The sequence below is a fragment of the Petaurus breviceps genome, unplaced genomic scaffold (assembly GCF_028583685.1).
Source record: "Petaurus breviceps papuanus isolate PSGF00001 unplaced genomic scaffold, PetGlider_PUasm1.0 551, whole genome shotgun sequence".
NCBI lineage: Eukaryota > Metazoa > Chordata > Mammalia > Diprotodontia > Petauridae > Petaurus > Petaurus breviceps.
In genome coordinates, this window is record NW_027186372.1 from 42,643,516 (window position 1) to 42,715,604 (window position 72,089).

The following is a 72,089-nucleotide window of genomic DNA, read 5'->3' on the forward strand; positions in this document are numbered from 1 at the left end:
CTGACTCCACACCTGGTGTTCTATCCATTGTGCCACCTAGCTGTCTCGTACAGCATCACACTGCCTCTTGATTTCAATGGTATGTTCTTAAAAACTACAAAACAGAATTTCTCTATGGTTACTATGTATTTGAGACTGTCCTGGCTTCCCCAACACCTTTCCCCAGTCCCAATTATTACAAAGTAATCAGGCATGATGTACTTCATTGGGTTCCAAATGTCAAGAGATGCCAGGGAAGACCTGCAGGCCCTCAGGTGGATTCCCATGTAGTATTTACAGGAGGACGTGACCAAGAATGGCGTGAAATGAGAAAGCATGCTCTGACTGTGATCTGCTTCGTTAGAAAGAGAAGTTACTCCAAGGGATCACAGATCCATCAAAGTATCAAAAAGAGGAATGAGTAAATACTCTTTGAGCTCCAAAAGGTTTGGTGTATCTAACGAGTCAAACAAGACAGGTTGCGTATACATTAATATTAATATAACATAACATAATATAAGCATTGCAAGGACTTGGGACTCAAGCCCCATCCTAGTCATTACATATGGGATATACCTAACTTTATAATGCCTAAAACATAACCACCTTCCCAAGCTTATTTTATCATCACTCCCTTCAAGCCTCTACATTATAGCCATGTTGGTCTATTTGCTGTCGGTAAAACTTGGCACTCCATCTCCCACCTCTGTGCTTTTGTTGAGGCTGCCTGCCATGCCTGGAATATTCTCCATCCTCACCTCACCTCCTCATTAACATCCTTCAAGACTCAGTTAATATTCTAACTCCTACTGACAACATTTTTCTATTCCCTTTAGGGAACATTTACGTACTTATGATCATATATGTATATATTTGTAACGATACATATGTTTATATGTAGACACACACGTGTGTGTATTTATCGGTTTATGCATCATATCCCCAATGGAATGTAAACATTATTAAGGAAGGGGCTGTTTCTTTGTCCTCTTTCTCTCCAACACTCCCCCCACCCTGCCCCAAGCGTATAACAATATAACTAGATTTTGATTAGTGTGAAAAATGAATCCATGGAGTGATCTCATGGATTTGAATTAACACATATAAAATATGATCACTTTGTCCCAGCCCAACGAAAGTATGCAGCTCAAATTCCAATAATGCGACTACTTCAAGGGATTTCTTATTCATTCTAATCAGGACCTAAACAGAAATGATTGTTTTGTTAGCTTGGTTTGGATTGGATCAATTATAGCAAAATATGCTTTTAAAATACTTATTGAATGTGAGGCAGAATGGCAAAGTAAATAGAGGGCTTGGAGTCAGGAGGACCTGGGTTCAAATCTTACATCAGATACTTAATAGCTAGGTGATATGAAGCAAGTCACAACCTTCCTGGGATAGTTTCTTCATCTGTAAAATGGAATGGGGAGTGTGGAAGGGTGTACTTGATGGTCTCCAAAGTCTCCCTAGCTCTAAAATCTATGATCCTATCTTCCTATGAATGGGGTTCCTGGGCACAAACTGTCACAGGTATGTCCTATAACATTTCGTGTGCCCATCCTCCTTTCTCTTAAGAGGCGGAGGACTACAGATGTGGAATATTGTATAAATTCTCAGATATAATCATTGAGATTGTTGGATTGCCAACCTGTTTTTTTCCCTCTTCTTTTAGTAGTTTCTTCAAATGTTGGTTTGCTGGGTAGGTAGTTCAGAAATGAATGGGATATAAAAAACAAAAAGTATCAGTAAATAAAGATTACAAAAATTGTTTAAAGTTAATTTGCCCCAGAAGCTGCTTACCTGACACGTAGGGAATAGCAAGACTGACTGACAGGTTCTGGCCAAATCTGGACTTCTCTTTCCCTATAATGAATTTCAGTCACTCCTTTCCTCTATGGGAAGTTATAAAGATTAATGGAAAAAATATGAAAATTTTTTTCAACTCCTTTGGCGCTATTAAATACAAAGGAAAATTAAGCCAAAACCCTTTATAACTTGTGACCCTCCCTCCCCAAATATAGCCTAAATCAAAGGCAGACACCACATTTTCAGTAAGATGCATGCTTTAATTAATAACAATTTCAGAAACATTGACCCCTGCTCAGTCCACGAAAAATAAAGTTGGTACGAACAGAGGAAACAATGGCGCGTAATCTCTGACAATGACTTCCCCTCTCAAGCTGTCATCTTTACTAGGTTTACTTCATCTTCTCTTCTGGTGGTTCAGACGCCATAACTTAAGAAACTTATTTTGTAAACCTGTATCAAAAGTCCCGTCTTGGACTCTTCCTAGAAGCCATGCCTTGTTCTTCTTCTCGGTCATACTCCCATCCTCATCCTGTTGGATTGTCTAGCCCAGATTCCTTTCCTTGCTAACACGCCATTCACTTAGGGGTCAGAGACACACTAATATATGCAGAGTATAGGATCATAGTTCCTAGGATCATAGACATGGTCATTTAGTCCAATTCCCTCATTTTTACAGAGGAGGAAACCAAGGCCCACAGAATTAAAATAACTTGTTCAAGCATCTATGAGATCATACTCTTTAACATTACGTCTTTTAAAATGCCACGAACATCCACCTAACCACAGCAGCAAGGACACTCCTTGAAAAGTCGTGGCAAAAAGCAACTATTGGGTTCCATTCCAGGGACACCAGCTTCCAACCTTTGAACTGTATCTACTCAGAAATAAGGCTCTCACAGCATGATGTACTCAGATTGCTTAATAATGATGGATAGCCACTAAAACACTTTGGACTTAAACACCAGGAGCACCTGGCGGTAGCCAGCCTTACAAAGGCCAAAAACTGTGCTCCATCTAATAAACACACTGAAAATTTGTGGGAAACCTTGGAGCTGAACCAACAGGCTCCAGGAGGGAAAAAAAAAGGTAAGAGAAAGATCCCAGTCATCTCAGGTTTCCTTGGTAATACATGCTGTGCTGGCAGCCCTGGCCCCTGGAAAGCCCCGAGATGTTATTTATGGCAGTTGCAAACCTGTAGATGTGAACTGGGACACACTTGGGTGAAACCAACAGGGAGTGACAGACCTGTTCTAGCTCACTATTACTTGTTTGCTATTCCTCCCTGGTCTGGAGTATCACTCAGCAAGAGGAAATATACATATATCTGTGTGTGTGAGAGTGTGAGTGTGTGTGTGTGTTTTATAAGCAAGTGACACATTCAAATTCCCAATTAAAAAGTTGGAAAGCACAACACTGGAGTTAGATTTGCTGTCTTCTAACACCTCATTAACCTCAGGGTTGGCCTTCTGCTCAGAGCACAAGACTTGGGAATTACCACCTCAGATGTATCCTTTATAACCCAGGAAGAGAAAAACAGTAACACTTTGCTTGAAAAACGACTCCTCAGTGAAACCACCGGACTTGTTCCAGATTATGAACAAGGTAGGGTAATGGGGCAAATGGACATGAAGGTTCTTTTAGGGTTGATTCCATGTAGGGGTCTTTATCCTTAGTAGGAAAATAGATATTTTCACTATAGAAGCAACAGGCAGCCCATGTTCTCTAAGCATATAATGGAAGAGAAGAAGGCTTCAGTTTTCTTCATAGAGAAGACAATTAGAACTTGGGTTTTACTTCTCGTCCACCAGATTGGCAAAGAAGACAGAAGACAAAAATGAAGCGGCTATGGAAGGGCAGTTTTATATATATAACTATATATATATATATAAAGTTATATATATATATAGTTATAGTTGTTATACCCTAATACACTATTGGTAGAGTTAAGACGTAGTTCAACCATTGTGAAAAATCATTTGGAACTATAATAGAAAAATAACTAAATCCTTTGACCTGGTGAAGTCACCACTAGGTATATACCTTAAAGAGGTAAAAAATGGATGAAAAATTCCCTTACGTACAAAAATATTTTTAGCACCATCTTGAGATAGTAAATAACTGAAAACAAAGTGGGAGCCTATAAATTGGGTGACTGCTTAGTAAATTGTGCTATGAGTATCATATAACATTATTGCCTCATGAGAGATGACAAATATAAAGAATAAAGGGAAATTTAGAAACACCCGCATGAACCTGCATGTAAATCAGAACCAGTGGAAAAATTTACATAATGACCACAATAATATAAAAGGAAACAGCATTGAAAAATAAGGGATCGGGGCGGCCAGGTAGCACAGCGAGTAAGAGCACCGGCTCCAGTGTTGAGAAGACCTGGAGATCGAATCCCGGGCTCAGACACTTAGCACCCACCCAGAAACACCTGGCCGTGTAACTTTGAGCAAGTTACTTAACCCCGATTGCTAAAAAAAAAAAAGAAAAAAAGAAAAAAAGAAAAATAAGGGATCGGGGCGGGGATCAGATCAATGCAGTCATGAATACTGACTTTAGAGAACTGACAGTAAAGTATGTTTCCTTCTTCTTGGCAGAGGTCATGGATTACAGGTGTGGAATGAGGCACATATCTTCAGAAATGGACAATATGTTCTTTAAAAAAATATACTTCTTTTCACAAGGGTGCTATGAGGAGACAGATTATTGGAAAGTAACAATAATATTAAAAAGTATCAATAAAATGTATTTTAAATATAGAGATAGAACACAGAAGGAGGAGGAAATGGTGAAAATGATGACGATGATAGTTGTGTTATGAACCAAACAGTGAACCAAAAGTTGAACTGAGTTTTCTGAACACTAAACTAAACTTAAATTAAAAAAAAAAAGAAAAAGAAAACTGATTAGGTAAGGGAAAGATGAGTTCTATTAAATAATTCAAAATGAAACCAAGTCAATATTCTCTTGAATAAATTAATTAGAAATCAAAATATTCATTTGCTTATTTATTCAACATTTATTAAATATATATGATTTTAGGCATTATCTCTCACCTCAAGGTACTTATAGTCCAATAGGGAAGATAAGAAATATTCAAATAGCTATAATATAAAGTAGAAAAGAAGAACATGAGAGATAAAAAAAACCACACACAACATAATAAGAGTGCAGCTTTTATAGAATCTTAAATCAAGGGCTATATACAATGGCCCTTAAAGATCATCTGTTCCCTGTTGGACGCAGAAGGAAATTGAGACATGGAGAGGTAAGACAACATGCCTAAGTTCACACCACTAGGAAATAATAGAGCTGATTTTCCTACCTAACTCCTCTGACTCCAAATCTAGTGTTCATTTCATCATATTACACCACATCTTTGAAATGAGAGTATTTTGAATTGTCTAGTTTAGACAAATGATTATACAAAGGTAAATACACTATACAAATGAAGAAGGAGAATTTTTTTTTAGATGACTCCAGGATTTGACCCTTGTTAACTGGTACCAATGATAAAAATAGGAAACCTGAGAGGAGGAACCAGTTTTGGGGGAGAGGATGAGTTTGTTCTAACTACAATCCCTATGAGTTGAGGTGTCCTGTTGTATGAACAAGACTGGGGAGTTCAAGGGAGAGGACAAGTAAATAGTAACAAGAATTCCTTTACTGAAAGTTTTTCTTGGGAAGCTCTGAGTTTAAGCTTACAGCACTGTGCCTGGATCTCTGAGATTTCATTTCACATACTCTCTGCTAACACAGAGAGAAAGTATATAGCAGTAGGGAAATGATCCTGAATACTCAGTTAAAAACAGAAATCAGAAAGGAGAATTACGCTGTTCAGTTGGAGATTTGGAAGGGGGAAAAGGAGAAGAATTAATTTTACTGCATGTTAGAAGTTCTCCTCTTATTTGGACAGGAACTTGAAGTGCCTTCACGAAGGAGGAGGAGGAGGAGGAGAAAGGTTTTATTAATATTTTTTCTAGGTACATCCCCATACATCTCAAGTAAACCTTACCTTGTATAAAAATCCAAACAAACAAACAGCGAGAACGGACAATGTTTACATCTGACAATATATGTGAAATTCCACAAAGGTAGCCTTCCACTTCTCTACTGGAGTGGGGAGCTGCTTCCTCTTTTTTGCTCTGGGACCAAGATGGTCATTATAATTACTCAACCCTTTGCTTCATCTTAGGGCTCTTTTTGTTTATGCTATTCAGTTCTATTCAACAAGCATTTATTAATACCATGTGCCAGTCACTTTGCTAGGTGCTACAGAAGCAATGACAAAAATGAGACCAGTCCCTGAAACTCACCAGACCTCTAACAGAGGTTAGATTGTCAAATATGCTGCAAAAGTGATGCTCAGGCAGGAAAGTGATGGATGAGATGGCTGGTGAGGTCTCTTCTAATAGCCCATATTTACATAGCACTTTAACCTTTACAAAGTACTTTCCTCTCTTCTGAAGGGCTAAAGGCAATGGGCACTTGAGTTTCAACACTGTTCTTTCTTTACAACCTAGACAACAATGCTCATGTAGTTGAACTCTACAACTCTGTAAACATATTGTGAATAAATTTGTCCTGTTTTAACTGAGTATTTCATGTGCAAAAATGGCTATTTTCCAGAAACAGTTGAGTTTCCGAAATCATTGGTAAAAGATCCCCTCCTGACTCTTCACCAGCAGTTTAATAAGCTGGATTTTTTTTTCATTCTTTAGGGAAAATTGTAAAATGATGCTGTTTTGCTAATGTTATTTAATTAATTAACTTAGTCATTCATGGTTCCTTTCAACTTAATGTGAACTAACATATCAAAACTCTAGCCTTCCCTACCTCTGTTTTAAATGGAGTTTTGAGAAATGGAAACAGAATGAAATCTTTTGCTAAGATACTTTGCTCTCTGAGAAAAAGGGGAAATAGTAGCACTACAGAATACTCCTATGGAGACTAATAAAGTTTCTATATGTTTGAAAATCTACCTATAAACATATTTAGGTATCATGCTAAGATGAAGTGATTTCTACAGATACTCAGTTTGAGGGTAATCTTTGCAATCAATTCTGAAAAATCATGAATGAGATCAATTGTACTTGGTTTATGGTTAGTTTTACTGAAGTTTTCTGCTTCCTTTTTATTCTGTTATAAGGGATGATTATCTGGGAGGAAGAGGAGGTAGAATATACTGGAAAATGTTGTTGTTCAGCTTTAATTTTCGCAGAGGACCAGTGACATCACAGGATGATATCTTGACTTGCATGTGAATTGGATTTAAGTAAGGCAGTTGCACAAAGTCATCACCCTATTCTCTCTTCCAGAATCATTGAAGTCTAGTAGTAACATAAAAGTCAAGATGCCTGGTGGTGACCAAGATGCAGTAGATGACCATGGTACCTTTGATGTCTGATCAAGCTCTAAGCCCTTCATGGCAATTACTTCAGCCTCCATTATGGCCATTGAAACAAATTGTTCTCATCTATCCATTCTGCCCAGGAGAAGTTTTCACATGCTTGAGATAGACACCCCCCTAATTCACTGATGAGTTGGAGGCCTGCTGGTTACCCTTAACCTGGTTTAGCCCATCTGATGAGATGGTTTTACCAGAGTGTGACCACTGTGCATGCTACAGCTTCTTGGGGCCACAGGTGAGAGCTGAGTGTCAGTTAGACACCAAAGGTAGATAAGCACCTCTGAAAAGGGCCTGACAAGCTCTCACATCAGAGGTGTTAGGCTGAACAAACCATATATTTCCCATGCACTGGAAAATACAGAAGATATTTTTAAAAACCCTATCAATAAGATTTAAACTAAAAAGAGAAAAATGATGGGTAAGGACTCTAAAACAAATAGTGATTGATGTTAGCTATTTTCCATGAAGAGAATTCTATTTTCAGTTAGATCCAAGAAAACTGGGTACTAATGCCAACACTTGACACTTATGAGTAGCATGACTGTGGGCAAGTTAGTTCATCTTTCTGAATTTTAGGTCCCTCATTTGCAAAATGTGTATATTAATATTTGTATGGTCTATCTCAGTTATTTTAGAGGGTATCTTGAAAACCTTAAAGCATTTGTTTGTGTATTTGAACATATGTGCTTGTCATTAAATTTTGTGTATAGTTTAAAATGTAACACCAGGAAGCAATCCCAGAATAGCTACCTTAGGTTCAAGGTACTTTGTAGATCCACATATACTCAAAATGGGAGTTCACAAAATCTCACCAACATGTTACATTTTCTCTTGTCAGTCAGAGGACACAATTAGTTTTTTTTTTTTAAGCAATTGGGGTTAAGTAACTTGCTCAAGGTTACACGGCCAGTTATTTCTGGGTGTGGTGCTAAGTATCTGAGCCCGGATTTGATCCCCAGGTCATCCCGACACTGGGGCAGGTGCTCTTACTCGATGAGCCACCTGGCCGCCCCAGGACACAATTAGTTTAAAGCAAAGGCATATAATGAAATAATCTAATAAGAAAATTTGTAATAGATTATCCTTCCTATAAACCTAGGATAGACTTTCCTACAATTACATATACCATAAGAAGGAAGAATGAACATGCAGAGTGTTCATTCATGAGTAACTCATGCATGTGGAAGTGCAAATTACATCCCTAGTAATACAAATCCATAGAGGTTTCCTGGTGATGTCATTGTACTGCTCTCACTTGACCTCTTCCCTGTAGGATGGCAGAAGTAGGTAAAACTTCTGTGTTCTCTTTAGGACCACCTAAGCCACTTCAGTTCTAGTCTGCTAGGGTAGAGTGGCTAGACCTTATCAATAGTTATTTGATCAAAATCACCAAATCCACCTAACTATAACCTGATGGAATGTCCCCAGACTAAAATTAAATCTTTTCTTTTGGGCCCCTCTGATTAGGCAGAGCTCAAAGCCCTCTGTGACAGATAATTATCTATTTAGGGTTCAATATTCCCAATATCCTTACTGGTTTAGCATTCAAATGAATTTGATCCAGAGTGAAGGGTAAGCTAAGAAAGCATGACATTATTCACTTCCTGACTTGCCACCAATGCCTGTCTTTATTATGCATCACTGTCAACAACAAAACCTCTTTGCTTTTGTGCTAAAAATAAATCCATCTCCTTACCAAAAAAACCAAACACTCTCAAAGCACTATAACCTTGAAGCAGTAAATAAGTTTTTGGCATTGTTGTTAATATAGGTCTATGAAAGAGTTCATGCAAGTAAGGCTAATTTTAATAATTCCCCTCCATTTTCCCATTTGAAATTTAAGAAGCAGGCAAAGTCTCTTCTGTTATTGTAAGTGATGTAGTGAGGCATGAAGGAAAGTCTACTGGCTTTGGAGTCAGAGAACCTGGCTTTAAGTCCTATTTCTTGACCACTTCCAGCTGAGTGACTTTTGGAAGGTCATCTTACCTCCCTGAGCTTTACTTACTTCATCTGTAAAATGAGAATGATAATATTTGCATGATCTCCTTCACAATGTGGGTGTGAGGAACATGCTTTCAAAGTCTTAAGACACTATAGAAATGTGAGTTATTATTCAAGGCAACGAATGTTTTGTCAGAGGTTGAGTATAAGGGAAGATGGGGGTCCCTATCTAATTCAAGATAGTATTTCTCATCCAACTGACTCAAAAACCTCAAGAACTTCAATGAATGCAGATCTCTCATTGACTACTTCTTTCCCCAACTTCTTGCCCATGTGAGTCAACTTTTTTTATTTCCTTAGGAATAAAAAAAAATATTAGGATTATCACCAATTCTTCATTATTCAAGGAATTGTTCAATTTGTGGATCATTTAAGTGCTTCACTTCTTCTTCCTGCTGCCTATCATAATGTGGAATTTATAGTTCTGTTCACCCTTATATTTAAAAGAGAAGTCCATTTACTCTTTGTGTGACCTTGGGCAAGGCAGTTTACCTTTCTAAACCTCAGTTTCCCCATCTATAAAGTGGGCAAGTAGAATAGGTGACTTTTAAGCTCCCTTACAGCTCCTATTATAAACAAGGATCAAGTCCTACTTACTTATGTCAATTTCAATCACAAATGCGACATGGAACCTTTGTTAGAAAACCTTTGTTTTAGTCTTATGTAACTACCACTAAATAGCTGGTGACTTTGAGAAAGTCAGTTTTCTTGCCTTAAAAAACAAAACAAAAAACAACAGCAACAATACCTAACAATGCTTGAATACCAGGTCAGATGTTTTCTATATGTGTGATTGAATATATTAGTTCATATCTCTGAGCTTTAGTTTCCTTATCTGTAAAGTAAAATGGCTAACACTAGAATTTCCAATCTCCGGGATTGTTATAATGAGAAACTGATGTCTAACTGAAGGAACAATTCCCAATTTGTGAAATTAGGACAAGAACCCAGGTCTTATACTGTAGTGACAAGTGATATTTGCACAACATTTTATGATTTCCTGATCTACTACTATTATTATTAACATAAGGCCGTTGGTGACATCCTTAATTCCTTATTCTAATCTCACATATCTATATCCAACAAGTTGCCAGCTCTCATTTCTGTCTCTGGCATCCTTCCCCTTTTCTTAGAAGCCACTAGGTGGCACTGTGGATAGAGTGCTGAGCCTGCAGTCATCATTATTATTAAGTTATTATTAAGAAAGGTAGAGTAGGAAAAGCATGGGATTTAGAGTAAGAAAACCTGGCTCTGAAGTCCATGCTCAACCACTTTTTAGAGATATGACTTTGGACAAGTTACTTGATTCAGTCAGTCATTCAATAAGCACTTATGTACCAAGACTCCTGACTAACTGCTAAGGATGAAAAAAAAAAAGTAAAATATTCCTTGCGATTAAGGAGTTCATATTCTAATGGAGCCTCAGTTTACTTTTCCCCCTCATCTGAGTAACAGGTGTATTCTGCTTATGATCAGAACATGAGCTGGACGCAAAAGTTGTGCTCTGCAAGCAGATTGCTGGTTATCCAGAATTCTGCCACCTCCCCTAGGCTTAACTAGCAAAGTTAGCCTTAGATACTTTCTGGCTGTGTGACCCTGAGAAAGTTGCTTAACCACTGTCTGGTTCAGTTTCTTCATCTGTAAAATGGAGTTTATAATAGCACCTACTCCCCAGATCTGCTGTGAGGATTAAATGGGATTGATGTTGTTCAGATGTTTTCTGTCATGTTTGACTCTTCATGCCCCATTTGGAGTTCTCTTGGCAAAGATACTGGACTGATTTGGCATTTCCTTCTTCAGCTCTTTTTACAGATGAGGAAACTGAGGCAACAGGGTTAAGTGACTTGTCCAGAGTCACATAGCTACTAAGTTTCTGAGGCCAGATTTGACAGAAAGAAGAGTCTTCTACTCCAGGCCTAGTGTCCTATCTACTGCATGTAATGGGAATGTAAATTTTAAAGATCTTCCCTGCCCCTAGGCTAAAGTGCACCTGGAGCCTGGGGAGGGAGGCTTGTTTTTCAGTAGATACTTCTTGATTGGCCAGTGAGTCAATAAGGTTGTTACATTCTCTGAGCCAGGAGAAGGCTATATGAGCCCTGATGTGTAGCTTTGTTTTGGGGGCTCACTTTGAGAAGTGTTCTGTGATTTGATCTGTATTCTGGGAAGCCGTTGTTGAGAGTCCCCCGGCTTTGAAAAAACCCAGATGTTGAAACCCAGATGTTGACTGGGTATGGATGTAATGGTTGGACAGTTTGAAATCTGTCTACTAGATCTGTTTCTGTCTTGATAATTCTGTCTGTGTACTTTGAAGTTCGGGGTGCCGACCTTTTCCCCTGAACAAGGTAAACGATATATGTCTGAATGATTAAAGTAAGCTTGTTAACCCATTTTGAGTTGCTTTCCTTTAACAAAGCAGATCCAAGAACCTGTATTGGCAGCAAACTCTGAGGACGCTTGGGGTGCTTGCTGCTACACTGCACCAGCTAGCTACCCCTTAAAAGGAGATAATATTTGCAAAATGCTTTGCAAACCTTGAAGCACTATATAAATGCCAGCTGGATTATTATTATAATCATTATTGTTATTGTAATTATTAAATCATCATCTTAACACTGACCACTCCTTCCAGTAGTTCCAGGCTATTAGAATCAACTCAGACCTCAAGTTAATAGTAAAACAGACAATTTAATTTGATTAGTAAAATCAAGGGCATAATTGGCCGTAGCGGACACAGTGGCAGAAACTGCAGCAAACCTCAACCCTCAGCACTCAATGTTTCTCCCCCACACCTCACTCTGTGCTCACTTCCTTGCAGTTCCTGCTTAATATCAACTTCCTGCCTCTTGATATCAAGAAGGAAGGATGAGTGGGGGAGGTGCTGACAGGCACTTAGGACACTTGCTTGGGAAGCAGGTGAGCAGCCACGCAGGAGATGATTACGGGCACTGAAGCAGGGGGGAAGTACCAGCTGGGCATGAGGCTTCTCCGACCAACTCAGACAGCTGCAGAACCGTCGGCTTCAGCACATGCTGCTTCCCCATGCTGGGCTGCCTCTGCTGGCTCTGATCTATGGGACAGGATTGATCACTCACACAGATGCTTTGATCACCTTCAGAGACAACGGGGATTCCTGTCTTCCCAGGCCCGGGGGCTGAGCAAGGGAGACACCTGGATGAGACTATGCTGGTCCCTTCCTTCCTATTGTCCTCACCTGCTATTTCTGGCCTTATTCCTTTTTCTCTTTTGACCTCATCATCACTCCTATATGTCATGTCAGATCCATAAGTCAATTCCATCCAGGTTGTGCTGGTACCAAGGTCAACAGGAATTAGTCCTGAGCTCCCACTCCGTGCCACAGTCCCTGATGTTCTGCATCTATATCCCAGCAGATATATTTCCTCTATCTGCAAAATGAGGATAGTAATTCTCCCACTAAATACCTCATAGAGTTGTATTACTTTACAAATGTAAGTTACTACTGCTACTACTACTACCACTACTGCTACTACTACTGCTACTACTACTACCACTACTGCTACTACTACTGCTACTACTATTAATTATAGGAGAGGTTATGCCTTTCTTTGTAAATAACCTGAGAAGTCTCTCCTTATTTGAAGCAACAAAAATACGATTCAAATAAATGCTCACAAAGAAAAAAAAAATGTGTACCATTGTTTCTTAACTTCAAATCTCCCATAAATCTTTTTCAATGTCAGTTTCATGAACTTGGGTAATAGAGCTGAAAAGGAACTAAAAGGTCAAGCAATTTGCCCCCCTCTTTTTACAAATGAGGAAACTGAGGACCGGGAAAATAAAATGACTTGCCCAGTGTCACACAGGTAACAGGTGGCAGGGTAGGAACTTGAACCCTGGTTTTCTGACTCTTAAACAAACCTACTTTCCATTGTACTATGCTGCCTCCTTTTTTGGATTTGCCTACAAAACACATGAATCCATCAGAAGTAGCCACAGTAGCAGAAAGTGCAGCAAAGACCCCTTCTGCTAATATGTCCCCTTGGGCTCTGACTCAGGAAATATAGCATTCTAACATAATGTTTTGTTCTAATAGAAAATGCTTCCATTTTCCTTGGCAAGACCAAACATGGTGTAATAATGATAGAGTACTGAACTGAATAAAGAAAACTTGGACTCTAGTACCAGCTAGGTGGTACAATGGACCAAGCACTGAGCCTGGAGTTGGGAAGACTCATCTTCCTGAGTTCAAGTCTGACCTCAGATACTTACTAACTGTAAGATCCTGGGCAAGTTATTTTACCCTGTTTGCCTCAGTTTCCTCATCTGTAAAATGAGCTGGAGAAGAAAATGGCAAACCACTGCAGTATCTTTGCCAAGAAAATCCCAGATGGGGCCCTGAAGAGTCAGACAAAACGACTGAACAACAAACAGCTTCACCACACGACCTTGGGCATATCACTTCTCTCTAGGCCTCAGTTTGCTGATCAGTGAGGAAGCAAACATTAGTGAGGTTTGACCATTCAGTCATTCGATAAGTATTTATTGACGACTTACTATATATATCATTTGCTGTACTAGGGATGCAGAGACAAAGATACTCACAGGGTTTACATTATACCAGAGGAGACAACATAAGCACAAGTAATTAGACAAGATTTATATATAGTTAGTGTAAGGGGCCAGGGGTTGATTAGGGAAGTCCCTGACCAATTTGATGGGTTTTCCAAACAATCTGATGAGATTTCAGGGCATGGGTCTTTGTTTGGAGACATCTGAGGGGCACCCCTCAATGCACAGTTTTTCTCTACTTACGAAGCCATCACCTTCATTTAGGCTCATGCAACCTCTCACCTAGACTGTTGCAACAGCCTCCTGATTGGTTTAGGCCTCCAATCTCTTCCTACTACTTCCCTGCTGCTTTCAAACATACCTATATTTTTCCATCTTCAAAAAATCCTTATGTGATCTCTCCATCCCTCTTAGTTGTCATCCCATATCTATCCTCCTTTTGAGAAGACTGTCTACAATCAATGCCTCTACTTCCTTTCCTCTCACTTCTTTAACTCTGACTTCTGACAATTGAAACTGCTCTCTCCAAAGTCACCAGGGATCTTGTAATTAATTGCCAAATCTAATGACCTTTTCTCATACTTCTTTATCTCTCTGTAACCTTTGACACTATCAGTCATCCTTTCCCCCTTAATATACTCTCTTCTCTCTAGGTTTTCATAACCTGACCATTCTTTCTCTTTCTCCTTTTCTGGCGGATCTTTTTCCAGGTCATACCCACTATAGGAGGGCATTGTCTTAGGCTCTCTTCTCTTCTACCTGTATACTGTCTTACTTAGTGATCTCATCATCTCCCATGAATTCAGTATTATTTTTATGCTTATGATTCTTAGATCTCCTCATCCAGCCCTAACCTCTCTCCTAACCTCCAGATTTGCATATCCAGTTTCCTATTGGATGTCTCAAACTGTCCCACAGACATCTTAAACTCAACAGGTCCAAAACTGAACTCATTATCCCCCACCTCCCAACCTGTCTTTCTTCCTTACTTCCTTATTACTCTCAAGGGGACCACCATCCCCAGTCACCTAGACTCCCAGCTTAGGCATCATCACTGACTTTTGACTTTTTCGATTGATCCATATCTAGTCATTTGCCAAGTCCTGTTGATTTTACCTTCCTAACATTTCTTGTAATTTCCTCCTTATCTCCTCTGACATTGCCACCACCTTAATAAAAGGTCTCATTGCTTTATGCCTGGACTATTGCAATAGCCTGCTGCTTGGTCTCCCTGCCTCTAGTCTCTCCCCACTCCAGTCCATCCATCACCTAGTTATCTGATTGATCTTCCTAAAGTGCAATATCTGATCATACCACTGCCTTCCCTTCCCCCTCTTATTCATTCAACTCTGGTGTCACCCTATGACCTCCAAGATCAAATATAAAATCCTGTTTGGTATTCAAAGCCCTTCATAACCCACCCCCTCCCATCTCCCCAATCTTCCTATACCTTACTACGTATACTCCATGATACAGTGACTTTCTGTTCCTCACACATACACTCCATCTCCTGACTCTGAGCATTTTCCCCAGCTGTCTTCCATGCCTGGAATTCTCCCCCTCCTCATTTTGATCTCCTGGCTTCCCTAACTTCCTTCAAGTTTCCTAAAGTCCCACCATCTACAAAAAGCCTTTCCCAATCCCCCTTAATGCTAGTGCCTTCCTTTTGTTGATTGCCTCCAAATCATCCAGCATATATATTGAGTGTACATAGTTTATGCATGTCTCCTCCATTAGATTGTAAGCTCCTGGAGGGTAGGGACAATTTGTTAACTTTCTTTGTATTCACAGCATTTATCACAGTGCCTGGCACATAGTAGGTCTTTGTTGATTTTATGTTGCAACCTGGCCTCAACCTATCTTTCCAGCTTCCCCATTCCATTATCTAGCCAAATTTTGCTTTTTTTTCCTCTTCACACAAAACATTCGTATCTCCCATTTCCAAGCCATTGCACTGGCATGAAATTTTCATGCCTGGAATCTAATCCTTCCTCACTTTAATTCACTCTCTGCTCATTTAAAAGATAATTGGCTAGCTGACAATCTAGGAGACTGATTCTTTTAGGAGGAGCTACCCATCGCCACTGTCTATAAAAGGGAAGTTTGATTCTGTTTCTGTTTCCATCTCAGTCTCTGTCTCCTTTTCCCTGTATCTCTTCCTCTAAGTATCTTTCTCCCTCTCCCTTTTCCTCCTTCCTTCTCTCCCATCCCTTACCCCTTCCTCATTCCACCCCTCCTTCCCTCTTCCCTCACCCCTTTCTCTCTTTCCTTCTCTCTTCCTTCACTCTTTCCTCATCCCTTCCCTCTTTCCCCTCACTCCTTCCTCATTCCTTCTTTCCTTTCCTCTGAGGAGGTGGTGCTTGATCTCAGTCTTAAAAGAAACTAGGGATTTTGAACGCTGGAGGTGAAAAGAGAAAACATATCAGGTAGAGGCAAAAACCTGGGTAAAGGCTCAGAGGAGGGAAAAGGAATATTATATCCAAGGAACGGCAAGTAGGCCAGTCTGTCTGATCTGAAGGTGAATGAAGGAAGCGATTGTGCAACAAGCCTGGAGGACTTCTAAGGCTCCTTCCAGTTCTAACGTTCTACACTTCTAGGAACCCTTTGCTGAGAGACCTAGAGAGGGACCTCTCAATGGTTTTACCTGGTCTCTTTTCAACTGGCCTCTCACTCTATAAGGTGTTATTTTATGATTATAGGACACTTCACTGGTCCCTTAAAGTCATGATTTCACTTGGGCAAATCTTTATTGAATATTTGTTATGGGTATAACACATAGTAAAACATGCTTCTTTCTGGAAGGGGAATTAAATAAGACACAATATTTTCCTACATGAAGCACATAATCTAGTTGGTCCATGGGATGCATGCTCAAATAACAAGAATACAAAGTGACATATGTTAAATGTGTATATATGAGTTCAGATATGAGAAGAGTTATTTCTGAATGGGCAGATGCAGAGAAGGGGAATAATAATTAATGAAAATATACGTCACTGCTATAGTCATTGTAATGGGCTAGAAATAAAAAAGACAAAAATGAAAGAACTCCTGCCCAGTTATACATATTTACATATATATATATATATACATATATATATATATATATATGTATGTATAGTCATTTGGCAAGGGAAAGAACAGTAATAGCTAGGGAGATCAGGTAAAACTTCAAAGAAGAAAAAACTCTTTAGTGGAGCCTTGAAGTTGTTGATGGTCTTTCATTTTCAAAGAAGACCAGACAGCTAAGGGTTCTGAAAAGAGGAGATGAAGAGGGCGTTCACTCAAGGCAGGAGAAAGACTTCTACAAATTCTTGAAGGCAGAAAATGACTTGACCAGTTCAGGGAATATCCAGTGATCTAATTTATCTGAGCAATAAGTGCCAAATTCAGGTTTGTTCTTCAATAGTTCTCCAATTGGTTAGAGTCAGAAAAAATAATAGCAGCACCTTATGTTTCTATAATGTTTTAATGTTTACAAGGTCCTCTCCTCCCAACAATCCTGTAAGATAGGCAATATAGATATTATTAACCCCACCTGGCATGTGAGGAACCAGAAGCCCAGGGAGGCTGAAGGACTTTCCCATGGTTACACAATGTTACAATAGGGTTTCGAATCCAAGATACCCCTAAGTGTAAGTTTAATGCTCCCTCTACTACATCAGATAATTACATGGAAAGTGAACTCCCACAGATTTCTTACCAACTAGAAATTCTCTTGGATTAATCTGCTTCTCTTTTAAAATGTAAATATACCCTAGAGGGTTGGGCTTGTTGATCATTCATACTTGACAGTGACTTTCTTTATTCAAATAATCCAATATCCTTTCGAGAATGGAAGTTTTGTGAGAGGAGAGAAAGAAAATAAAATTTTGGAGTTTGTAGCACTTTGCAGGGCAGAGGGAGGGGGGGGAGGGCAATCATAATGAAAAGTTAGGAACTTTGTCCAAGAGATGGAGATACATATACTTCAATGACATAGGAACTTACCTGATTTAAACCTCACTGAAAACCTATGAACTATAATCAAGGTTAGATTTGGAAAAAATGAAATCTCCATCAACTGATGAACTCTGAAACTGCTGGTTTTCCCAGCAGTTTCTGGGCAAGTCACTGATAGAGACCATGTCCAAAGAGGAGGAGGGGAGAATAAATTCTCTTTCCCACTCTCCTAGGGGATTTCCTCCCAATAATATTCTCTCTCTCTCTCTCTCTCTCTCTCTCTCTCTCTCTCTCTCTCTCTCTTTCTTTCTTATTCTAATTCTCTCTCTCTCTTTCTTATTCTAATTCTCTCTCTCTCTCTCACACACACACACACACACACACACACACACACACTCTTGGGTTTTTCTATGCAAAGCCTCCAGGAATTAGGCCAAATCAGTTAAGTTTTTCCTTCTAATTTAATCAGAGAATGTTCATACTTTGCAAAAGGTTGTAGGAAAACTCTTTAACTTGCTGTGGGGTTGTAGAAAAATTTCCTAACACCCCCTTTACAAAAGGATATAAAAATATACAAAGTAAATATATGGGAACTTTTTGAGGAAAATCACTAGCAGTCAATCAATCAACAATCATTAATTGCCCACTATGTGCTAGGCCACGGAATCAAGCACTGGAGATATAACAGAAAGACAAAAAGCAGCCCTTGCTCTCCCAGTCTAGTGGGGAGACCACATGAAAACGATTATGTATAAACAAGATGATAAATTGGAAATAATCAGCCGAGAAAAGGCCCCAGTGTGAAGGGGAACTGGACAAAGTTGGGACTTAAGCGGGGTGAAGGAGGACAGGAGATGGAGATGAGAGGGGAGAGAATTCCAGGCGTGAGGGACAGCATGGGGAAACACCCCAGAACTGGGACAGGGCATGTTCTAGGATGAGGAAGGGCAAGGATGGATTCAAGAGAAGCTGGAAGGAAATACAAAAGTCCTCATGTAAAAGCTTAGCTTTGAAGGAAATGAGGAATTCTATGAGGTAGAAGGGAGGCTGGCATGCATTCCAGTGTCCAAGAGTCCAGTATCCATTCTACACAAAGGGAGAGAGTTGGAATGTCCTATGTAAGGAAAAGCAAAGCCATTTAAATGGCAAAAGGGAGTTTATACTTTGTCCAAGAGGCAATAGGAAATTACTAAAGCTTCTTTAATGGATGGAAGAATTGTATGGTACTCTGGGCTGGGCCTGAAATCAGATCAGTCTCCTGGTAGTTAGGTTTGATAATGGAACAAAATGAGACTGTCATTCATTCAACAGTTAACAAAAAGTTACTTAACTATAGCTGCTAGGTGGTGCAGTGAATTGAATGCCAAACCTGAAGTCAGGAAGACTCATCTTCCTGACTTCAAATCTGGTTTCAGATGCTTACTAGTTGCCAACTGAATGAGTCACTTAATCCTGTTTACCTCAGTTCCTCATCTGTACAATAAGTTAGATAAAGAAATGGTAAAACATTCCAGTATCTTTGCCAATAAACCCCAAATGGGGTCATGAAGATTTGACATAATTGGAACAACTGAACAGCAACACAACAAAGTGAAGTGTTCAATTCAATAAAATTCAATAAACATTTATTAGGCACCTACTATACTTCAGGTGATATGTTAAGTACTGAGGATAGAAAAAAAGGGGGGGGGGCAAAAGACAGCCCCTGCCCTCAAGGAATTTACAATCTAATGGGGTGAGGCAACATGCAAATATATGCAAAACTAGCTCTATACAGCATAAACAGGAGATAATTAACAGAGACACTGTTAAATAACCCACACTGGAGTGGGTGGGGTGGGAAGGCTTCCGATAGGAGGTAGGATTTTAGTTGGAACTTAAAGGAAGCCAGGGAGGTAAGTGTATGAGTTGAGAAGAGAGAGCACTCCAGGCTTGGGGAACAGCCAGAGAGAACACTCAGCCAAGAGACCCAGTGTCTTGTTTATGTAACAGCCAGGAGGCCACGGTCACTAGACCGAGAAGTACATGTTGGGAATAAAGTGTAAGAAGACTGGAAAGGTAGAAGGGGGCCAGGTTATGAAGGACTTCAAATACCAAACAAAGCATTTTCTATTTGCACCTGGAGGCAATAGGAAGCCACTGGAGTTTATTGAGCAGCAGGATGACATGATCAGACTTGCATTTTAGGAAAATCACTTTGGTGGCTGAATGATTGAATGAAGAATGGATTGGAGTGGAGAGAGACAAGGCAAGTAGACCCACCAGCTGGTTATTGCAACAATTCAGGTGTGAGGTGATGAGGGTTTGCCCTAGAGCAGCGGGAGCATTAGAAAAGGGAATGTATTCAGAAGATGTTGCAAAGGTAAAATCAATAAAGGGTGAAAGATATAGAAGGATCTAGAATGACTCCTTGGTTGCAAGCCTGATGGAGTGGGAGGATGGTGTTTAATAGGAAAAATAGGAGGGGCAGTGGCTATAGGGGAAAAGAGAATGAATTCTGTTTGGGGCATATTGAGTAGAAGATATTTACTGAATATCTAGTTCAAGATGTCTGAAAGGCAGTTGAAGATGCAAGATTGGAGCTCACTACAGGGAAAGGGGCAGGAAAGGTAGACTTAAGAATTATTGGCATAAAGATGATACTTAAATCCATGGGAGCTGATGAGATCACCAAATGAAGCAGGGTACAGGGACAAGAGAAGAGGATGCCTGTTGTTACAGGGTGTGATCTGGAGGAGGATCCAGCAAAGGAGACAAAGAAGGAGCAGTCAGGCAGGAGGAAAACCAGGAGAGAAAAAAAAACTTAGAGAGAAGGAAGTATCTGGGAGGTAAGAGTGATTAACAGTGTCAGAGGCACTGAGAAGTACACGTAGAAGACAAGAAGAATGAGAATTGACAAGTGTCCATTGGATTTGGCCATGAACAACAGATCATTAGTAATTTTGGAGAAAGCAGTTTCAGTGGAATGTAAGGTGAGAATCCAGATTATAAGGGGTTAAAAGGAGAGTGAGGGAAAAGTGGAAATACTGTTGTAGATGGCCTTTTTGGGGACTTTAGCTACAAAGGGCTGAAGAGAAATAGGATGATAGCAGGGATGGAAGGATCAAGTGAAAGTCTTTTCGGGATAGGGGAGAGATGGTCGTGTTTGTAGGCAGTAGGAAATGAACCAGTAGACAGGAGAGACTGAAAATAAGTACAGGGACAATGGGTTGGAAGAGACGGGATGGAATGTTATCACTTAAATAAGTAGAGGGGTTAGCCTTGGTAGGGAGTAAGGTCATATCATCAGGTGAAAAAGGGGTTAAGGGGGAGAGAGTGGCAGAAAGCACCTGACTGAAGGGTAGCTTGATGACTCAGTGAATAGAGCACTGGCCCTGGAGTCAGGAGGACTTGAGTTCAAATCTGACCTCAGACACTTAACACTTACTAGCTGTGTGACCTTGGGCAAGTCACTTAACCCCAATTTCCCTGCCTTCCCTCATCCAAAAAAAAAAGCACCTGAGTGGTAGATGAGGAAGAGGGGAGAATAGGGAGTTTACAGCAAATGGCCTCAATTTTTTTATACCTTGAGTTATTTTAGCTGAAGAAAGCTCCCTTGCCTGAGTTTCCCATCATGATCTACCAGCCCAAGTGATATTCTTTTTTTTTTTAAGCAATTGGGGTTAAGTAACTTGTTCAAGGTTACATGGCCAGTTATTTCCGGGTGTGGTGCTAAGTATCTGAGCCCAGATTCGATCCCAGTTCATCCTGACTCTGGGGCCGGTGCTCTTACTCACTGTGCTACCTGGCTGCCCCCCAAGTGATATTCTTAAACTGTGTATTTAGGTGATGAGGAAATAATGTCAATTGTCTGAGCCTTTGGCTCCTGAGTCAATCAAGTCTCAAAGAATATTTCAATATGTTTTCAGGAAAAGCTAACCTAAATTGCAAGGAGAGAAGGGTCAGGGTATTGCTCCTCCACACATTGCAAGGGCCCTTCTTTAGGAATATCACTCTGGCAGCTATTTAGAGGAGCAGTGAAGGGGAATGACTTGGGACAGGGAGACCAATTAGGAGTCTGCTTCAATAGTCCAGGTCAGAGGTGATGAGGCCACTGTAGAGTGGTCACTACATGAGTGAAGATAAGGGGAAAGACTCAATACATTCTGTTAAAATAGACTCAACAAGCACTGATCCCTTCAATGACTCACCAAGCTGATCCACTAAGTTAAAAGTGAGTGGTTGATCATGACTGTGGTATTGAAAGCCTGGGTAAATGGAAATATGGTGGCGTCCTCAACAGAACTAAAGAAGATCAGAGGAGGGGTCAGTTTGGGGGGAATGATAGAGTTTTATTTTGGACAAATTGAGTTGAGATGCCTGTAGAGTATTCTGTTCAAAATACCTAATAAGTTACTGGTGAATTTAGACAGCTGGGTGGCTCAGTGGATAAGAACACTGGGCCTGGAGTCAGAAAGATCTGAGTTCAAATCTAGCCTCAGACACTGGCTGTGTGACCTTGGGCAAGTCACTTAACTTCTGTTTGTCTTTATCCACTGGAGAAGGAAATGGCAAACCACTCCAGTGTCTTTGCCAAGAAAACCTCACAAAGAGGATTGATCTGCTTATGGTTCATGGGGTCACAAAGAATCGAACATGACTGAAGAACAATAAGCTGATAAACTATAGCAATGGGGGGGTGTTTAGTGTGGGAACTAGGGTTTGTTCGTTTTTTTTTTCCCTAAAAGGCAAAGAAACTATCATTAGAATTTGATTGGCTTGGGAGTTGAAGTCACCACCCATTGACAGGAGGTAATAGAAAAAGCATTTCTAAAGCACCTACTATGTGCAGCTGCTGTGCTACAGAACATTGTCTCATTGAATCCTCACAACAATCCTGCAAGGTAGGTGCTATTATTAGTTCCATTTTACAGTTGAGGAAACTGAGGCAGACAGTGGCTAAGTGGCTTGCCCAGGACCACATTGTGTTTCCCTGATAATAAGACCTATCCCGAAAATAAGCCCTCCCCTTACTGTGTAAGATTCCTCCAAAATAAACCCTCCCCCGAAAATAAGCCCTATTGAGATTGCTACTGTAGTGAAGGTGATCCCCTGCGCTCTGTATGCACCGTCCCCTCCCCACCCCTGTGAAATACACGCCGCGCTCCGAGCTGCATCCAATCAGAGCTGCAGCAGTGACCGCCATCCTGTTCTTCCCCAGTGATTTGCTTATTGAATAAAGGTACATTTTTTTGTTCACATTTACCTGTTTATTAAAATTGCTGTCAATGTTCATTAAAATAAGCCCTCCCCTGAAAATAAGCCCTCTGGTGTTTTTCTGTCCAAAAAAAAAAATAGTAAGACAGTGTCTTATTATCGGGGAAACACAGTAGCTATGAAGTGTTTGTGGTCAGATTTGAACTTAGATGTTCCTGACTCCAGGCATGTGCTCTATCCACTATACCACCTAAATAAGACAAATGAAAATAACTAATTAGTGTTACCAGACTGAGAGGCAGCATGGTGTAAGTGAAAGCTGGCTGACCAAACAACAACAAAGCATGGAAGTGTTGGCCAGTGGACTGAGTGTTTGACACCTCTGCTCGGGACTCTCTAAGATTATAATTTATAGAAAAGTGTGCTGGCTTGAATTAGTAAAGGGAGTTTCTTATGCCAGTAAAATCATAGGTTGAATCTGTATTCCCATCCTTATCATTAGACTACAAGACAACCCCCTTTACTGACTGAATGAAATGAGTACTGGATTTGTAGTAAGGACAGCTGGGTTCAAATCCTGTTTCTGCCATTTACTTTGTGGTACAATAGCAAGGCCTGCCCCTCATGCAGATTGGGGGGGTATCATTGTGTGACTTGAAGGGTGGTAGAATAGATATCTCTAGCCTCTTCCCACCCACCCACCTTTTCCCAAGAAAGACTTTATTTCCTTCCAGTAGGGAAGCAGGAAGTTGGGGCCAACAGAAACCTGGCCACTCTGTTCTCCTGGGGTGGGGGGTGGGGTGTAACAGAGTAGAATTTCATCGATTTAATCCCTTAAATATTATTAGGGGATGTGACTTTTCAGATGTAAGCTAACTTCTGATTGCTGCTTCACTACTGGGAGGGGAAGCAGGACCCTCAGATTTATATCTAAGGCTTGATCCCTTTCCTACAAAATGTCAGTTGTATAATGAATCCGAATATGGCAATTAACCGAGAAATCCATTTATCTGAATCAGTAGCAAAAACAGAAATCAGAGAAAGTAAAATATCAGGCAATACAGAGTGAAGGGGCTCTCCCATTGGGAATGAGGTAACTGAGCTCAACCAAGAAAGAGAGTTAGATCTCATCAAAGGAGAAGTTCTTCCCGCCCCCCCCCCCATTCTCTGGTATAGCAGACTGGGATGGCAACATGATAGAGATTGCCATCTCCTTTCATCTTGCTTTTTTCCCAGAGTCCTTTCCTTTGGCAACCTGAAGTAGGGTTGGCGTCCCCCATCCTATCTCTCAAAGCTGGAAGCCAGAAGTGCCCACAGTGACTGCAGAGCTGGAAGAGACTCTCAAACTCAAAAAGGGACTAAAGAAAAAAGAATTGCTCTCTATTCCCCTGCTTTTGCCAACTCCACCTACCCCTCACTCAGTCTTGGGACACTGATCTCCACCAATAAAGAGAGAGTCTTATGCCAATGGGCTTTGGGATTTTAGTTACAACTACATGTGTGGCCTTCAGCAAACCATCCGACTTCCCTCGGTTTCAATTTTCTCATCTATAATATTCAACTGTGACTAGATGATCTTAAATTAAGCACCACAGAAAAGAGAATGAGTTAATTAATTTTATTGGACTTCTCCTCCTCCCCCGCCCCTTCTTTCTTAATTTTTATTACAGGGAATGACTCTGGCATAAGGGAGAGAAGAGGGAAATGGAGATGAGAGGAAAACAAAGATATCAATAAAAACCTTTTTAAATGTTGGTTGGATATTTACCACTGAAACTGTTTGTCTCTAAGCACTAATTCATAGATTTTATAGAAAGTTTAGAAGGATTAGTTCTGGTCTTGTTACTAATTTGCTGTATGGTTTCAAGCAAGTCACTTAATCTCTCTTTGATTCTCTAAAATGTGGATTAACTGATTCATTATTATTTTGAAAAATAACTAAAACGACAGTAGCAAACCAGCTCACAAACATAAGAGTTTTAACATGCACCAGTTGGCAGTGTCTTGGGTGTTGTACCATTTAAATCCTGTTACCAAAAAAAAAAAATGCCATTAGAGCAAAAACACTGAGGCTCCACCAGTGGCCATTTATTCCAGCAATATTTAATACCGCATAATTCTAGCACAATCAAATCAATTGGACAGTCCTGTGCAATTTGTTATGAGTGGTTTTGGCCTATATTGGAATATTCTCAGCCAAAGATCCTCTCTCTCTCTCTCTCTCTCTCTCTCTCTCTCTCTCTCTCTCTCTCTCTCTCTCTCTCTCTTCCTCCCCTTCCTTCCTCCCCCCTCCCCCCCCATAATCATGGGTTCCCTTCAACCACATGCATCCAAATTTTGCAGCTCCCTTTTCAGTTTTGACACCATTTGGCCCTCACTCATACATGGATTGTTATTTCTTTACCTCCACATTAACTCCAGGTCCCATTCTTCTACCCTTCTGGTAACTTGCTTTTGACAACCTCTCCTTAAAATTCCCTTCCAATCAGAAGTAAATACCTGAGAGAACTTGGACCTGTCAGCCAGTTGTTAAATTTTCAGTGTGAGCATTTACACCTCAAAAATTGGTAAATACTGCAAGTCAGGGCTTGATTTAATGTTTTGTCAATTGTCGAGACTTAAGAAAATGATGGAGAAAAATACAAATGATGCAAATTAAACTCAAAAATATGTCATGCATACTTTTTTTTTGAAAAGCAGCTGTTAAATATTTTCTAGCACTCTTCTGTTTCTTATCCATTCCAATAATCTTTATTTGGGTTCCCATCTTTTCGTAGACAGTACATTTTGATTCAGAGAATTTCCCAAAGAGCTCTGGAGTCCATTCTATATATTCTGGATCATTCTGGATCACTCAGGAGCACTAGCTCTGACATTCCAGAACCTGAGTTCAAACCCCAGCTTTGGTGCTTACTACTTGAATGACCTTAGGCAACCCACTCAGCCTCTCTTGGCCTTAGTTTCTTCATCTGTGAAATGAGTCACTTCACTTCTGTTTGCCTTAATCCATTGGAGAAAGAAATGGCAATCCGCTCCAGTATCTTTGCCAAGAAAACCCCAAATGGGGTCACAAAGAGTTGCAAGGGACTAAAAAAAGACTGAGCAACAAACAACAGATCAATACTTTAGGATCTCGTGGATGCATACTTGACTTGGTTTTAAAATGTACCATTATCTATGTTTTATTGTATTTTTATTTATTTTGCTAAATATTTCCCAATTACATTTTAACCTGGTTACTATCCCACTCAGGAGTGCAGCTTCATTATTGATGCCCCTGGATGAAGCGGCTTCTGAGTTCTCTTATATTTCTAAATCTAAGATTCCATGATCATAAAATGGTTTGGTATCATTTGTTATCATTCCAAGTAAGACTGAACCACTGGGAGGAAGCCTGCTAGGCAGCTGACATGATTGTCCTTGGTCAATGGAGGAGTTTTAGACCTCCCTCAATGTCATGAAATCTAAGTTCATTAAAAAAAAATAACTCACACTGAATCTTTCTTTCCTCCCTCCCTTTCTTCTCTCTCTCTCTCTCTCTCTCTCTCTCTCTCTCTCTCTCTCTCTCTCTCTCTCTCTCTCTCTCTCTCTCACACACACACACACACACACACACACATTGTTGGTCAGTAGTTTCAGTAGTATCTGACTCTTTCGACCACATTTGGGGTTTTCTTGTCAAAGATACTGGAGTGGGAGCAGCTAGGTGGCACAGTGAATGGAGCACTGGCCCTGGAGTCAGGAGGACCTGAGTTCAAATCCAGCCTCCAACACTTAACACTCACTAGCTGTGTGACCTTGGGCAAATCACTGTAGCAGCAAGCACCCCAAGCGTCCCCAGGGTTGCTGCCAGCACAGGTTCTTAGATCTGCTTTGTTAAAGGAAAGCAACTCAAAATGGGTTAACAAGCTTACTTTAATCAGTCAAATATGTATCGTTTACCTAGTTCAGGGGAAAAAGGTCAGCACCCCGAACTCCAGAATATACAGACAGAATTATCAAGACAGAGAAACAGATCAAGTAGACAGTTTTCCAAACTGTCCAACCATTACATCCATACCAAATCAACCTCTGGGTTTTTCAAAGGGGGGGGCCCTCTGGACAACAGCTTCCCAGAGTTTCTTCTGATCAAATCACGGAACACTTGTCAGTGAGCCCCAAAACAAAGCTACACATCAGGGCTTATATAGCCTTCTCCTGGCTCAGAGAATTAAACAACCTTATTGACTCACTGGCCAATCAAGAAGTATCTGCTGAAAAACAAGCCTCCCACCCCAGGCTCCAGGTGCACTTTAGACTAGGGGCAGGGAAGATCTTAAAAATTTACATTCCCATTACAGTCACTTAACCCCAATTGCCCCTCCAAAAAAGAAAAAAAGATACTGGAGTAGTTTGCCATTTCCTTCTCCATTTCCTTCTTCATTTTACAGATGAGGAAACTGAGGCAAACAGGGTTAAGTGGCTTGCCCAGGGTCACACAGGCCAAATTTGAACTCCAGGTCTGGCACTTTATCTGCTGTGTCACCTAGCTAATTACACACACACACACACACACACACACGTATTATTTATACATACATATACATATGTGTACATACACATATACATGTGTATGTGTATACTTAGTGAACATTAAAGTTCTATATAAATGTTAGTTATAAACTGACCTTGTCATTCCTCACAGATGACATTCCACCTTCCAGCTCTTTGCCTTGGCACAGGCCACCTTCCCCACCCTCCCATGCCTGGAATACACTCAGTCCTCTCTTCTCCCTCTTAGGGTCCTTAGCTTCCTTCAAACCTCAGCTCCAGCATCCCCTGCATGAGGGCTTTTCTGCTCCCTCCAGCTGCCAGGGACTCCCCACTCTAAAATGACCTTGTGCTTATTTTGTCTCTGTTGTTCCCCTCATATGCATCCACATTGTTGCCCCTGATCAAATGTAACCTCCTTGGCAGACATTTTAATTTGTGTCTTTGTAACCTCAGCAGCTCATACAACGCCTAGTATATAACAGGTCTGGTTGATGGTTATTTCTTTTTTATCAGTCACTTTGCATTTTACTTATTTTTTCTCCTTTAACTGGGAAGTGCTTTCTCTGTTTAAGCTCTCTCTCTCTCTCTCTCTCTCTCTCTCTCTCTCTCTCTCTCTCTCCTCTCTCTGTCTCTCTCTCTCTGTCTCAAGACAGACTGAGAGACAGAGACAGAGAGAGACACTTAACTAGAAACAAACTGACATGCCCATTTATATGCTCATAGCATCATAGCTCTAGAGCTAGAAGTGGCCTCAGAAATCATTCAACTCCTTCATTTTCCAGTTGAGGAAACTGAAACCTCATGGAGGTTAAGTGATAAACCCAAGGCCACATAGGTAGCATCTAAGAGGGTATTTAAAGCCTACCTAGTCCTATCTTATGACTCCAGAGCCTGCCCCTTTTGCACTGTACTCTACTACAATTTTCAGTGCTGTTATGATTCCCATTTTAGAGTTGAGTACATTGGAGCTCAGAGATGCTAACCTCCTCAGGGTCACACAGCTACAATATGTTGACATATTTATGTTTCCCCTCAAAATTGAATAAGGCATGGAAAGAGGCAGCACACTATACAGAAAGGCACACAAGTCTTGGAGTCAAAAGATTGGGTTTCACTGACCTCTCTCTCTCGGCCTCAGTTTCTCCATCTATAAAATGAAGGGGTTGGACTAGAAGGCCTTGAAGGTCTCTTCAAAGAGTGCTAGTTACAGATTCTGTTATTCTGTGACCTAGTCATATGAATGCCTGCATCTAAAAAGTAATACATTTTTTTTCTACACAGTGATTTTGCCCTTCAAAATCAGAAGCATCAAAGAACCAATTTTTGGGGTGAACCCCCTAAAACAAAACTATAACCCTTCCCCCACCCCCATTCCCTTTCCATTTATTTTGTTTCAGAAGGAGTGGTATGAAGTCTCCCAGAACCTCTGGACCTGTAGGGTCCTCCCCACTCTTCCCAATTTGTAAATTGCCCTTTATATTAAATAAACTTTCAGAAGTCCAACCATCTGTTAGAAAAGAATGTAAATCTGGAATTAATGGGCTCAGAGACAGTCTGAACATGCCCATGAATGGTAAAAATACCGGTCACCAGTGAGTACTACTGTACCAACAGTATGGATTTGTTTAATTGGAGTTTCTCTTTTCTCCTTCATTTGGAGACAAATCCTGTTTTCTGTCCAAAATTCTAAATGGAAGGCCTGCAAAGAGAAATTGTCTTCAGGGTGGGGGGAGGGAGACTATGAAGGGTCAGGGATGGTAGGAAAGAACTCTTTTACTAAATAGAAATAGAAGCAAGATGAAGAATTGAGACTCCTCCACAATTCCAAAAATAGATACCTAGATACCAGTGCCCAACAGTACTGTAGCTAGGAATTCTTTTCACCTGAGTAAAAATCCACTCAGGGAATGGTCAGTGTACAAGGTGATGGAGGAGAGGGTGCCAGCATAGAGGACAATCTAGTTGAAGGTGCAATCACACTAGGAAAAGGGATGATCTGCTTCCTAAAGCATCCATGCAGAGGTTGAGAGGGAAGGGATGATATAAGACAGGGGTACAACAGAGGAGGGTGGTCTGGGGGACAGCTGTACCATGTACTTTTGGAGGACCTTGAAGTGAGGTATGGGGACAGAAGTTGACAGAAGAAAGCAGACACTTCCCCAGGGAGGAAGTACACTCCTCCATCTGGACTTTGGAGCTCTGTGGCAAAGCCCCATCCACTCCATGCTAGGCACGTTTCTGGTCCCTAACACTGATTCCAGGTTCTCTGCATCTCCCCATTTCAGTCCCTACCAACACAAACTATGCATGTTTATAATTCTTCCCAAAACATATCCTGGGAAGGTAGGCATGTGTTCCAGAGAGGCAGAGAAGGATATGTGATATGATAAGGGCTCTCCAGAGTCAATATTTCTTCCTAAGGAAGGAACAAAGGCAGTGTCCATACTATATCTACTCACAAGTCTTAAGCACATGTGTAACCCATAGGCCCATGACAACATTTCTGAACAACTTCCTGCCCCAAATTTCAGTAGCTCAGCAGCTTATCCTTATAAACAACAACTATGAGAGGAATGTCTTTTCCTGTTCTTTTCACGCCCTAAGAGTTAGGAGGCTAATAAGTCTTAATAATAGACCCCCAAGAAATGCCCCAATATGAGCCTGGAGACTTGATCAAAGCACCTGCTTTATGGTTCACTTGGTGCATAGAGATTCTTCCCTTCCTAGAAATCCAACTGTACTTCCTTCTGGAGGAGGAATCTTAGCATCTTCTAAGACAATCAAGACTTGATATGTTCATCATTTTGCTTTGCTTTATACATTTGAAGATGTATAATTTCAATTGTTTGAAAACAATCATGACGAGAATAATTTGTTATTTTTGAAAAGAGTGCTCACACTTAATTGTTTCCTCAGATATTTCTGAGGTGGGAAGAGACAAATAAAAATGTTTGAAGTGATCCTCCCCTCCCCTTCTCTCTCCTCTCCCTCTCCCTCTCCTCTCCCCCTCCTTCTCCTTTCCCTCTCCCCTCCTCCTTCCCCCTACCACCACTGCCCGACGACTACCACCTGTGTTAGATTTCATCCTTCCCCCAGGGTTTTCCAGTATTCTTAGGGGCTGGAAGGTCTCTTGTCTCTGCCATTGGTTCAAACCTCCACCAACTGTGTTCTCCCAATTTTAGGGGTTCAAGCAATAGGTTCCACTTATTTATTTAACAGTAAGATTAGCTTTTACTAATAAAGGTAAAACAAAAGTAGGCATGCAAACATTCCCAGTCCCTTAATGCCTGGATACAACTTTACCCCCTAGGGAGAGGAGGCGGCTTAAATTCATGATTTAGCTCAGTTCTCAGTGTTAGTTCCACAAAGTTCCAAGTCCAAATCACCTGCCACTAAGTCACCTGGTCACTTGGACCCTAGCTTTTCAGGGCTTCCCTGCTAGTCTGGGTTGGCATTATCTGGCCTGGAATCTTGGACTCCAAGGTCCCTGTGAGTGAAGTTCCTGGTTCAGAAATCTACTCTCTGCACCAAGAACTTGAAAAGACAAAAAAAAAAAAAGGGACCAAAACTGCAAGCCTATTTCTCAGGGTTGCAGAGCCTAAATGGAAGGGGAAGGTAGCCTTTCACAGCCCAGCTTACTTCACAGTGTTCTTGCTGTGAGCAAATGAACACCATCAGAAAGAGGGAGGCAACTGCCTGTGAAAGAGAAAGGCTGTGCTTCTTCAGGTAGATTTAAAGAAATAGCCAATTCCCACTATGTAGCCAATGGAATGGGGCTGCCCCTACCCAGATGTTAGCAGGCTAATGCAGAATATCCTTGCATGTACCTATCCTCCAAAGTAAGTGCCTCCATTGCAGGTGATCTGGGCATGTGCCAAATCTTCATTACATTTTTGCTGGTTAATGCCTTTTGAATGCACACCTACTTCTGAGTCAGTACCTAATCAAAAGAGCTTATCTTCCCCACATGATTAAGAGAACAGAAATAGTCATAAAATCCCTGCCCATGTTCTCTCATCAGGCACTTCTAGGATCAAGCTTACTCAGGGCCTATGTTCTCAGGATTAAGTCCTCATTGAGCTAGTCCTCTGTTACACAAGTAATATGGTAAATTCTTTAGGGGAGCTAGGTATCACAGTAGATAGAGTACCGGGCTTAGGATCAGAAGACTCATCTTCATGAGTTCAAATCTGGCTTCAGACAGCTGTGTGACCCTGGGCAAGTCACTTGGCCCTCTTTGCTTCAGTTTCCTCATCTGTAAAAAGAGCTGGAGAAGGAAATAGCAAACTAGTGTCTTTGCCAAGAAAATCCCAAAATAGGGTCACAGAGAGTTGCACACAACTAAAATGACTGAACAAAAATTCTTGGGAGAGGTCCAAACTAACAATATGAAGATTCAAAGAGCGGCAGGTCACATATCGCTGGCAGGATCAAGGAAAACTTCATAGAGGAGATGTACCTGAGCTAGAAGGAAGGGAAGAATTTCAAAAAGTCAAGATGTAGGGGAAACTTCCAAGAATGGGATTTCAGGCATAAGGTACCTCATGAACAAAAACATGTAAGCAGGAAAACCAGAACAAGGTCAGGAAATAAGCAGTAGAGTGGTTTGACTGTGACATAGAATCTGAATCAATAACAAGACTGGACAGATAGGTGGAGGGTTCAATACCCGACTGGGAGTTTGTACTTTATTCTAGAAGCAATGGGAAGTCATTGGAGGGCTCTGAGTCACTTATCGCCCCACTATGAGTTGGTCCAGCCATTGTGGAAGAGAGTTTTGGAATTTTGCAAGAAAAGGTACCAAATTATTCCCAAGTGGGGCAGCTAGGTGGCACAGTGAATAAGACTGCTGGCCCCGAAGTCAGGAGGACCCAGATTGGTTCCGGCCTTAGATACTTAACACCCACACAAAATAAGTGGCCGTGTAACCTTGGACAAGTTACTTAATCCCAATTGCTTAAAAAAATTATTCCTAATGTTTTACCCAGCAATCAAGTTTGGATCTACAGGAGGTGAATGCCAAAAATAAAAGACCCATCTATTCATAGCAGCACATTTTACAGTAGTGAAAATTGGAAATAAATTGGGCATCTAATAAATGGGAAATGGTTGAATGAGTTATGCTATATTCAAGGAATGATAATTACAAAGAATTAAAAGAAATACCGGAAGAATTGTATGAAGTGATAAAGAGGGAAGAAAGCAGAATCAAAATAATAGTATAGACAGGTACTATGGCTTTATAAATGAAGGCAACTTTCAAAGGCAACAACATTCAAATAAAAAACATTGGATAACGGTAAGAACTTATTTTTCCCTAACGATAATGATATTTATTATTTTAATGCTTGCAACTTGATTTAATTTCGTTTAGATTTTTTTTTCTTTTTGGAGGGCAATTGGGGTTAAGTGACTTGCCCAAAGTCACATGGGTAGTAAGTGTGTCAAGTGTCTGAGGCCGATTTTGAACTCAGGTCCTCCTGACTCCAGGGCTGGTACTCTATTCACTGTGCCACCTAGCCTCCCCCGATTTAATTTAGTTTCAATGAACATATTTTGTCTTTGCATTACATTTATTTCTGAACAAATCCTTTCCCCTTCCCTTCCCTCTGAGCCTTCCCTTGTAATAAAGATCAAAATTAGAAGAAAAAAAATCCAGGAAAACCAAACAAAATTTTCACTGCTTCTGACATGATATATAATATTCCACATACATGGTTTCTCCCCCTTCCCCCACCTCTGCAATAATGGGAGGAAGATAATTAACTTAGAAAGTATTTGTAAGCTACCACAGGACAGAAATTAGAGTTTAAAAATTATCATCATCATCATCCTTGTTGTTGTTACCATTTTCTTTGTCCCCAGCACCTAGCATGATATTTGGCATATGGTAGGTATTTAATAAATGTTTGTTGAATTCAACTGTTGAATATATCCAGACTTTCTTTTAATAAATGGTTAAATACTAAAGTTGCATGGGCTATCAGTGGTAATCACTCATTTATATTGTTTTGTAGAACTGTTTTCCAGGATTTGATTGGGAGTACACTAGAGGTTTGTAGAATATGTTGAAAGAAAAAGCACCTATATGAATATATTTTTAAAAATATCTCTAAGGTCTACCCTATCTGCCTCTATCCCTTAAGATCTGCACCCACCACAAAACATAGGGAAGGAAGGTGATCTCTTGAGAAGTTGGTTTGTCCTCATCCCCTTCCTAATCTCACAGAAGAAATCAGGAGGGAAGAGGAAGAGGGGGTGGCCATGGTGAAGCCTCCTGGGAAAAGAGATCAAACATATTGGAAGCTTCCTTGACCTCGGGGGTCACAGGCCACTAAGACTAAATCAGTCAATTCAGTCCTAGGAGCCCACCCTCGGTGCTAGCACTTGAAACCAATTCTGGAGTGACTTAGAAAGTCTCCTGTGCCTGCGGGTGTGGGGCGAGGGCAGGAAGGGAGTGATTAACTGCAGAGGGAAGGAGAGATGACTTCCTCAGGAATGGTCCCATATGGAAAGAAGGCAGGATGCTGCCCTCATAAAGCAATCTGACAAGAGTGTGTCAGTCTGTGAAAAGGACCCTAGAAACTGCGGACCTCCTGCTTACATTCCTCTGTCCCTCCCCCTTCAGTTTGCTTAGAGTCGTAGTGAACCAACCACAAGAAACATCATTTAACATGGGATGCATTTCTACAGTTCCCTGACTCTCCACCCCCAGATTTTTGTTTAATTTGAGGCTGAGAGCTTTATGCTTCCATACAGGAAAAAGCCAGAAAACCTTGGTAAGCCTTTCTAAGCTTTCCTGATTGCAGAAATCCCAGAAGAAGTCAAACACACACCCTGTTTTTCACTGAAGGCAAACAAGACACACATCCTATACATGTCAGTTGACTTTTTTTAAAAACAAAAATAAGGATTAGCAACCAAGTGAATAAGCATTTATTAATCACTTAGCATGAGCATTTCATGAAGGCCTGGGATTACAAAGATAAAAACGATAGATTCTGTACCGAAAGAGCTTAAATCTATAGATTTGGAGTTGAAAGGGATGGTAGTGAGTGGTTCAGACTCCTCATTTTATAAATCAAGATATGGAAGCAAAGAAGGGTTAACAACCTTTGCCCCACAATAAAAATGAAAGCTCTCTGAGGGCAGAACTGCTTTTTGCTTTGGTCATCAATGCCCCATAGTCCCCTACAGTGCTATGTATATTGTAGGAGGGAAGTTTATTGAGCTGAATTCCCTAAAGTCACGCAGGTAGCAAGTGTAAAAACAAGCATTTGAACACAGTTCTTCTGGCTCCAAATTCAGTGGTCTTTCCACTTGACCACACTGCAGTCCTCACATGAAGCTTTTGCAAATGCTCCTTATGCTTTCTTTCTTGAAATCAGGTCATCTTGGTCTAGAACTCAGGAATGCCTCCAAGTTTAATACTTCAATAAATAAGTGGTCTCCCAGGAGCTAGCCTCCCTTGTACTGACAGCCCAGTTCCACTGTGTTTTAGGGAATAATCTTGAACTCCAGACACTAAGAAACATCTACTACCTTAAGTCAACCTAGCAATCCCTGGGCTCAAAGTCTACTCCACCATGGATGCTGAGATGCAGGGACACTGTCCTCCTGTGTGGCAGGACACTCCAGCTCCCCAAGCTGTGCATTTTCATGGGCTGTCCCTCATGCTTGGAACACTCTCCATCCTTGTTTCTATCTGCCGGCTTCCTTCAAGCTCCAGTTAAAATCTCACCTTCTGCAAGGAAGCCTCCCCTGATCCCCTTTCATGCTAGTGCCTTCCCTTTTTTGATGATTTCTCATTTATCCCGTACGTACCTTGTTTGTACACAGTTGTTTTGGGGTTGTCTCCCCCATTCAACTGTGAGTTCCTCGAGAGCAGTGACTGTTTTGTTTTTGTTTTTACTTTCTTTATATTTCCAGCATGTAACATAGTGCCTGGCACATAGTAGGTGCTTAATAAATACTATTTGACTGACTGACTTTGGGTAGAACCTACTGGAATGTGCAACATGCTGTTGTGATCTTCTAGAACCAAGAGTCACTTCCATGGCTCAATGAGGAAGGCTTCTGAAAAGCCTAGAACACAGAGAATATGCAATAAATGTTTGCCGAATTGGGATATTTATTGAAATTTGGGAACTATGGTCACCATATCTATACATACAATCTGGGAGTTATACACACATAAACTTCTATTTATTTGTAAACAATAATATTGTTATATATAAAAACCAAGTACAGTATGTTTGTTGTTATTCAGTTGTGTCAGTTCTGTCCTATTCTTTGTGACCCCATTTGAGGTTTTCCTGGCAAAGATATTGGAGTGGTTTGTCGTTTTCTTTTCCAGCTCATTTTATAGATGAGGAACTGAGGCAAGCAGGGTGAAGTGACTTGCCCAGGGTCACAGAGCTAGGAAGTGTCAAAGGCTAGATTGGAACTTAGGTTCCTAACTCCAGACCCAACACTTTATCCACTGTGCCACCTAGCTGCTATATAGTAAAAAAAACCAAAGCACCATATGTACATTACCTCATCTGATCTTCACAATAACCTTTGGAGGTAAGAGTTACAGGTATTATTAAGGTTACTTTATAGATAACAGAGAGGCAGCATGACTCTAGCACATAGAGATCTAGTCATAAGGCCAGGAAGCCATGGGTTCAAGTCCCATCTTTGACACATATTGGATGTGTCACCTTGGGCAAGACATTTAACCTCTCAATGCTCTAGGTAACTATAATGGTAATGGGAATTTGAAGATCTTCCCTGCTTTGAAGATATACCTTGCCCTCTAATAGGTTGAATGTAATAACATGGAGCCTGTGGTGGGAGGAGTTTGCTGAAGGGTGGAGCAGAGTCTACAGGAAGCTGGGAGTCAGAATAGAGACTGGTGGAAAGAGAGAATGCACTCAAAGGAGACAGTTAGGCTTATGAGTAAGTATTGGTTTGTGGGAAGGCTAAAGGATGCTGTGGCTCTCTGTGCTGTTATGGTTTATTAACTTCTATGTTGCTATGATAGATTTGGTTTCCTGGTATTGGGATTTGGTTTTCTGGTGTCTGAATAAATGTTTTGCTTCTGTCTTCTATATGGAGAGTCTGCTTTATTTTGTGATTGAGCACTAAGCCAACATTTTCAGAATGGCCATCAGTGCTGTGAGTATTGTGTTGGTGCTACATTTGGTGACAAGGATGGGATTGCGAAATATTGGACCTCTAGTTGGAGGCAGAAGGGTTTTAGAAGAAGAAATGGCTATCCCAGGATGGGAGGATTTACCTTATTCCTCCCTAGCAAGAGAGTGGGCTAAAAGTACAAGGCTTTGTGAAAACTGGGAACTGAGGTTACAGAAGAGAGAACCTAGAGATTTAGCAACATGTTTGCAAAGAATACCAATAAAACCAGGGAGAGATAGTGAATAGAGCACCAGCCCTGGAGTCAGGAGGACCTGGGTTTGGATCCGGCCTCAGACACTTAACACAAAAACTAGCTGTGTGACCTTGGGCAAGTCACTTAACCCCAATTGCCCTCCAAAAAAAAGAACCAGGGAGAGAACTAGAGGCAGTGTATAGAAGGGGCTGGGTTTTACTAATAGGTTACTGTGCTATATATAAGAGCAGAGACAAGCTGTTAAAAGAAAAAAAATTTATATGGAGAAAAAATTGGCTGTTTTGAATGAGAAGTTGGTTGTATGATGGTATTTTGGTTCTCCTTTAGAGCAAGCTGAAGGGTCTCAGGTGGTAGAAGAGAGGGCTGCTGTGAATTTGGCTCAGAAAAAGAAGAAAAAAACTAACAAGAGGAATGTGTATGCCTCCCTAATACAGACTGAGCCTAGTTGCCATGACCATGACTTCCAGGAGAGTTCATGGGTAGAAAGTGATACAATGTTACACGACCAGGCTTTTACAAGGGCAGAAGTTTGCCCAATACTGAGAAAAAGGCAGGAGAATCAGGGAGGCCCAAAAGAGTTCAGGGAGATAATTGAGTATTTCAGGAGATTATTGATATATTATATAATATAACATATATTATATAAGCAGGAGATTATTGATATATTAAGCAGATTCACCCAAAGGATGGTGTCTTGGATGGTGAGAATCAGTGATGAAGGGGGTGGAGAAGTATGGGTAAATAGTGTGAACTGCTTGAAATGTATAGGTATTTATCAGAATTCTTTGGTCCAGCGAACTTTTAGAGATTTTCATATTGCAGTAGTTAACAATACGACGGATCTGTTAGCTTTAGCTGCCAATGGATGCAATAGAATGTAACCTACTGATTCTATGTGACCTACTGGAGAGAGAACCTGGTATTCACTTAGAGACTGTATGATAAAGTTGAGAGAAGAAGTAATGAAAACTGCTCTCATGGTTGGAGATGCAGATGCATATCATTATATCATTATATTATATCAAACCCTTTAGCAGTTTGTCATAGAAATATCATAGTGAAGATGGCTTCTCCTGCTTATAAGCACCTACTTTTGACTCTACTAATTGGTAAAATAGGGCACTCTCTTTCAGAGGTGCTGGATAAGATTTCACAGCTAAGTGACTTGGGGAAATGGGGAAAAGATAAATTTCCTCAAGAGAGAAGAGTAAATGGCCAGCAGATTCAAAGTCAGAATAGATTGACAAGAAAAGAACTATTTACTGCTCTACCGAGAGCAGGAGTTGATTTTGGAAGAACTGATGGTATTCCAACTAATGAACTATATAAAAAGTGCCCAAAAAAGGGGCTTAATATTAGATGGAATAGGCCAGTGAGAACTGCCCCTACAGATCCTCCTGAAACATTGTATCCAAGTTTGTGACACCTTCAGGGAGAATAGGAAATTGGCCAAGCCCCAGCTCAGATTAAAGAAATACACAGGTGAGCTTACAGACCCCATGTCAATCTGACTATATATTGAGAAAATGGATCAAATACTGAAACCAGGGAATTGATAGATACTGGGGTGGAGACCTCCCTTATTTGTGGGAACCCTGATACGTTCAAACATGTAATTCCTATTATCATTACAGGACTGGCGGGGGGGGGGGGGGGGGGGGGGGGGGGGGGAGGCCGCCGAAATATCAGCCAGACAAGTCAAACTAATGATGAAAATTAAACCATTACCTAAGAAAGAATACACTGTGGTTATTGCACCAATTGCTGAATACATCATTGGAATGAATATATTGAGAGATATGACCCTGTATTTTCTTGAAGGAAGATTGCAGGAAGGAAGATAGAAATTAATACAGTTTTAGTGGGAAAAATAAAAATGGACCTAATCATTTTACCTGAACCTTCTGGAGTAATTACTTTAAAGCAATATTGTGTGCCAAGTGGGCAAGATGAAATTACCAATACTATAAAGGCATATGTTGAAGCAGGAGTGTTAGTCCCTACAACCACACAATGCAATAATCCTGTCTGGCCAATATGAAAATCAGATGGGACATGGAGAATGACTGGATTATAGATAATTGCATAAGGTGACTCCTCCATTGTATATCACTGTTCCAGATACTGTAACCTTAACAGAAAGGATCCAGAAATATGATGGGACTTGGTACACAGTTATTGATTAAGCCAATGCTTTCTTTACCATTCCAATAGACTCTAAACAATGGGATCAGTTTGCTTTCATTTGGCAGGGCAGACAATCTATTTTCACCTGCTTGCCACAAGGATATCTGCATAACCTCACTATTTGTCATAGGATTGTAGCTGAATATTAGGATGAATTAAGGCTACCTGATGTACAGCTTACCCATTACATTGATGATATAATGACACAGTGGAAAAAAATAAAAGAAAAGGAGAAGAATTTGACACTTTTAATTGAGCATATGAAAAGTAAAGGGTGGGAAATTAATGCTGCAAAGATTCAAACACCAGCTTAAAATTGTAAAATTTGGGGGTATACAATGGAATAAAGGGCTGCAAGAGATTCTTTCACAAACCCAACAAAAGATTCAGGATTTTCCTATCTCTATTAATAAGAAAGAAACCCAAAAGTTTATAGGGTTATTTGGATACGGCCACAACACATACTGCATCTGGGACAGATTTTGAAACCCTTATATAAAGTTACTTGGAAGAAATATGAATTTGACTGAGGACTTGAGCAGAGTAAAGCTTTTGAAGAAGCCAAGGCTGCTATACAATTGACCCTAGATTTATGGCCTATGCAAAATGGCCCTGTGGAATTACAAGTGACTGTACAGGATGATTATGCAAACTGGAGTTTATGGCAGAAACAACAAGGTCAAAATGGACCTTTAGGATTTTGGTCTAGGAAACTTCCTTCATCTGAACTTCAGCATACATCTTTTGAAAAACAGTTGTTAGCTGCATTAGGCTTTGGTAGAGACTGAACAACTGACTCTTGGCCATGAAGTGATATTAAGGCCTGGAATACTGATTATGACCTAGGTAATGAGTACCCTAGCTTCTCACAGAATTGGACATGCACGAGAGGTCAGCATAATTAAATGGAAATGGTATATTCAAAATAGACATAAAACAGGCAAAAGTGGAGTTTCCATTTTACATGAATCTACAGCAAACATTGATACTGAGGGAAATGATACATCCCCTAAACCAAAGCAATAGTTGGTACAATCCTTGGTAAAATGGAATGACAGATATGATGCATTAACTGAAGAAGAGAAGAAACATGCATGGTTTACTGATGGGGCAGCAAAATATTTGGGTCATAAAAGACATTGAAAAGCAGTAGCCTATAACCCATGTACTGGGCAGATTTTGGAAAGTTCTGGAATAGGTGGAAGTAGTCAATATTTATGGCAATACAAAATTTATGGCAACACATCAAGCCATCAAAACAAAATAAGGAGAACAGTGTCATGTATTTGCTGATTCATGGGCAGTAGCTAATGGGTTAACTACATGGATGTCCATGTGGAAAAATCAAAATTTAGAAATTCATGGTAAACAAGTCTGGGGCAAAGAATTATGGGAACATATATGAAGCATGTCTTTGGTTACTAATTTGTCAGTTTTCCATGTAGATGCTCACGTGGCCCTCACCATGCCAGAACATGAGTAGAATACACATTATTGATCAACTAGCAAAGATTGCTACTCAACATATTGTCCCTACTCTGACACCAACTGATAATCTAGTATTAGCAAAATGGGTCCACCAAATGGCCACCCATTTAGGAGTCCAGGTCACACACCAGTGGGCACAAGATTGAGGTATTAGTATCTTTCATTTATTGTTAAAACAGGTAGCAGAGGAATGTCAATTGGAAAAGGAACAAACTATTCCTTGGGTAGTAATTGGGGAGATAGTAAGGGGGAAAGTCCCAACCCAAATTTGGCAAATAGATTATATTGGTCCCCTACTCCAAGATAAAGGATGCAAATTTATATGTACTTCTGTTGACACCTATTCAGATGTACTAGTGGCTTGTCCTTATAAGAATGCGGCCCAGAAAAACACCTGTAAAACTCTAGATGTCATAAGTCTATATCATGGAACCCCAACGCAGATTCAAAGTGACAATGGGTCACATTTCAAAGGTAATGAAATGAAGAGATATCGTATATCAAACTATATAGAATGGATATATTCCATATTACCCACAATCATCTGGGTTAATAGAAAGAATGAATGGATTATTGAAAGAACAGTTAAGGAAGTTAAGTTCTAATAATTTGTATCAATATTGGAAAGACAATTTGTTCACTACTTTAGGTAATTTGAATAATAGACCATTGTGAGAAGACATACCTCTAGCCACAATGATGACTCCAAATCTGCAAATTAGGAAACATCAGACATACAAGATCCCAAGAATTGAGTATTGGACTGTGAGACAAGGTGTCCCAGCACCATATCCAGGAACACCTGGTTCAGCAGGATGTCATTTACGTTGTTTAGAGGATTTTTGGTTGGATAGAAAAGAAATAAGAAACATCTTTACTGGAATATGTATGAGAATCCCTAAAAATCATTTTGGGTGGATATTACTTAAATCAGGTTTAGCAGCTTAAGGAATACATGTATTGGCTGGAGTAATAGATTCTAACTATTAAGGAGAAATTATTGTGACATTCCAAAATTTGGGTGAAGAATCTATACAATTTTGTAAAAATGATAGAATTGTTTAAGTGATCATTATTCTTTGTAAAAAAATACCCCTTGTGAAAACTGACCTTCCTTCTGAAATAATTATCAGAGGAATTGAAGTGTTTAGTTCTACTAATATAATAAAATTGGGAGCTAAAGTATGGGTAAAGAGGAAGCCAGACAATGTTCCAAAGGCTGTGGAGATTACAGCACATGGGAAAGACAATATTGTGACTGTTGTTTATTCAGGAGAAGATGATTACCAAATTGCACTGTTAACTCATATTCTACTATGAATGAGGCTATGATAGTGAATTCATGGACTCCAGAAGCACGGCTGACCCTATATTTGTTTCTTTTTGGATTTTTGTCAGTTAACCTTGTTTGCAAGATTTGTTTCCTGCAGGCTTTGTACCCTTCACCTGCAGATGCCTGATCACGTAAGCTAGATGCCACCCTCTGTCCATGACTGTGATGTGCCACCTGTTGACCTGGAATGGACCAAGCTCCAGATGCTAGCTAAAGAACAATTTCAGCTGGAAGTCGCTGTGAAGAAGAGATCTTCGCCCCTTACCCCAAGATTTTGAGCCCCATTTATTTGAGGGGGAAAGATGGGGTGCTTATGCCCAAGCCCCTACCCTAAAATATTATTTTATGTGCTTATTTTCTATTATCTCTGTTATATTGTTGCAAAGTTCTATTGACACCAGTTACCCCTAAACTCTCATTAATCTATGTAATGAAATATATTGTTAATTTACTTTTGCTATATAAAGGACATGAAAGATCTTGGGGTCGAATGTAATGGCAATGTCAATTTGAAGATCTTCCCTGCCCCTTTAATAAGCCTAAGGGAATTTGAAGACCTTCCTTCCTTTGAAAATATACTCCGCCCCCTAATAGGTTGAATGTAATCACCTGGAGCCTGTGGTGGGAGGAGTTTGCTGAAGGGTGGAGCAGAGCCCACAGGAAGCTGGGAGTCAGAACAGATAAAGACTGGAGGGAGAAGAGAACAAACTCAAAGGAGACAGGCTTATGAGTAAATGTGGGTTTGTGGGAAGGCTAAAGGATGCTGTGGCTTTCTGCTCTGTTATGGCTTATTAACTTCTGTGTTGTTATGATGAATTTGGTTTCCTGGTGTAGGGATTTGGTTTTCTGGTATCTGAATAAATGGTTTGCTTCTGTCTTCTATATGAAGAATCTGTTATATTTTGTGATTGAGCATTATGCCAGCATATTTACAGTGGCTGTCTGAACTGTGAATATTGCATTAGTGCTATAGTAACTAAGACTAAAAATTGCAGAGAAGGTGATAACCCACATTGGTAGAGAGTTTCCTCATTGAGGAAATTGTGCAGTAATCTGTACCTTCTATGCATTTTAAGGTAGACTAAGGTAACTATAGTAGAATGCTACACTTAGGAAATGTTTAGTGTCATCCTGGAAATTTTCATGAGATATTTTGTTTATGTTGACTAATTTTGATCTCAAGCCCTATTCCAGCATTCTTGTTACCTTCAAGATGTCAAAAAGACTCCAATTTTTTTTTTTTAAAGCAATCGGGGTTAAGTAACTTGCTCAAGGTTACACGGCCAGTTATTTCTGGGTGTGGTGCTGAGTATCTGAGCCCGGATTTGATCCAGGTCATCCCGACACTGGAGCCGGTGCTCTTACTCGCTGAGCCACCTGGCTGCCCCTAGACTCCAATTTTCTTAACTTGATTGAATGAAGTAAGAATTCAATTAGTCCCTGTGAGTCTAATGCAGCAAGTAGTAACATCATCACTTTGAATAATTTGAGGCATGCTCAGATTACATGTGAAATGATAAATAAGAAAGTGCAGAATCACGGAATATCAGAACTGGAATGTACCTTAGGGAGTATCTCGTCCATCTCCTTCATTTTATAGATGATAAGACTCACCCAACATCACACAGTTCCTTAAAAGGACATGAGAAAAACTAAAAATAAATAAATTAATTAAAAAATTAAAATAAAAAAAGACATGAGGAACACTAATGCATTGTTGGTAGTTGTGAACTGATCCAACCATTCTGGAGAGCAATTTGGAACTATGCCCAAAGGGTTATAAAAATATGCATACCCTTTGACCCAGCAATACCACTGAATCCCAAAGAGATCATACAAGTGGAAGGCGTACCCACATGCACAAAAATATTATAGAAGCTCTTTTTGTGGTGGCAAAGAATTGGAAATCAAGGGGATGCCCATCAACTGGGGAATGGCCAAACAAGTTGTGGTATATGAATGTAATGGAATACTAGTGTTCTATAAGAAAGGAGGAGCAGACAGACTTCATAATAACCTGGAGAGACTTACATAAACTGATGCTGAGTGAGGGGAGCAGAACCAGAATGTTGTACACAATTACAGACACATTGCATCTGTGGTGATTAACTTTGATAGACTGGGTTCTTCTCAGCAATGCAAGGACAAAGACAACTCCAAAAGACTCATGATGGAAAAGGTTATCCACATCCAGAGAAAGAATTGCGGAGTCTGAATGCAGATTGAAGCAAACTACCTGCTCTCTCTCTCTCTCTCTCTCTCTCTCTCTCTCTCTCTCTCTCTCTCTCTCTTTTGTTTTGTTTTGTTTTGTTTCTTCTTTCTCATTGTTAATTCCATTGGTTATAATTCATTCTTCTTTACAACTCTACTAATGTTTAATGTGAAGGTATATGTAGAACCTATATCGGATTGCATGCCACCTTGGGGAGGGGAGGGGTAGGAGAGGGAGAGAAAGAAAATTTGGAACTCAAAAACTTGTGGAACTGAATGCTGTAAACTAAAAGGAAATAAATTTAAAAGGGAAAAAAAAGACATGAGGAACACTATATAGAAATACATGACTGCAGTAACCTACTGTTTGATAAACCCCAAAATTCCAACTATTAGGGCAAGGACTCACTATTTGATCAAAAGTACTGGGAAAATTGGAAAACAGACTGACAGAAACTGACAGGCATAGAACATCTTATACCACACACCAAGTTAAGCTCAAGATGGGTATGTGATTTAGACTTAAAGGACAATATTACAAGCAAATTGTGATTTCCATGAGAGCATAGAAAAAAATACCTGTCAGATCTATGGATAAGGGAAGAGTTCATACACAAACAAGAGATATAGGAGCTCACAGGAGGTAAAATGGCTAATTTTGATTACATTAAATTGAAAAGTTTTCATGTAAACAAAACCAATGTAGACAAAATGAGAAGGAAAGAATGAAATGGAGGGAAAATTTTACACCAAGTTTCTCTGACAAATGGCTCATTTTTCAAATGTTAGGGAACTGAGTCAAATTCATAAAAAAAAAGTCATTCCTCAGTTGATAAATGGTCAAAGGATATGAACAGGCAGTTTTCAGAAGAAGAAATCAAACTATTAGTAGTCATATAAAAATGAGTAAATCACTCATCTAAATCACTAATAATTAGAGAAATACAGATTAAAATAATGCTGAGATATCACCTCATACCCACCCTATTGGTTAATGTGACAGAAAAGGAAAATTACAAGGGCTGGAGGGGGTGTGGGAAAATAGGTACACTGTTGTGCCTATGTACTATCGCACAGCTGGTGGATTTGAGAACTGGGCTAACCATTTTTGGAGAACAATTTGGAAGTTCTATAAAACTGTATATGCTCTTTGATCCAGCAATACTTCTACTGGGTCTGTATTCCAAAGGATCAGATAAAAAGGAAAAAGACAAATATGTACAAAATTGTTCATAGCAGTTCTTTTTGTGGGGGCAAAGAATTGGAAACTGACAGGAGGCCCATCAATTAGAGAATAGCTGAACAAGTCATTACATATGATTATAATAGAATATTATTGTGCTGTAAGAGATGATAAAGGGGGTCATTTCAGAAAATCTCAGGAAGACTTATATGAGCTGATGCAGTGTGCAGAACTAAGAGAACAGTGTACACAGTCACAAAAATATTGTAATGATAATTAACTCTGAAAGACTTACATACTCTGTTCAATATAATGATCTACCTAAATTCTAAAAGATTCTTCTTCTTTTCTTCTTCTTCTTCTTCTTCTTCTTCTTCTTCTTCTTCTTCTTCTTCTTCTTCTTCTTCTTCACATGGCTAATGTGAAAATGTTTTATATAACTTTATATGTGTAATGGGTATCTTACCTCTTTCCTTCTCAATGGGTGGAGAAGGGTAAAACATAGGGAGAGAACTTGGAACTGAACATTAAAAATATGAAATGAAAAAAAGACATGAAGAATGCTGGCTTGATGGGTAGTGAGGCTGGCTAGGAGTAATTTGCTAATGTTGGAACAATGTTTGTGATCAAGGTTGTTCAACACCAAAAAAATATCTTGGAGATTCTTAAGCTATCACCAAGAATTTCCTGAGAAATAGAGAGTTTTGTTGACCAGGCCTGGCTCAGGCCAGGTCACAGGGTTCAGACTTGGGACTGGAATAAGATAAAATCCTTGTAGAACTGTAATAGCAAGGACCCTAGCACACCCAGGATGACCTGCTAGCACAGGCTCTTTGATCTGCTTTTAAAGGAAAGACTGCTCAAAAAGGGGTTAACAATACTACTTTTAATTACATTTACTAGTTCAGGGAAAAGGTCAACACCCTGAAAATTAGAGAAAATACAAGCAGAGAAATTAGCATAAAGACCAACAGGCAGGGCTCTGACTGCCTGAATCAAAGCAATATTGCTATATACTTTACATTCACCACTGGATTGAGAGAGCCTTTATATCCAAGCAGTCATGGGATCTGAACATACTCTCAACCAGGAAATCAAAAAATCCTTCTCATGAATGAACCCCCAAAGCAAAATGGCAATTCAGAGTATATATACACTTTTCAGAACCAGAAGGCATCACAACCCTTGTGACTCAGTAACTAATTAGATTAGTACCAAAAGATGTAAAAGCTTTCCTTCAAGCAAGCCTCCCCTAAGCAAGCTTCTCTTTAAGCAAGTTTCTCCCCCAGTGGGCTCTATGTGATTCAGGATGTATTTCAACTGAGCCCATAGACCTATTAATGGGCAGGAAAGATCTTATATCTCGTTAATATTACAGGAACATTTATCTTTTAAAAGTTTTCTAATCAAAAGCATAGAAAGGATATTTTGTACACATAGTTCATTTTGGTTGGATGGAGCTTCCTTCATTTGTGTATTTGCCATGGTATTACATCAGATCAGAAGAGTGTGTTGATTCTTACAACAGTGGGATGTCAGTCAAGCCTGAGGAAGCTTGACTCCTGCTGGATTGGGCTTTTTGTGCCTTAGGTGATTGAAGCCATGTCAATGGCTCTTGCCTTAGTCCCTTGGACCAGCTAAATCTTGAAGAAATTTTCATTGTCTTTTTAGGGGGGTAAAGAGTCTAACCTATATGGCATAGATGCTATTGCTGAAGGTGATAAAAGAACAAAAAAAACCCCAATATTTTTTTAAAAGATGATGCCTATCTTGTTATATTGAATGAATGACACACAGAATCAATGTCAGAGCCAATATAGGAATTTGAGTCCTTGGATTTGAATCTTAACTCCATTACTTTTGTGACCTTGAGATGATTTCTTAACCTCCTTGGGTAAACTCAGTTACCTCCTCAGTAAAATGAGTGAGGATCTCTGAGCCTCCATACAGTTCTGAAATCTATGCTTATATATGTGGCTCAATGTATACAAGATTATCCTGAGGGCTGGAATAATAAATTAAATGAAGTACTATTTGTTCTATAATCCAAGTATTAAAGTACATGGCTCAAAGAGTTTTTATATATTTGGAAGGAAGGAAGGAAAGAAGGAGGGAAGTTGCCATGAAAATCACAAATCTTCTTCTTGTCTCATATAACTTTTATTAAGAAGCAAAGTAATACGGGCAGCTAGGTGACTGGGCAGTTAGGTGACACAGTGGATAGAGTGCCAGGCCTGGGGTCAGAAAGGCTCATTTTTGTGAGTTAAAATCTGGCATCAGACACTTACTGTGTGACCCCAAGAAAGTCACTTAACCCTTTTGCCTCAGTTTCCTCATCTGTAAAATGAACTGCAGAAGGAAATGGCAAGCCACTCCAGTATATCTTCCAAGAAAACTCCAAATAGGGCACAGAGTCAGACACAACTGAAATGAATCAACAAAAGCAAAAGTAATTTAAAAAAATGAGCGCATGAAGGAGAAAGTATGTGCTTAAAATATCAAATATGTTTCAAGAGTTGCCTAGGCTAAACAGTATTTGGTGAGCTTTAGGCTAACCTGTAGAGAGAAATCCTATGAATTTCAGTTCCCTGGAATGCTTTTTCTCTTTACACAGAGTCCTTGATAGCAGTCATGCTGTTCCAGTGGAAGTTACACAGTATACACAAAAGAGCACTGGATTTGCACTCATCAGACCTGAATTCAAATTTTGACTTTGCTACTCATTACCTGTGTGACCTTGGACACATCATTTATCCTCCCTGGGCCTCAATTTCCTCATCTATAAACTAAGGAATTTTGACTGGATGACCCCTAAAGTCCCATCCAGTTTTAGAACTATAATCCTATGACCTGAAATTTGATCAATATTTAGTTCTCTCAGTGGAAAGCAGCAGGGTTCAGGGGAAAGTGTACAAGATTTGGAGTTGGGGGGAAATAATGCTTACAGTTGTTCAATCATGTCCATCTCTTTGTGACTCCATTTAGGGGTTTTTCTGGCAAAGATACTAGTGTGGTATTTCCTCATTTTACAGATGAGGAAACTGAGGCAAACAGGGTTAAGTGACTTGCCCAGGGTCACATAGCTAGTAAGTGTCTGAGGCCAGATTTGAACTCAGGGAGATGAATCTTCCTGAATCCAAGGCCAGTGTACTGTACCATCTAGCTGCTCCTGGAGTAGCTTTGAATCCTAGTCATCTGCCATCTGTGTGACCCTGGGCAAGTCACCTGGCCTCAGTTTCAAGATCTGCAAAATTAGGGGGTTGAATTAAATGACTTCATAAATCCCTTAAGATTCTAAATCTGTGCTCCTGTGAATAGCTAACACAAACTCCTCTCACTAGCATTGGCTTACACAGCAGCCCTCCAGACCTTCTATATCAACTTAACTTCTATTAAATACCCAGCACTCAGCACATGTCCTTTGTAGGTCTGCTCAGCAATTGTTTCCAGAGTATTCCTTAGCTTTTTGTGTTTCTACTAGCAACTAGAGAGCAACTGACTCAAGGGCAGAATCTTTTGCTTTTCTTAGTGTATCCCTAAGTGCCCAGAGTCCACATTTTTGCACCCATTGAGTACTCAAATAAATACTAAGCTTCCCGAGACTTGACTTCTATTTTACCCATCTGTGCCTGTGACAGCTCCAGCGTGGCATTCAAACAGTAAGCCAGGAGGGGGCAGTGATAGGGCAGAAGAGCTGAGAAAGATGCTTTTGCTGTTGGTATTGTCCCAGTTTACCTTCTGGCTAAGCAGAAGGCCTTTGGACTTAGCCCAGAAGAGGGTGCTACCTACTTCCAAGACAGCTGCAGTTCAGAGGAGATAGCAGCTTACACAGCTGTGCCTGTCACTTGGAATGAGACTGAGACTTAGGTACAAAACCCATTCGCCCTCCTTGTGCCTCTTCACCCACAACCCTGCGGTACAGAGTCGTCCTGCAGGTAAAGTCAAGCCGTCACAGAAGGATTCAGGCAACGTGGAAGTATAATTAGACTTCTCCAAGAGGAGATTTGTGTTGTCTGATTCCAAATACTCACCTAGAGTACTATGAAAGGATGTGTGAGAACAGAAACAGGGATTAGTTGAGGCAGCATGAAAATTGTCTTGAGTAGTCATTGGAAAAGGAAGGGTGGTAAATAAATGTAATGAAACATTATTGTAGTTTTAAAACATAGACAGACATGAAGAATTCAGAGAAACTTGGGAAGACTTATACGAACTAATGAAAAGTGAAGTAAACAGAATCAAAATAACAACTAACACAATGACCATAACAATGTGAAAGAAAACAACAATGAAAAAACATCAGAATCCTCATGGACACAGCAACCAGTTGTGACCTCTGAGGTCTGATGGTGAAGTCTCTACCTCCTACATCTCGACAGCGAAGTGGTAGACTATGGGTGTAGAATGAGGCATACATTGTCAGACATGGTCAGTGCGGTGATTTGTTTTGCTTGACTATAGTTTGTGACAAGGAAGGGTTTTATTTGTTGGAGGGAGTGAGGTAGGAGTCAATAGGAAATACTAGCAGGTTAAAAAAAAAGTAGAGATGAGAATCAATAAAACTTTTATTTTTGAAGAAGAAGAAAGGGAAGGATGAGAAGAGAAAAAGAGCTGGAGGAGGAACCATTTTCAACCCTTATATGAACTATATCCCAGTTTCTAAAGGGCGGCTAAGAGATGCAGTGGATAGAGTATAGGGCCTAAAGTCAGAAAGATCTGAGTTCAAATCTGACTTGAGACTCTTCCTAGCTGTGTGACCCTGGGCAAATCACTTAACCCTGTTTGCCTCAGTTTCCTCATCTGTAAAATGAGTTGGAGAAGGAAATGGTAATCTATTCTAGTGTCATTGCTAAGAAAACCCCAAACTGAGGTTATGAAGAATTGGGAACAATTGAAATGACTAAACAATAGCAGCCAGTTTCTAGCTCACCTCCAGCACTGTTCCAGCGGCAGCCAAAATTTCTCCTTTCTCCTTTTTAAAGCAAGTCTGTGAAAACTCTTAGGAAACTTCTCTTCTGAGCTTCAGCACTGACTCCCAGTGTGACCTTTAGCAAAGCACTTACTTCTGTGGATTTCTATTTTCCCCATCTTGGAAAAAGAGAAAAACTTCTGGTGTTTTCCCAGGGATATACTACAGTGCCTATCTTTCAAAGATGTACTATAAAGGATACAAAGTCTAATATTTTTATTGTAGCATAATGATATAGCCAAGTAGAGTCTTGTTTTATATATCTGCTTCCAATTTGTCATTTTAAAAAGCAGAGGCTATGCCATCTCTGGGCAGCAACTCCCAAATCAAAAGAACTAAGTGAATGAGAAATAAATCTGTTCTCCAATCCTGGCCCAGATGGAAACTTGAATTTATAAATCAGCCAGAGAGAGTGGCAAGTTCTTTCACTGGCATTGAGATGCTTTGCTGGACTAATTTGGTGGGGTTTTGCACTTGGGAGTTCTATAGAAACCTCCTGGCAAATCTTTTTTCAGGCAGTTGGACATGACTCCAATTCTAAAGTCCATATCTAGAATTCAAATTAGAGAGATGGAAAAATTGAAGGAAGTGCAAAATGCTGAGACCTGACCCCAGGGGCTGATGGGCCAGGTGGGCGCAAATTTCATTAGTCATCCAGTCCTTTAGTTTTCTGGTGTTCAGGTAGAAAGCAGAGTGCCTTATATCACCTAATACAGAGAATGGCGTCCCTAGTATTTTATACTTAATTGGCTTACAGGGAATAAAGGCTTCTATGAATCACAGTTGGCAGGAGAGACTGGGTCTGTGATTCTTAAGATCAGCCAAGAATGGCACCCTAAAGAATACTGCTGATTCACAATACATCAGAGTGGAAGTTAGCTTGGCCTAATCTGTTTTTTTTTAATGATATTCTTGTTCTGGAAAATCACAGGATCATGGACGTAAAGTTGAAAGGGACCTTAGAGGTCACAATTTTAAAGATAAAGAAACTGAGGCAGAAAGAAGGGAATGACCTTGTCCATAGTCACACAGGTAGTGACAGAAACTGGATTTGAACCCAGATCCTCTGACTCCTATTCAGATGCTCTTTCTGTTGTGCCATGCTACCTCTGGCACGGGCAAAGAAAACATGGAGAGTTTTGCCAAGCTTCTATGCCTAACAAAGTGCTTTGGGGAATACAAAGAATCACTAAGAAACCTATTCCTGCTAAATCATTTGCAGCTAAACGATAGCCAGATTTTTCATTATCTTGTGTCCTTCCAGTTTCTTCTGCCAGTTCCAATACCCCCAATATAATGGACAGCATCACTGGACCATAGATTTAGAGATAACCGTGACCCCAAGGGTATCTGTTTTGATCCCATCATTTTACAGAAGAGGAAACTGAGGCCCAGAGAGATCTGTCAGCTCCTAGAAAGACAGAAACTAACAATAGCATCTCCCTTATAGCCAGGGCCTTTGCCTCTTCGATGAATATCAATTAAATAGAGATGAAGCCACCTGTGAAATAAATCAGAGAGAATTTCCTGCAAGGAGATAATATTCTGTTAGTGTATATGAGTAGGATATTGTATTATAGAAAGGGCCTACAGGACTTTGGATCTAAAGGTTCAAGGAAAAGGGAATTCAGCAATGGATGTATGGAGAATTGAAGCTCACGGAATGGGGAAGCAAAGATGGTCAAAGAACTTTGGCCTTAGAAGTTCTGAGTCATAGGAAGGCCTAACCCCTATTTATGGGAAGATTGGCAGCATGAACTTCAGGCATTCATGCCTGCTGCCAATCTATATACAATTTATATAAGAGGTAAACAAAGTCTGGGGGTTCATCAAGCATCTCTGTCCAACCAGCTGTCTACCCCTGCTGCTCCTGTCTTTAATGGTCAAGTTCTCCCATTCTTGGGATAATAGGTTGGAGGATGTTAGAATGTATGTTTCTCATTATAGAGGTGTTTTGTATAACAAAGTAAAATAAATACATGTATAAACATACATACTTCAGTGCTTGAAGGATCTATGATTAAGCACCTACTCTGTGCCGGGGACAATCCTGGGTGCTAGGAATGCAAAGGCAAAAATGAAACAATCCTTACCCTCAAGGAATTTATAGTCTCCTGGGGCATGACAGAGAGATAAGAATAAGTAAATATGTAGAAAATACATACAAAGAAGTTTGGAGTGTATTAATAGTGGGGGAATATGGGAAAGTCTCTTATAGGTGAGCCTTGAAAGGAGCTAAGGATTTCCTTAGTGTGAGTATTCCCTCCATTTAATGCAGATTGCGACTCCCTTTAAGACTTGGCAGAAGACTGAGTTGCCATGACTGAAAAAAATCATGATCCATGGTCATCCTGATAATGAACATCTCCAGCCTTAGCTAGGATGGTCCTCTGACAGCAGATATACAGTCCTTTTCTGGGCCTGAACCGAGTTGGTACAATATGCATGAGCCTTCACTCTATTAAATAACTTTGACAACCCAGAATCTTCTCCATTAGATGAGGCTGTGTGGACTATTAGATAGAACACTGAACCTATAGTCAGAAAGATTTGGGTTCAGCTCCCATCTCTGACTTTTACTAGCTGAATTGTGACCTTAATTCATTTAATCTCCCTGAGCCTATTATCCCATCTATAAAATGGGTGGGGATGGCTTCAGTAGCACCTACCTCTCAGGGTTATGAGGATTCAATGAGAGAAGATGTTATGTAAGGTGCTTTGCAAACCTTAGCTGTTTAAATGTGAGCTAACATCATAATAGGTCTTTGTGGAGGCATATAGATCATGTGCGTATGCCTATAAAAAAAAGTCTTCTAACTGAAAGACCAAAGTGTTAACAGTAAAAAAAACTATTCAAACCTCAAAGTTAACCAGTATTTCTGGATCCCTGTTCTTGTTAAAAAACAAATAATGTTATAGCTTTATCCTCAATAAAACAGTATGGAAGCTTATAGATAAAAGGAGAAAAACAATTGACAAATGAGATAGACTAAATGACCAAATTACATATTGCCCAGAGGATTGGCATTTCAAAGACTGCTATAAAAGGAGATTTCTCTGTTAACTCTTTGAAACTTTTCTTGAGCACAAAATGCTGAAATTAGGGCACAACCATACTGGTTTACATCTGGGCAGAGATCACTGGGACTCCAGGCTTGACAGCAGAGTTCTCCAAGTGACCTCACCCTTGGCCTCCATCCTTGAGGGACTCCTTGAATGGGCTGTACCATATGTTTTCCTGGGCTGTGCTCTACACCACTCATGTTCAGAAGCAAACACCCACAAACTCAGGGGGGCATGTTCATGGGGAATTTCCTCTTTTGGACCATCTTTTATATGCAATTTGTGCACCAAGCAGGCCAGTAATCTAAGTGGTCACTTCTACCTTCCTTCTTCCCCCAAGGAAATAGTTGTCCAATGACCCCTCCTATAATTTGTCCCTCATACCTAAACCTAACAATCTTCATTTCTGCTTCATTTTCACCAAACTTTGTCTCTCCTCTTAAAGTCAAATCTCACCTACTCCATGAAACTTTTTAGACAAAATAGAAACTAGCCTCCAGAACTTTAACATAGACTTCAGACACTTGCTAGATATAATTCTGGGCAAATTACTTAACCTGGGGTGGGGAACCTACAGCCTCAAGGCCATATGTGGCATTCTAAGTCCTCAGGTGCGGCCTTTTGACTGAGTCCAAATTTTACAGAACAAATTCTTTTATTAAGGGGATTTCTTCTGAGAAGTTTGGATTCAATCAAAGGGCTGCACTTGAGGACCTAGAGGGCCACATGGGGCCTTGAGGCTATGGTTTCTGCTCCCTGATTAACCTCTCAGCCTCAGCTTCCTCATCTATAAAATGATAATAATAATTAGCATTCATATAGCACTTTCAGTTTTATAAAGCACTTTACATATGTTAACTCATAACTCACAGAGTTACTATGAGGATCAAATGAGATAATTTATGTAAAGCATATTTATATACACTTTATGTATGTATGTATGTATATATGTAATGGATAAAATAGATAAAAGCAAACTTTAAAGCACTATATAAATGCTAGCTATCATCATCATCATTACACTGGTACTTGTTCTTGTGGTATGATTTATGTATTTCCTAAAAACAAGATTTCATCTTTCAATAGGTGTTGGTAATAAGGGCTCACATTTTTACAATGCTAAGTAGCAATGTGGCAAAGTGGGTAGAGGGCTGGCCTCAAAATCAGAAAAATCTAGCTTTCAGTCCTGCCCCTGACACATTTCTCCTCTCTAAAATGGGGGTGGGGGTGGGGAAGGGGGAGGTACACCAGAAGGCCTCTGTTGTCCTTCTAGATCTAGGTCTATGATTCTATGAAAATTTGAAAATAAGAGTCCTACAGGCAAGACACTCTCCCAATACCCCCAGACAATTTTCTAAGACTAAATTGCCGACCAATTATTATCTGCATTGGTGGAAGGAATGTTCACACTGGGAGTTCTCTACATCGATGACATCCTAGGTCCAAACTAAAAAGTAAAATGAAATACAAAACTTTCAGGATAGACATTATGGGAGCTCTCATTTTACAGATGGGGAAACTGAGGCTTTAGAGAGGTAAAAATGAGCTACCTAAAAGGTACACAGAGAAGAGGCCCTGTAGCTGGGACTCAAACTTGACTGAAAGCCCAGATTGCTTTTCCTCTCCTCCTCACTACCTCCCTAGATCCTTAGGGCTGTGCTAAGAAGCCACATGCTCATTTTAGAACAGTTAGTGGAAATCCCACACTGAATTCTCTGCGCACAAAGCTGAATGAAAATCCAGTGCCCTGAAAATAAAAATAGCAAGGGCTGGAATTCACAAGGGGAATTTTTCTTATTCCCTAGGCATTTTGTCTCTAACATCCCTAGTGGTGGGAACCCACACTGTCATTTTAGCTTACTATTAACTTGGCAGGACTATATGTTCATTTGGTATTGCAATAGCCCAGGCAGGCTTCATTGTGGGAGGAAGGAAAGAGCAGCCTGTCACCAAGTCATTGCATTCCACTGAAGAATCTTATAGCGAAAAACCAGGAAGCCAAAGCTTAAATATCAGCGTAATCCCAAAGGAAAGAGATGACTCCTTGTAATGGCTTTACCTGGCTAATGCTGCATAACCAGTCCTGGCTCCCTGTGCCCCTACGCTTTCTCTGGTCATGTTTGTTGCAGGAAATTTCGGTTCCCACATTAGGCAGGTTGAGTGCAATGATATACAAATATATTTCTCACTGACTGCCCCAGGCATTACATGCTGGAAGTTCCAGGATATGAATCCTCTAACTGTTCACATCCTCCTCCTGAAGGTTTCCTGATTTAGGACTACAGGATTACGCCAAAAGAAAGCTATCTCCATTCTCCCCACCCACCCTCCAACTCCTAGCCTATAGCTCTAATCCCTCGTTGTCACAGGCAAACAATGCAGCTGAGCCTGTTACGTAGGAGGGACTGTCAGGAGGCTGCTGCTTAATGGGCTTTGATGTGCCACAGGTGAGAGGCTGGAGCTCTGGGAGTGCAAGGACCAGTTGCATTGGAACAATAAGGCAGCTAGCTGAGAGGAGAATAATAGAGAAACACAAGCTTCTGGGTCCTCCTTTCCTCTCCCCTATTTTTGATTCCAGATCAGTGATTTGCACGCAAACAACTACATTCCAGGAACAAGGCACTTCCTCTTCTAGGGGAATGGAGTGGGAGAAGCATTAGAGAAATACATCTCCCCACAGAGCCACACAGGGAAGCTGGTTCATAGGCCCTGGCCATTAGAAGGGTTACCAGTAGAAGCCTTCTGTCTAGAGCACCGTCTCTCTTTCAGGTTTTTCTTAGGTGGCAGTCCTCCCATCACCACCAAGTTTTATATTTCAGACTTAGTCTCAGATCCCTTGGGACTCTCAAGTATATCCTTCTCCTCTAGGCTGCCCTTCCTAAACCACTTGAATCTCATTTCTCCTGCAGCTGATTTTTTTTTTTTGAGATGCTAACAATTTCTGTGGATCCATCTGGATGTTATTAAAAAAAAAGTCTTGAGCCCTCAGAGGCTGTTGGCAGTCAATCTCTTCCTTGCTTCCTGTGTCCTGGATGTCTGAAGTTGACTTTCATAAGAAATTTGGAATATTAGCTTAAAAAAAGAAACAGTCAATATTTTTCAGGTGTTGAGGTCTTACAGCTCATTTCCCAATGTGGGACTTTGCATTTTGAACTCCCATCTTCTATCTGTGCTCTGAAAGTTGGGGCCAGGGCCAGGTTCCCCCTTGCTAATAAAAAAAGTCATTAGTGCTCAGGAGTGAACAAAATGAAGACTTTCCATGTTCCCACTTCCTCCTCACTCAGCCTTCCTCACAAGGATGCTGCTGTCTACCTCACTCTGCCGTTCTGTGCATCCTACAGCCATAGATTTAGAGCTGGATGGAACCTCAGAAGTAACATAACCTAGTCCAACCCTTTCTACACAGACGGAAATGGAAGGCCTGGGATTTGAATTTAGATCCTCTGACTCCAAACCAATACTCTTTATGTTATAATACTGCCTCTTCTCTATAGTGAGAACCATATGGCTCTCTATAAGTTCTACAAGGTTCTCCCTATTAGTCTTGAAAATAAAATGGTGCTTGGTGCAAAGATGCAAGGTCCATGTTGAAAAGGATGTGTGATATCTGAGTTTCGGCAGAAAGACTCAATAGTAGGGGGAGGAGATTATGTGGTTGGTCTTTAGTTCTCAAAGAAGACCATGACATCAGGAAGATGATGCCATGAATTGGATTAAAGTGAGAAAGGGTTGTGCAAAGTCACTAGCCTCATTTTCTCAGTTGGAGCCATCTGGGTAGTGGCCTGATATAGATCAAGACAACTGGAGATGGCCCAGTGGGGGAGGAGAAGGGAGAAAAGGAAAGGTGGGAAAATCAAGTGATACAAGTTAGCCTCCTTCCTGCCCACAAAGAATAGTGGACAGCAATTGGGGTTAAATACCAGATCACCCAGAGGGATCAATTTTACTATTCAGAGGCTGAAATCTCATTGGGTTGGGAGCAACTGGCTTATCTTTCTTCCTACTTATTAACCAAAATAAATGTCCAAGCCCCCTACCTGGATTTGAGGTTTCAGAACTTGACCATTTGGCTCCTTCACCAAAAGGCATTCTCACCCCCTTTTTCATTATTCCTATGGCACAACCCTCTCAAAGACTATTTCCCAGCACTAGGTCCCTCCAAATTACTCTTTCTTCTGTACTGATGTAGTTAACCCTTCATATTCTGACATCTTTCTAGACCAGAAGCCAGCTAGAACCTCTCTCTCTCATATATATACATATATATGTATGTATATATGTATACATATATACAAGAAAGGGGAGATATATAAATATATACATATATATACACACATATGAGAAATAGAGGGGAGGGGGCCTATGTACATATACATATGTAAGTACCTAAGACATATACCGCGTAAATGAAAAGTAATTTTGATAGCAATTGGGGAATCTGTGGAAAGTAGACTAGATTGGGAGCCCAAAAGTCTGGGGTTTAGTTCTGGTTCTTCTACTAACTGGCTATGTGACCTTGGGCAAGCCACTTCCCCTCTTTGGATTTCAGTTTCTATCTTGGTAAAATGAGGAAATCAGATTTGATGATCCTAAAGATCCCTTCCATTCCTGACACTCTATGGTTACACAAAGATATCAGAGCATAGGATTGAGTTGTATTTCTATGTTTAAATCTGATCTACAGAGTAGCCCCCCTTGAGACATTCAAACAACCAAAAACATCAGAAATACCACAGTGGGTTAGACCACTGATGTGTCCAGCCAACCAAGTGTTCTGTCTTTGGCAATAACGTCAAAGAAGGCATGAGGATTATTCTCCAGGACAATAATTTAATAGCATTAACATTCTTAATTCTCTTTTATTCCCCTAATTTCATGAGGGAATCAAACACAATCTATTTTATCTAGAACCTTCTTGATAACTGAAAGTAAAGGTACAGACCAAAAAGTTATATCTGTTTTCAGTCTGCACAGTGCCTTGGATGAATGGATTTCATAGGGGTCTCAGTCAACAAAACATATTGAATGTTCAGTGCATGTCCATTCACTATAGAACGATGTTCTTCACTATAGGAGTGGTATATGTATTCTTTCACACATACATGTATAGATACTCACGTATACACATAGAGATAGATGTACATATGGGTGTGCCTATGCATGTATATTATATGTTTATATGTATGCATATACATAGTCACATGTAGATACATAGAATTCATCTGTATATACATGTACATGTACACATATAAGTATATCTGCATACATATAATGTATAAATATTTTCTCTATTATATATCTTTACCTAGGAGATATTTTTGCTGCCTTCCGAGATCATCCATTCTTGTTAGAGTTCTAGAGGATCACGTGTGTAGTTCGGGAGATAATCTTAAGCATTTTCATTTCATTGTTGGTTGAGAGGGAGGAAAAAAAATAACTTAATCATGCTTGGAAAAGTCTCTGACATCTATAGATCAAAAAGTGCCAGGTACTTCACTTTCCTTCCAATGCAATCTCTCAGTTACTAAACAAAGATTAGGCAGAATTTTGAATTATTATCCTATTAAATAAATAATGACTAAAGCTCATCATTCATCCCTGAATGCTGGCATAAAGAAGTGAGTGCCCCAGTTCCTGAACTCATCTTTTCTCTACTGCATAGTCTTGGGGAAAGCCATTTCTGTCTGAGAGGAAATTACAGTTTTTATGATGATTTGGGGGAACTGATCCTCAGAGGTGGCAGAAACACATGAGGAAATTGCTGTCCTGGGCTACAGGCCTTCCTCCCACTCCCTTCCTCCTCCTGGCTGCAGTTGTTATTTCCTTTAGGATCAGACCTGCTCCTCCTTCCCTTGTCTTCTACCGGCTTTATCTTGACAGTGCCTCACAGGAGACTTGCTTGGCCTGAATGGCAGTGGGCTTTCCTGGGCTGTCATTAGTTGCCCGTGTTCATCAAGTCAGGCATGTTTTCCATGTTGCATTTTCTCCCCACCCCGAGCCAGGCCAGACAGCCTCTTCATTGGTCCCATTTTAGCCCGAGGGCCAAACAAGTCCAGAATTCCACAGGCCTCATCTATGTTCTTAGATTTAGGATCCGAGACAGGGAGTTGGGGCTTGTTTCTTTTGTCTGCTTTGTTTAAAATATTTGTTTCTCCATAGTGGTGGCTGACTCTGTCTGGAAAAATGGAAAGAATGAATGGAAATAATACTGAAGGGGCAAAAAAGAGAACTGATTTGTCCAAAGGCCATTTATGTCTCTTCATCTGAGACTCAGTGGCAGAGTTCTAAATAAGGAGGGACTCCTGGGAACTAAATTCAGATGTAATTTTTCCATTAAGATCTGATTCCCAGCATATATCAGAGTCTTAATGCAGCTCCTGGTGAAACACAGAAATACTAAGACCAAAATGAATGAAACCTGAAAAAAATCTCAGAAAAAAACAACAACAGAGAGGCAACAAATTGTTGATTTCCACACGTGGTCAACCTTATCTTATTAAGAAATTCCCTTGTCACCTGGGCTTTAGGCCTGTGGAAGAGCCACTGTTGGGAAGATGAAGAGGAAACCATAACTAAACCCCAAAGACCTAGTTCTGCCACTTTCTAGAAGGGTGACCTTCCTCAAGCCACTTAACCTCAATCTCCTCAGCTGTAAAATAATAAGGGTTAGATGATCTCTGAGGTCCCTCCCAGGCTCTAGTATTTAGTGGCTTGGCCCTCTTACAAAGGGCCAGCTCATGAATACTGGAAAACAGATATCAAAGTGTTCAAAGGAAGGTGAGGCAGGGTCCCTCAGACTAAAATTTCACAGTAAAAGTCAGCCCAGGAAGGATGGGAAATGCAAGGATAAAATCCAGAAGAGACCAAGTGACACAATTCTGGGGAGGAGGGAAAAGGGGAACGTTCTGAAGACACCACTGTGTGAGCAGAGGGAACTTAGCGGTCAGTTTAGACTTTGAAAGGTAGAAGAGCATGTATGTGTCTGAGAAGGACAACAGTGTGGCATTGTCCTAAAACAGTAAATCAATTTATCTATAGTCTAGCAAAGCTTTTGATAAAGTATCTCATATTATTCTTGTGGAAAATATGGAGAGATATGGCCTGGACTATAATAAACTTTGTAGTTGGAACAGAATGAAAATTAGTGTCAGGAGCGCTATGGCTGTGAATGAGTTAAGATTGGCAAGGAAAAGTTAAGGTCATCCAGAAAGGTTGTTTAAAGCTATATTGGGGAAAAAGATATTTAAAGAAAGGAGTGAATTGGATGTGGTAACTGACCAATCCAATAAACATTTATTAAGCACCTACTATGTGCCAGATATTGTAGTAAGTACTAGGGATTCAGTTCATAAAAAGAAAGACAGTTCCTGCCCTCAAGGAGCTTATAATCTAAGGAGGGAGGCAACACACTAAAGAAGGCAGAAAAGTAGGGATGGGGGCGGGAGGAGAGACAGGAGATACCAGTGCAGTTCTTGGGCACAGGGGTATCTTGTTCCATGCACTTAAAGCCAGGCAGGGTAGCAGATACACAGCTGAGTGAGCTGAGAGTCCAGTCTCTGCCCTTTATAAAGGGAGGTATTGGGAGGAACTTAGTACTCCATCCTCCAGCTCTCAGAGGGGAAAGGAGACTCAGGGAGGTGTTGTCAATCAAGGCTTGAATTAGCAGCACGGTGGTGAGTTTAGATTCTATGAGCTCATCCTGGGAGGGCTATTTTGTTTTGTGGAGTTAAAACCAGGCTGAGCAGCAGATGCAAAGTGAAGAGGACTGACAACAGAAAAAGGCAGAGCTGCTTATGTTCCCTTTGTTTTCTCTACAAGGAATGACCTTTGCAATGGAAATGGAAAAAAAAACAAAAATGGCCAGCAGAATTGAAACCCAAGATAAATCAGGAAGTACTAAGCAAGCATCTAACTGCCCTGGATGAATTCAAGTCACCTGGCCCCAGAGAACTACATCCCAGGATCCTGAAAGAACTAATGGATGTCATTGCTGAATCATTATCAGTGATCTTTGAAAGACCATGAGAGAGAAATCAAAGGGCTGTGGAATAGCAAATGTCCCAATTTTCTAAAAAAGGGAAAGAGAATGGAATCAACAAATTATAGGACACTGAGCTTGGCTTTAATTCCTGGTGTGTGTGTGTGTGTGTGTGTGTGTGTGTGTGTGTGTGTGTGTGTGTGTGTGTGTGTGTGTGTGTGTGTGTGTGTGTGTGTGTGTGTGTGTGTGTGTGTGTGTGTATCTAGCATAGTACTTTAAGGAGAGGGTTAGTAAATAACTAGAAAAGGAAATGGTGATTACAAACAGCCAGCATCACTTAATCAAAAATAGGTCATACCAGACAAATCTTCTTTCATATTTTTTTATTCTGAACTTTCTCCCTCCTTTATTTTCTTTTTTGAAAGGGTCCTAAAACAGTAGATCAATTTATCTATAGCAAAAGCAAAGCTTTTGATAAAATATCTTGTATTATTCTTGTGGGAAATATGGAGAAATATGACCTGGACTATGATAAAATTTGGATGAGAATGAAAAACTTTCAAAGTTTTCAAAAAGTAGTCATTAATGGTTCAATGTCAGCTTGGCAGGAGGTTTTAAATGTAGTGTCCCAGGAAACTGCAGACCTGTTCTATTTTTTTTTGTTTTCTTTTTTAAACAAAAAGTATTGCTATCTTTTATTTTTATAATACTTAAATTTCTCCCAGGATCCCTCTCCAACACTTCCCAGAGAACCATCCCATATAAGAAAGAATATTAGCACTTTGCTGTTTAACATCAGTTTAAATGACAAGTAAGATATATGTGGCAGGTTCATCACATCTGCAAATGACACAAAACTGAGAGCAAGAACTGCCATGTTAGATGACAGAGTATGTATTCAAACATATTCTGACAGGCTGGATCATTAAGTTGAATCTAAGAAGATGAAATTCAATAAGGAAAAATGGAAAGTCTTACATTTGGTTCACAGAATCAACTTCCTAAGTCCAATATGGAGGAACCATGAGTAGATAGCAATTTATCTAAAAACTCTTTGAGAATTTCAGTGTACTGCAAACTTAATAAGAATCAGAAATGTGATGTAGTATTAAAAAAAAAAGGAATATGGTTGGGAGCTGCATTTAGAAAAGCATAATTTCCTGGAATATGGAGGAAATAGCACCTCTACATTTTTCCCTGGTCAGATCACATCTAGAGAATTCTGTTCTGTTTTCAGAACCACCATTTAAATAGAGCACTGATAAACTGGACCGAATCCAGAAGAGGGGAACCAGGAAGGAGAAGAACCTTGAATCTACATCATGTGAGAAACAGTTGAAGGAATTGAGGATGTTTGGGTGGGAAAAGAGAATGGGAAAAGAGGAGGCCAAGGAATATCATATCTGTGTTTAAATATTTAAAGGTCTATCATACCAAAAAGGGATTCAACTGGCTCTGTTTGGTCTGAAAGGGCAGAACTTAGATCAATGGGTAAACATTTCTGAACGGCAAATTTAGGTTTGCTCTCCAGGAAGCCTTTCTAACAATTGGAGTTGTCTGAGAGTGGAAGGGGGTGGCTAGACAGTGAAGAGGATAGAGTGCCTGTCTGGAGTCAGGAAGACTCAGACACTTACTAGGAGTATGGCTGTGTGTGACTCTGGGCAAGTATAATGTTAATGGAATTTAAGATCTTCCTTGCCTATTAATAGGCCTCACATGGAGTTTATTATGGGAAGTTTCCTGAGTTTCCTACTTGCTTGTAGGAAGACTTTCCGAATCTTTTGCTAATTTCTAATTAGGCACTGAGTCATGAGATTTGTGATTCCTTCTGGCTCTAAGAAGTATCTATATACTCTGAGTTGGTATTTTGGTTTGGGGGCTCACTTATGAGAAGGATCTTGTGATTCCCTGGTTGAGATTCTGAGTAACAGTATGTTCAGAGCTCCCCCACTACTCAGATGTAAAGGCTCTCTCCATCCCAGGATGTGTGTAAAGTATATAGCAATATTGCTTTGATTGAGGCAATCAGAACTCTGTCTGTTGGTCTTTATTTCTTGGTTTGTATTTTCTCTGAAGTTCAGAGTGCTGACTTTTTTTCCCTTGAACTAGTGAATGTAGTTGAAAAAAGATTGTTGCCCCCTTAAACAGCTACCTTTCCTAGTAAAGCAGATTTAAGAACTTGTGCTAGCAGTCATCCTGGGTATGCCAGTGTGGGTGCCGCTACAGCAAGTCACTTAACCCTGTTTGCCTCAGTTTCCTCATCTGTAAAATGAGCTGGAGAAAGAAATGGAAAACCACTCCAGTATCTTTGCCAAGAGAACCCCAAATGGGGTCACAAAGAGTCTGACAGGACTTAAAATGATTTTTGTTCAAACGAAAGAGTGGTATGGGTTGCCTTAGGAGGCAATGGGTTCCCTCTCATTGCTGGTCTTCAGGCAGAAGCTGGACAAGTGTCAAGTATGTTGTAGTGATTCCTTTTCAGGCATGGATTAGACTATATAGTCCCTTCCACCTCTAAAATTCTATGATTTTGTGAATGGATTGAATTCTATCTGGGAAACTCTCCATCTAGGACAGGTTGAAAAGGGTTTGGTTTTGAACCCCACTCATTGATGCAATAATATCCCTCATTTCCTAGAACAAGTTCCTTTGTGGGGTGTCATGAATCTAGGTGACCTGCCAAATCTAATTTCCTCTACTTTCAGGAGATTCTCTAATTTATTTTGCTGTATTGAGTACTCTTTGAGAAGAATAGACCATTGTCTAGGTCTTAAGAATCTCTCTGTTAAATGGAGATTTTCATTGTTGTGGTGTTTCTTCTACCTCTATTTGGCCTGAATTACTAATACTGTGGAGCAGTGAATAGAGAGCTGGGTTTGAAGTCAGGAAGACTCATCTTCATGAGTTCAAATCTAGCTTCAGACACTTACTAGCTGTGTGTCCCTGGGCAAGTCACTTAACTCCATCTGTCTCAGTTTCCTCACCTGTAAAACGAGCTGGAGAAGGAATGGCAAACCACTACAGAATCTTTACCAAGGAAAACCCCACATGGGTTCACAAAAAGTCAAATATGACTGAAAAATGACGGAACAACACTAATACTTTGGCCTGAGGCAGCATCCTTAACTGGGTCGAACAGTTGATAAGAATGCTGGAGTTCGAACAGGCAGAACCTGAATTCTGATCCTACCTCAGATATTTGCTAATTGTGTGCCCCCAGGCAAGTCACTTAATTAAGTCTGTTTACTCATCTGTAAAATGGGATTGTTGTATCAAATGAGATAACATGTATAAAGAACTTTGCAAACCTGAAACTACCATATAAATGCTAGTTATTATTACACACATTAAAATATAGCAGGCTCGTTGGCCTCACCTTTATCCAGAGAGATAGAACTAGGTATTCTGAGAAAATATTGGTGAACGTAATAGCTGTGTCATTAGAGCCATTGTTACATATTGCCTTAGATTTTTAAAAAATGTAGTTTTTATGTTTCAGGGATATGGTTTAGCCCATGGTATACTGCAGAACACGTTTAGAGCAGGAAGGCCTTTAGAGGTCATTTTACCACCCTTTCACTAAATAATGAAACATAGAAATCTTAGATAAGATAGAAACCAAGATAAGAACTAAGAATCAGAGTTAGGATTTAAATATAGGCTCAATGAATTTAAATACAGAATTCTTTTCTAGGCTATGTTACCTCCATCCAAACTTGTTTAATAAGAAAGTATGAAAAATGGGGCTCTATTACGTTTCACAAGTGCTTGGTTCATTTATTGTGCATGACTCACCTGCATCCCCCACACCTCCTTCCTTTTCTGACTCCTCACCCCACCCACCCCCACCAGCTGCTGGGGCCTTCCTCCACCACCTCCCATCACCTAGGATTTAATTTGCATATCCATACCTGTGTGTATACTAATCTCCCTCAATAGAATATAAGCTTCTTGAGGGCAGGGGCAGTTTCAGTTTTGTGTCTGTTCCCCAGTGCCTGGCTCTTATTAGGTGCTTACTAAATGCTTGCTACTTGCATTAATGGATGATTGATCCACATTCACAAGCTTCATTGATGTGCTACATTCCCATCCTTGAACTGTGTCACTATTCCTTTATGTCACACACACATAGATGTTATAAGTACTGTGACCCTTTTACATCCACCATGAAGTCCAAAGGCCATGAGTAAATATGCCTTGAGCTTGCCACCAAGTATTTAAATGTGTGTGGGAAAAAAGAAGCCCACCAGAGGATTACCAGGCTGCACAAACAGGTGTCTAGGTAACGTACAAAGTCCAAGGGGGTGAGCCACACGCAGTTCTGTTTTATTCATGGCTGAAGATGTGTGCTCAACGCTGTCAATGCCATATCTCAGGAGAGGGTGAGTAAGCAAGTAAGCAAGGGAGTAAGACAGACAGACAGAGGCAGAGAGAGGCAGAGACAGAGAGAGACAGAAACAGAGATAGAGAGACAGAAACAGAGACAGGGAGACAGAAGAGAGACAGAGAGAGAGAGACAGAAACAGAGACAGAGAGAGAGTCAGAGAGAGACAGAAACAGAGATAGGGAGACAGAGACAGAGATAGAAACAGAGACAGAGAGTCAGAGAGAGACAGAAACAAAGACAGGGAGACAGAGAGACAGAAACAGAGACAGGGAGACAGAAGAGAGACACAGAGAGAGAGACAGAGAGACAGAGAGAGAGTCAGAAACAAAGACAGGGAGACAGAGAGACAGAGACAGTCAGAGAGAGGGGTGGGGGAGGGAGAGAAGAGAGAAATGCACCTGTTTAAAATTTTTTTCCCTTCTCCTGGGTTTTCCTACCAAGTGACTTCCCAAAAGAGACACTTACTTGTGCACACATGACTCACAGCGCACCCCCTGCCATAATTATCGAAGACTCAAAAAATAATACTCAGGACCAAGAAAGCAAGTGGAAGTTTTGGGGCTTTTTGTTTGTTTGGTTTGACCATGAAATCTATTAAAAGACAAGTGTCCTCCCCACCCTACCCCACCCCCCCAAAAAAATGGGGAGGGTGGAATTTTCCAAGCACCATCACAGGAAAAGAGCCGGAAGCGAAAACATTTGGTTGCTAGAAATGCTATTCAGGGGCACTTACTCCTGGTACAAATTCATCCGGCAAGATTCCCCTTTGTTTCCATTCTTGGACCTGACATGAGGCTGCAAATGCAAGAGGGTGAAGACGAGAAGGCTGCCAGTGGTTTGCCTAAGTCTGTAAAGCACACTAGCTGTTGAAAGCCGTCAAGCAAATTCAGCGGAGGTTGCTTCCAATAGGAAGGAACCACCCCTAATGAGAACCAGCATCTCTCTTACACAAGCCCCAAAGCAAATACTGTGGGGTGAGTCCCCAGAGGCTCATCTGCTCCTACATCCTGTCCCAGGAAGGGAGCACCTGTGCCCTTTCCCTGGTCTCTTGAACATCCTTGAGGAGTGGGTAATTCTTTGTTAGCAGCATCTTGTCTGTGGGCTACCCCCCCCCCCAGCCCATACTCCCCTACACACACAAACACACCACAAGCATAAGAAACTCAATCTTCCTGCCTCAGAAACATGAAAGGCTGCATCATTCCTGTGGTGCCAGGGAGTCTAGGGAGCTCAAGACAGTGCTGAGACCACAGGCCCACCCATCCCCTCCCCTGGGAAGAGGCTGCTGACTGAAGCCGTGGTGGAAAACACCATTCCAAAGGAGGTGGGCATAGGTGAACCGAACAAAAATGGTGTGCTGAGTCATATGGGCCCTCCCAAATCTTCAGCCAAAGTGAATGGCAGTAAATGTGTACTATGTGAGTGGAATTGGTTAGAGAGGAGATAAGAGCATTAAATATGCATGCCCATTCAAGAGCATAAGTAGAAAGTCAGTATTTGCTGAGCAGGCCCCGTGCTTGTGGCTTCCCTGTAGTACATTTTATAGTCATATCAAGTCCTACAGAGGCAGTGATGCAAAGTGTATAAAGAACTGACCTTGGGTCAGAAAGGCTTTCTTGCCTGTGTTTAAGTCTGACCCTCTGACACCCAGCCTAATTGTGCTCAGTCATTTTCAGTCATGTCCAACTCTTCGTGACCCTATTCGGGGTTCTCTTGGCAAAGATACTGGAGTGGTTTGCCAATTCCTTCTCCAGCTCATTTTACAGATGAGGAAACTGAAGCAAACAGGGCTAAGTGACTTGTCCAGGGACACACAGCTAGTAAGAATCTGAGGTTACATTTGAACTCAGGAACATGAGTCTTTAGGCCTGGTGCTCTGTGCACTATGGTGCCACCTAGCTTCCAAACTAACTGTGTGACCATGATCAAATGCCCTAATCTCACAGTGCTCTCAGACAACTCTAGGATTTATAAATCTTAGAGAAGCTTGTGGTACAAAGGAAAAAAGTCCTGCTCTTAGACTTGAAGGACTTGGGCTCAAATTCTACCATTTGTTACTTGAATGAAAATGGCCAAATCCCTTCATTGCCCTGGGCCTCAGTTTTCTCATCTGTAAAATAAGGGAGTTGGCTTAGATTACCATTGAAGTCCCTTCCTGCTCTAAATTCATGATCCTACAAATTGTAAAGGGATTGCTGATCTGCATGAGCAGAGGGAGTTTTAAAAGTAGAGGGAATTTCCACACTAGGAATTTCCCTCACTTATGAAATCACAGGTCTGAACACCAAAAGCCAAAATAAAACAAAGCAAAATGACTGATCCGACAATTAATTCCCTACTAAGATTCAAAGTGACTTTGAAGTGTCACGACAGATTTGCATTCTTTTCCCCCTTTTTCTTTTCCCCCCTTTTTGTTGTAGCAAAGATTGAGGGGGCCCTATAAGATATATATATATATATTTATTTATATTTAAGATATACTTTAAAAAATAAATAAATAACATTTCATGATCTCTGTCCTCCCAAGGGAGATAAAATATGGGGAAGGGAAAATCCAATTTCCTGTCTGTCCCTGGCTACACTTCAGCGCAAAGACGTAGAAGATGGACAGAATGGACCAGGCTCTATTTCTAGTTCATTCTCTTGGGACTTTGGAGCCAAGGAAATATCCCACATCCCTGCATGTTATGGAGGCCCTGGTGATTGTACAGCAGATGGCCAAAATGGCCTGGCTACAGAGGAATATTGCAACTCTCTCTTCAGGAACTGGAAAATATTCTGACCTTTACTCTTCTAAGTGAACTACAAAGATGTTCCAAATATAAGCCAGATCTCTTATGCTAGAGGAAAGCCCTGGTGACATGGGAAGAAAGAATAATAGCTTAAGCCACCGATTTCTTTAGTTGTCCTTCACCGTGAGAGGTCGGGGGTCTTGGAGTGAAATGAAAGATGCTGGCTCTTGAGTCAGAGTACCTGACTTCAGATCCCACTTCTTCTTCTTCTTTTTTTTTTTTTTTTGGAGGGGGGAAGACAAGGCAATTGAGATTAAGTGACTTGCCCAAGGTCACCTATCTAGTCAATTGTCAAGTGTCTGAGGTTGTATTTGAACTCAGGTCCTCCTGATTTCAGGGTGGGTTGCTCTATTCACTGCATCACCTAATTATCCCTTAGATCCCACTTCTTGAAGGTGACCTGTGTAACCGTGGGCATGTTGCTTCATTTCCCTTGGCCTCAGTTTTCACATTTATAAAATAAGAGGGTTATGTGACATGTCTTCTGGGGGTCTCTTCCATCTCTAGGTCTGGTTCTGGAAGAGCCTTTCTATAAACTTGTAACAAGTCACTGAGGCTGTAAAGGACAAAGCCAGGGTTTGAATCCCTGACCCTGCACATCCAGTACTCTTCTCCTCACAGGACACTGTCTCCTTGTCCTGAGGGGATTGACTTTGGGAAGTGGAAAAACAAATATTTTTCTTTTTTTTATTTTAATTTTTAAATTTATTTACTTTTAGTTTACAGCATTCAGTTCCACAATCCCTTAAGTTTCAAATTTTCTCCCCCTCCCTCCCCCATGGTGGCATGCAATCAAATATAGGATCTACAAATACCTTCACATTAAACATTAGTCAATTTGTAATTATAACCAATGGAGTGAACAATGAGAAAGAAGAAACAAAACAAAACAAAAAGAGAAAGAGAAAGAGAGAGCAAGTATTTTGCTTCAATCTGCATTGACTCTGTAGCTCTCTCTGGATGTGGATATCTCTTTCCATCATGAGTGAGTTGTCTTATAAACCTTGTATTGCTGAGAGGAGCCCAGTTTATCAGAGTTAGTCGGCACACATATGTTGTGTCTGTAATTATGTACAAAGTTCTCCTGGTTCTGCTCTTCTCACTCAACATCAGTTTATATAAGTCTCTACAAGTTATTATGAAGTCCATCTGCTCCTCATTTCTTATATCACAGTAGTATTCCATTACATTCATATACCATAACTTGCTTAGCCATTCCCCAATTGATGGACATCCCCTTGATTTCCAATTCTTTGCCACCACAAAAAGAGCTGCTATAAATGTTTTTGTACGTACGGGTCCTTTTCCCACTTGTATGATCTCTTTGGGATACAACCCTAGAAGTGCTATTGTTAGGTCAAAGGGTATGCACTTATTTATAGCCCTTTGGGCATAAAGAACATTTTTCACTAGTACAGGAATTAAATGTGCAATACTGCTGTGCGAATAGTGCTTTGAACACAGTAAGTGCTCCATAAATGCCAGTTATATTTAATTGGACCAAACTTTTCTTTCTACCTGGCACTTTTGTGTGAGAGAGATGTGGTATTTATTTTAAACCAAATAGATCTATGCTTATGAAAACAACTATAATGAAACAAATTGTATTTTAAAATTCAATAAGAACTGGCTATTCTCAAGGTATGTGAAAGGCACCATTCAAGAATACAAACACAAAGTGAAAACTAATTCCTACCCTCATGAAGCTTACATTCTACTAGGTGGAACTAATGGGAGAAAAGTACTAGATTATCTAGCAAATGAAGAAAGATGAAATGCAGAAAATCAAGGACAAAGGTATCTATAACTTGGCTTTATAGCAAGAAATATAGCAGAAATACTCATGGAGTGTAAGAGTAATTCTATCAGACATTCCTACCAAAAAGAAGTAGTAAGGAAGATACCCAATGAAGTCGCTGAACAGGATATCCCCCAAATCCACAAAATGAACAAACCTCAAAAATGTTTATAGCATCTTTTTGCAGTGGCAAAAAACTAGGAACTGAGGGCATTCCCTTCCGTTGGGGAAAGACTAGACACGTTATGCTGTGTAAATGTAATAGAATACTTTTGTGCTGTAGGAAATGATCAAGGAAAGGGATGATTTGTTTCAGAGAAAACTGCAAAAGATTTTTGTGCATCAATACAGAGTGAAGTGAGTAGAATTAGGGGAAAAATTATTCAATAAGATCAGTATTGTAAAGACAATCAACTTTTAAAGACTTAAGAACTCTGATCAACACAATGGCTAATCACAATTCCAGATGATTAATGATAAAACAGTCTAGCCATGACCAGACAGAGAGGTTATTAACTCGGTGCTAATTGATACATAGAATTTTTTGGACATTGAAAACAATGAAATTTGTTTTTCTTGAAACTTTTCTTGGAAACTTTTTTATTTTCTCGTTTTTCTTTTATTCACACATTTTAGCTGAGGTTTTATTTTATTTTTTATTTCTCAATTGGAGGAGGGGAGTTGAGGGGAGAGGTGGAAAGAAGAGAAGGTAAATTTTTCATTGAAAAAAAATAAAATTTAATTTAAAATGTTATGTTACTGGCAGAATCTACCTCCCTTTGAATTGTTGAGAAGAGAGAGAACACCATTCTATTTGGAATGATTTAGGGTAGCCCTGCTTAGAGGGAGAGAAATTGCTAGATTAAGGCAAACTGGACCCCTGGATCCTGTTTGGTCCTTAATATGATTGCTCTCCACTGGAAATATTATCCATTTTTCTCTTTCTATTTGTCCTTCCTCCTTCCCTTTTTCTCCCCTACTTTCTGTTTTCCTTCCTTCTCCACCATTCTTTCTCTCTTTTGTTCTCTTGTCTATGCTCCTTGGCACTGGTGGCTGCTGACCCTTGAATACTAGATATTTTCTCTGGGTTCAGTCCGGCCCTAGATTTCATCTCTTTTTGAATCTTGGGTTAAAACATTTAGAAGCACTATTCTCAAGGAACTTTGTGTAACCTCCAAACTGAAAATAAGCAAATGATGATTTCATTATATCAATCCACTGGGTGAGCAAACCTAGCCCAAGATCCCCCAGGAACAAGCTTTGAAGGCAACAAAGTATTGCGCACATATTCCAATCAGATCAAATGGGCCAAGAGAAAATAATCTTGGTCAAGGATTATTGGTATCTTTATTTTCTGGTGACATTTTGGAAAGTTGATTCAACCCTCCAAAGACCTCTCCTTTCATCAGCAGAAGCAGTAGCCTGTACTCAGAATAAAACCACAGCGGGGAGAGTAGATTGCATTCTGAGAAAGCAGCAGAAATGGGGTACCCAAATGGCTAAGCAGAGTGAGGAAGATGACCCAAATGAGTAACTCTGTTTCTCTGGCTCTGGCCTTGTCATTTCCCAGACCATTTGGGAGTCTATCTTATCCCCACATCAGGTTGTCTTTCTTGAGTCTGGGGGATTTGGCATAGAAGGAGGGCAAGAACAACGTCAACAACAAAATACTATATAAAGAGAGTTCCCAGACCTACTGTTGGCCACACAGCAAGCAGCAAAAGTTTCTTCAAAAAAAAAAAAAAGGAAGAAGAAAGTAGGTCACAGCTCTTCTGCCTGGTACAGAGCTGGGCCATATCCAAAAGCAACTGCTCCACTTGGAGGTCTGGGTTGAGCAATTTGAGTGATGTCAGAACTAATGGCCTCTGAGAGTGGT